Source organism: Pleurodeles waltl, chromosome 4_1, assembly GCF_031143425.1.
Source record: "Pleurodeles waltl isolate 20211129_DDA chromosome 4_1, aPleWal1.hap1.20221129, whole genome shotgun sequence".
Taxonomy (NCBI): domain Eukaryota; kingdom Metazoa; phylum Chordata; class Amphibia; order Caudata; family Salamandridae; genus Pleurodeles; species Pleurodeles waltl.
In genome coordinates, this window is record NC_090442.1 from 121522241 (window position 1) to 121594329 (window position 72089).

Here is a 72089-nt window from a genome sequence, read left to right on the forward strand (position 1 = left end):
TTGCACCCTATCTTTTCAATCTGTTCTTAGCAGACTTATCACAAGAACTAAAAGTAGTAAACTCACGTGCACCCAGACTAGGTCAGATAACTATCTCTAATCTGCTACATGCAGATGATGTTGTTCTGATAAGCCAAACGCAAGTCGGGCTTCAAAGACTACTGGGAGGGCTAACAAACTACTCAAAGCAAAATGGTCTGGCAGTAAACTTAGAAAAGACCAAGGTAATGGAATGTAGCCGAAGGATAAATAAAAAATATAGATGGTTCATCAACGGAGAACAGGTAGAGCTAGTTCATTCCTATCGATACCTGGGAGTACGGTTTGATGAACATGGCTGCTTTACCCAACATAGAGAGGAGTTAAAAAGGAAAGGTCTAACACTGCGCATAGCGCTCTCAACCCTAAAACGAACCTTGAATGGCCCTAGAATCTTACCATTATTAAGGGTGATATCAGCCAAATTGGCACTTAGCTTAACGTATGGCAGTGTTGCACTATGGGGGCGCGATGCACTATGTCCAAATACAAGTATAATAAGAACATATAGACAGCTATTTCACAGACCCCAAATGCATCGCCAGCACCAATACGCTTGGAGTTTGGGCTAATAAACCAGAAAATAGCGAGAAAAGCGGCCTACATGAAAACTTGATATAGAATAAAAACAAATAAGAGAAATTACCTGTGTCAGGTTTTGTGGCAAGAACTCCAAAGAAATAGTGAGCATCCGGCTGCGCTCTGGACAAGGCAATAAATGATTTAGGGCTGCAAGAAAGCTGGGAAAGTAACCTATCTGTAGCATGTTTCAAAAGAGTGGTAAACAACAAAACCAAGATGCTATCTCTATTGAATGACAAAGAAATATTATCAGAAAGATCGCATGCCTGGGGGGTACTAAATGATTATAAACGCCTACAACAGCAGCTCTATTTCGAAGAAGGCTGGTCCCCTGTTCTAAGAATGGAATTTCTGTATATATTTGCCTAGGGAAGTTACCTGGTGATAATAAAGACTATTCAGGGGGTAAGGAGAGCCCTAGTGAAATTCATAGGTTATGTAATAAGGGGAAGAGGAATATGATTCGCCTTTATGTCTGTGCCCTGCCTTAGAGCAAGAGAGAAAATGCCTGCTAAAATTGCTTTTTAATCAATGTGGTATAAGGACATGCAGGCAGGCAGTAATAGCATGCCTTAAACCAGGTGACCCAATCCTGAACTCACGTATGGTGAAAATTTTAAAGAAGACTGAGAAGAAATCTCTAGGAAAATGAATAGAACAATGAGACAGGAGGGGTTCCAAAAAGACCAAGGTTACGGACTATTTTTCCCTTTTAAGCTGTTTTTATTTAAGAAGTGTAATATTTACACATTTTATATGAAAATGAAATTTGATTTTACGCTGGCAACATATGGTACACCATTGTAATGGTTTTTATTAACTGTACCATAAAGATTATTCATTCATTCATAAATACATCTCATTCATGCCCTTTCCTGTTGATGCAAGGCAGCGCAGGAAGATGACTTACTGTTCTGCACTATGCCAACATTTTTGTAAATTTGGCTGCTGGTATTTGTTACTATTATTAGTATAGTTTCACCTGCAGGTGGAGAGCTCCACATCCATGACAGGGATAGCCACATGGGAACATATAGAGAAAATGTTTTTTTTCCTATATTTGAATGCATAAAATATAAATGTGATATGTGAATACAGGGTCTAGTAGACAACATTTCTGTGACCAGCGTGTCATGTGAGCAGCCTCTGAGGCTACTTGTAAGTGTTCTGATGCAGGGGATGTGAGAATATTCATGCCAGGTCAAGTTCAGTGCTGAGGCTGTGCTTCTCCAAAATATGCCTGTGTTTCATTTTGAAGGGTTGTCAGTGTTATTGAGGCATTCGTAATCTTTGGGAAAATCATCAATGTCCATGGTTGGAATGTATGGACAGAGGTAAATATATATCAATCTACGAATACCAGTTTTAGGGTGTGCTATATGTTACTGCTATTCACAAGTGAGATGTTCAGTTCTTTATGGGCAAGTATGCCTTGTGCAGTTGTCAGACGTCTTCCATGTTAATACTATTCTTCAATTTGAATGTTTTGAAGCTTAAAGATTTGACCCAATGTAGAAACTGCACATACTGTAGAGGCACATATTTATACTTTTTTAGCGCTGCATTTGGGTAGTTTTTTGTCACAAAATCGGCGCAAAATTACAAAATTTGGGGCATATTTATACTCTGTTTGCACCGAATTAGTGTCATTTTTTTTACTCTAATTCAGTGCAAAACTAACTCCATATTTATACTTTGGTGCTAGACCCCTCTAGCGCCAAATTTATGGAGTTAAAGTCATTTTTTTAAAGTGGAGACCTACTTGCCCTAATAAGATGCAAGGTAGGCGTTCCTGTGCAAAAAATGACTCTATAGCCTTAACGCCATACTTAGGGGCATATTTATACTCCGTGGGATATTTATACTCTGTTTGCACCGAATTAGTGTCATTTTTTTTACTCTAATTCGGTGCAAATCTAACTCCATATTTATACTTTGGTGCTAGACCCGTCTAGCACCAAGGCCCTGATTTATACTTTTTTTGTGCCGCATTAACGTCATTTTTTTATGCAAAAGTGGCGCAAACGTACAAAATAATGACCCTTATTTATACTTTTTGCTGCAAAACTGCACTAACTCAGTTTTGCACCAAAAAGTTTAGCACCGGCTTGCACCATTTCTGTGCACCAGCCGGGCACCATATTTATGGAATTGTGCAAGCCGGTGCAAAGGGTAGGCTAGAGTAAAAAAAAATGACTTTAGTCGGGTGGGGCTGGCAGTATAGAAGAAGAGAGTTTAGCACCAAAAAATAACTTTAGGCAGGTTAGAGTAAAAAAAAATGACTCTAACCAGAATAGTGTCATTTTATGGTGCTAAACCTACCATGCCACATGACTCCTGCCTTAGAAAAGGCAGGAGTCATTCCCACCACCCCAATGGCCAACACAGAGGACAGGGGTCCCCTGGGCATGGCAACTGCACCATGTGCCACGTATGGGGGCCCCCTTCAGGGCCCCCATGGCACTTTAAAAAAAAAAAAAATGCAATCTTACCTGTACTTGCCTGGGATGGGATCCCCCATCCTCCGCAGTCACTCTGGTGTTGGTGGGGAAATAGGCCCACCGGTCCCCCAACGCCTGCCCTGACCCAGGCTTTAAAAAATGGGGCAAAGCAAGCTTTGCCCCATTTTTTTACCCCTCCTCCTTCCCTTGCACCATTTTTGCATGAGAGTATAAATATGGCGTTAAGGCCTAAGAGTCATTTTTTGCACGGGAACGCCCACTTTGCATCTCATTAAGACAAGGTAAGTTTCCACTTCCCATAAATGACTTTAACTCCATAAATTTGGTGCTAGACGGGTCTAGCACCAAAGTATAAATATGGAGTTTGTTTTGCACTGAATTAGAGTAAACAAAAATGACGCTAATTCAGTGCAAACAGAGTATAAATATGCCCCTTAGCATCAAAACATGATGCTAATCTGGTTAGAGTCATTTATTTTGACTCAAACCTGCCTAACGTCATTTTTTTTTTTAAGCTAGACTACCCTTTGCACCGGCTTGCACCATTCCATAAATATGGTGCCCAGCTGGTGCTAAAAAATGGTGCAAGCCAGTGCAAATCTTTTTGGTGCAAAATTGCGTTAGTGCAGTTTTGCATCAAAAAGTATAAATAAGGCCCTTTGGCCCGTATTTATACTCCGTTTGCGCCGAATTAGCGTCGTTTTTTTCGACGCAAATTCGGCGCAAAACTAACGCCATATTTATACTTTGGCGTTAGACGCGTCTAGCGCCAAAGTATGGGCAAATAGCGTCATTTTTTTGCGTGAACGCCTTCCTTGCGTTAATGAGATGCAAGGAAGGCGTTCCCGTCTAAAAAAATGACGGCGACGCAAATGCGTCGTATTTATACTCCCGGGCAAAAATCACGCCCGGGAGTTGGCGGGTCAAAAAACCCCGCATTTGCGCCACTATTTAACGCCTGGGTCAGGGTAGGCGTTAAGGGGCCTGGGGGCTCAAAATGAGCCCACAGGTGCCCTCCCCTGCCCCCAGGGACCCCCCCTGCCACCCCTGCCCACCCCAGGAGGACACCCAAGGATGGAGGGACCCACCCCAGGGACATTCAGGTAAGTTCAGGTAAGTATAATTTTTTATATTTTTTAATTTTTTTTGGTGGCATAGGGGGGCCTTATTTGTGCCCCCCTACATGCCACTATGCCCAATGACCATGCCCAGGGGACATAAGTCCCCTGGGCATGGCCATTGGGCAAGGGGGCATGACTCCTGTCTTTACTAAGACAGGAGTCATTTAAATGGCGTCTGGGCGTCGAAAAAAATTGCGCAAATCGGGTTGAGGCGCTTTTTTTGCCTCAACCTGACTTGCCCCATTTTAAGACGCCCTAACGCCATTTTCCCCCTACGCCGGCGCTGCCTGGTCTACGTGTTTTTTTTCAACGCACACCAGGCAGCACCGGTCTGCTAGCGCCGGCTAACGCCATTCCATAAATACGGCGCCCGCATGGCGCTTCAGAATGGCGTTAGACGGCGCTAAATTTTTTGACGCTAAACTGCGTTAGCGCAGTTTAGCGTCAAAAAGTATAAATATGGGCCTTTGTATTTTGTAAGTTTGCGCCGATTTTGTGTAAAAAAACGACACAAATGCGGCGCAAAAAAGTATAACTATGGGGCATATATTCCTATCATCTTGTGTTTATTCAGTCAATCATGGTCATTCCTTCGTTCATTCCTCCCGTTGTCCTGTTGATTGAGTTTGTAGGAAATATTTTCTCTTTTGCTTAGAAGAGCAACTTTGCCTTCTGTCAGGAACTACTTTGTGCGTATATATTTGGTGATAGTAAATTTTCAGTTGAGGTCCCTTTCATGGGTTAATGTCTGTACTGGTGCCAATACATGAGCTCAAGAGTGTCATATGTTGTTCAACAATATATTATGAGTGATGTGTGTATGGAGTTTGTTACGCATTCATCACTGGAACTGTCCCATTTAGGATTGACATTTGTACTTGGAAAGGAATGTGTTACTTGTGTTTTTTTTCAACTGATGGAGAGCTGCTTTTGAACTTAAAAGCCTCATTGGTGAATTTTCTAATGTTTTCTGACTCAGTTTTGTGGTTTGGTGAGATGATCAGGGTCGATGCATTCCCAGAACTTCAAATTTCTTAATCTTTAATGGCGTTAGTGCGCAGCAGGCTTATTAATGCAAATGTTAGCATAACCAGTCAGGTTGATATAACTGGGCTTCCGATTGCCTGTAAAAGAAACGCTGTTTTATTCATCACGTTTAAGAGCCTGCTGGATTATTTTCCATTAGCAAGAAAATAGTCAAAATAGGATTTGTTTTGTTGTGCAATTTATCAAAGTGTATCTAACATGTGTTTCCAAAGAAGCCATGCCGGAGATGTTCTCACAATGTTGCAAATAATCGAGGCTGTTAGTCAAAACTCTTCGCCACAACTGTATGTTTATTCATTTAAATGATTTATTGTTCAGCAGAGCAATACCATTTCCCCTAGAATGTAAGTTAAATGAGAAACTAGTATATTATTATTTAGGCAGATCTTTAGACTAGTCTGTCTAGTGTAATACAATTGCTGAAATATTGTTTTATTATGTCATGTAAGTTTATTAGTTCAGTCACTCACGTTATGTTGAGAGAATACTTTTTCGCTCCTCTAAAATTCTATATTCTGGGGTGTGTGTCACACTTTCCCGAGGCTTTGATCAAGCATTTCCCTATGACGGACTGTTCTTTGATTTATAATATTCATGTGCAGGACCTTACTTGTCTTTAAACTGAGCAGTCCCTATGTCAGTTTTACTGTTACTTTCTGTACTTAAAATATTTTTTTTTTCATACTTTTCCATGCTTCATTACTGAGCAATCGGACTGTTACTTGAATCTGTGCAATATTTTGATTTGCTATTCTCCAGATTTAATTTCGAATCTCTCGTTTATGAGCTATGTTAATGCTTGTTTAAACTGACTAACTATATTTTTCTTTCCGAAGTTATTATATTTTGAACACACGTTCATGCTTTTAACTTTAAACATTGTCCTGCATGTGCTTTATTGATGTGCCTTGGGCTCGCGTACTTAGGGACTAACACGGCCTGCACATCTGTCCTTTCATAGTTTCTTGGTGGAAAGAGCCACAACCCCGTGAACAGCCCCCTTCATTAGAGGTTGTGCATTGTTATTCATACAAGCATAAAGCATCGAGCATATGCTAAAATGAAAGCAAATTTCATGGCTTATGACTATGGCCCATATTTATACTTTTTGACGCAAATCAGCGCTTTGGCAGATTTGCGTCAAGAAGTTTACCTCCGGCTAATGCCATTCCAATGCGCCAGCCGAGCACCTTATTTGTGGAATGATGTTAGCCGGCGCTGCGGCCTGGTTAGCAGCAAAATAAATGACTCTAATCGGGCAGCGGAGGCGAAGGGAAGAGTGTGCGCCAAAGAATGGTGCAAAGTCAGGTTAGAGTAAAAAATATTGGCTCTAACCTGACTTGCGCCAGTATTTGTCGCACAACCCCCATGGAAATGACTCCTGTCTTAGCAAAGACAGGAGTCATGCCCCCCTTCCCAATGGCCATGCCCAGGGGACTTCTGTCCCCTGGGCATGGCCATTGGGCACAGTGGCATGTAAGGGGGCCTAAGTTAGGCTCCCCTATACCACTTAAAAATATATATATATATATACTTACCTGCACTTACCTGCACTCACCATGGATGGGTCCCCCCATCCATGGGTGTCCTCCATGGGTGGGCGAGGGTGGCTGGGGGTGTTCCTGCGTGCAGGGAAGGACACCTGTGGACTGTTTCCATGGTCTCCCAGCATGGAAATGAGCCCACAGGTCCCTTAACGCCTGGCCTGACCCAGGCGTGAAAAAAACAGCGCAAATCTGGCTGAGGGCCATGTTTTTAGGCCCGCCTCTTCCTGTGCGTCATTTTGATGCCGGAGGATAAATAAGGCACACATGCCTTAGAGTCATATTTTGCAGGGGAACGCCTACCTTGCATGTCATTAGTGCAAGGTAGGTTTTCACGTACAAAAAATTACTCAAACTCCATAAATTTGGCGCTAGGCGCCAAAGTATAAATATGGAGCTAAGTTTGCACCGAATTTGCGTAAAAACAATGATGCAAATCCAGCACAAACAGAGTATAAATATGGGCCTATGTGCCTAATTCTAAATGCTTGCTAAAGGTATTTTCAGTTCTAAATTGTGAACTGCTCAAGCAAGTGTTAAATTGTGAATATTATGAGTTATAGTAATCAGTTAAGCAAAGAGGTCAACATGTCTTATGTTAGACTAACAGAATCATCCTACATTGTTGTTCTGAGAACCTTACATTGTCCGATCAGTGATCCAGTCTCCAGCATTATTCATCATAAAGCCAATGAAACAAATGTGTTATACGACCATATCTAATTGATACATGCTGCCATTAAAACAAGCAGGTAAATAAACAAACATGACCAGATAGATAGAGGTAGTTTTCCCAAGGGCCTAAATGCAGCACCATAACAAATGGCATCAATTCAACTGAATAAAGAAAAACATTTGAGTTTATTTAAAATGTTGGTTTTATCTTTTATCAACTATCAATAAACAAAACTATGAGGTGGCCCTAGTAATTCAACCCTACTAACCTACACAACTCTGTGACATAATTAGGAAAAATCTGAAAATGCCATTGCCAATGTAGTCACAGGATAATGTTATGTGTGAAGCACATTAAGCTCTGCGGGGCAAGCGATTCAAAAACCAACCACCTATTTATACCTAGTGTGCACACATAAAAGAAAATAGGACCATTCACCTACCTCTTTGTTAATAATACTTTGCATAATCTGCAAAAACACATCATGAGCTACAAATGAGCCATCCTTACCTAGGTCACAGATGCATCTGTCCCACAAACTGGCCTAAATACATATATGGTACAGCTGTGGCATTTAAATATGCACCTATTTCCTTGGGAGACATAATATCCTCTAAGGTACCACTGCTTCTGAATTACGCATGTGCCCAAAGGAGCTAATTAAATATTCTACATATGATTCCCTTTGGTTATGAACCTGCCTTGCATATCATAATTTATCTTTTTCTGTCATATCTAGAGACAGGTTTAGGTGCCTGGCAGGAATTCATCTAATCACATACACAACAAACCTCACACACCAAACACAACATACAACGTACAGATACAGAAAGGGGCTTCCGGACAGCTCTTTTCAGTGATTGACTCCAAACCAGACTGCTGCTATTTTTTTCAAGATTTAATAGACATGATATTGTTATGATCCCCTCTCTCTATTATTGGACAGTGATTTAAACATCGTCCTAGGACGAGGATACATATAATTAGATCACATGTACTCAATGCACAGGTACCATCACATACAGTCCTAGGGAACATGTGGTAGCTCAATGAACTAGTAGATATCTTCAGGAATAGACAGGAGGGACAGACATTTACACACCCAGGGATACTCCTTATATTCAGTTGTCAATGGCATGTCATGAGAAACCAATTGTGAGACATTAGATTGTTGGTTGACTGGGGTGTGAGCCCTGATCAAGCAATAGCCACAATCCCTTACAAGGTAAACTACCGAGAAAAGTCACTACATTAACCTACGCTTAATCCTGGGTAGCATGGCACAAAAAGCAGTCTTGCGTAACTTAGAAGCAGTGTATAAAGTCCACACAAACAGTAATAAGGGGTAAGCACAACACAAGAAAAATCCTCAACAATTTTTTTAAAAAAGAGTGAATTTTAATAAATTATTTGACAGCAAAACAACACACATCCAATCAGTAGAAAGTTATGAATTTTAAAAGTTTTAAGTGAAATCTAGTGCCTAGAAGATCAAAGCACCAACCGCAGACATCTAGTTGAATGAGATTTGGTCACAGTTGAAAGTTAAGGCAAACTGTGATGGAGCATGGTTCGGATACAAGTCAGCGCTCTTCAAACCATCGGACATATTGAAAATCCTAAAGAAAATTGTCTTACAAGGTAGAAGTTCAACATGGCAAGGCTGCAGGAGTGTCCAAGGAGGGAGCATTGTCATCTGATTGTTGTGGAGTGAAGTGGCTGTGAAAGTTTTTTTCCTTTGGACTTAGTCGCTGTAATGTCATTCAAAAATCTCCTTTCGGATGAAGCACAAGGCTATAGCCTAAGACAGTTCCATGGGGTCAGATACCCCTTTGGCAAAGGGCCACTGAAACAGATTTGCTGATATAAAGAAGGATGTAGAAGGAGAAACCACAAAGTCAATCAGAACAGCAATGCATCTGAGGCAGATAGGTGGGCAGGTGGTCCCGGTCTAATCCTAGTTTTGGCCATATTTTGTTTCAGTCCTCTCTTTTAGAAATTGCCCATCTAGGCACCTTTAGCACGAAAACCAAGGGTCCAGGGCTGTTCGGACACCTCTTGGGGGATTAGGACTCACTCAGCCTAGACCCAGGTGTGGCCTGAAGATGGTGAGACCCTGGTATGCTCCTGTGGCTCTAAACCTGAACAGGCCAGCAAACTAATCTTTGGAGTCACTTCTGGTAGTCCTGGGTGCAGGTGTAGATGCAGGGCACTGGCACCCACTGGCAGTTCTCCAGAAGCCACACCTCTACACCTTACCATGCGAGTAGTAAGAAAGAGTGGAAGGAGATCCTTGGGGTGGAGCTAGAGTGGCCAGGTTGAGGAAGAGGGAATCTTGTCTAATTATTGACCTCAATACCAAATCTCCTAACAGCCTGAACTCTGATGAAGAGTTACATGTTCATTTATGTTAAGTTATTTTGTGAAGTACTGTGAGAAAGTCATACTTTTAGTATGCTCACCCCAAAGTTTCTGACGCATATTGGTTCTAACTGATCCTGACTGTGCCCTGGGCTATGCTAAACAGGCCCAGGGCCAGTGCTCTGAATAAAACCTATAAATGAGATTCAGCAACACACAGAAGGTGGGATGAACAGGTAGAGAAGGGTCTGCACCTCCTGCTGAAGAATAGATTAAGGATAGAGATGAAAATATTTGTGTATGATACTTCTAAAGGTATAACACAGAAAATGCAATTGATGAGTATACTATGACCTGATTAAGGGAAGTATTCACTCAGGAGAGCTTAAACAATGTAAAAAGGTCACAAAAATGCAGTTTAAATGTTAATAATGTAGACATAACTTTCACACTCCGCACGTCCTATGTAGTGTACAGCTGCAAGGTGATTACATATTTGTTCCTTCATTAGAATCACATAATGTAATAGTTTATAAATAGCCATGTGGTGTACAAATGCAGCACCTCCACTCACGGATATAATGTTCTTCTCAACTAATAAGCTCATCAGCATCTTGGCAGTGATATTTGAGTAGTAACAGAGATCCACAAAAGAGAGGATACTGATGAAGAAGTACGTGGACGAGTGAAGGTGAACATCATTCTAAAACAGGAAGATGGCCCCAATATTGTACACCACAGGCATGAGGTAGGCGAGAAGGAAGAAGTAAGAGAGGCACCTGCAGTTTCGGGTCAGTGGTGAGTCTGCAAGAATAAACCTGATCACAGTGGTCTGGTTCCCAACTTCCTTGTTAATGGTGTTTAAAAACTGCTGGGATAAACTAAAGGATATATTAGTGAAGTGATAGTCTTCATCACTTCTGAACAATGCAAATCGATGGTGGTAATTCAATAGAGAACAAATGTCACAAACTCCTCTTGTGCCATGACCCTCTCTTGTGCCACATCCCCCTCATTTGCGCTCTGTGATACAGGCCTTACACACAGAGCACATGTTATCATTCCCCACTGGTGCCTCTTGTCCTCCTGCAACTAATGGTCCAGAGCTAGACTGACCGTAGCGGGCATTGGGTGTTTCCCTGGGAGGCTGGAAGGGTCGGGGCTGGGGTTCTTATTTGGTGCCAGTTTCGCAGCGGTGCTGCAATATCAGCCCCCATTAACAAAAGAAACAAGGCTTCACACTTGCACCCTACCCCATCCCAGGGTTGGTCTGACAAAACTGTCAGGGCTGCTTTGGGTTCCCAGTTCTGCCATGCCATGGTACCCCTTTCAGAGCACTTAAAACTGGACAAAGTGAGTTGAGGGTTAAAATAGTTGTAGATGTTGGCAATCTTGCTGTGGAAGCAATTGGATAGTGATTCCCAGAGTCGCACAGGTGTTGTGAGGGGTATACTGTGTTTTCTCTGGCAGTCAGATCGGAGAATTCCTAGATGATCTTAAAGAGTTCCTTGTTGTGGCTGGCTGCGGTGTTGATGCAGTAGTTGTTGGCTGTTATTTTAGCCTCTTTGATGCACCGGTGCTGTTTTGTGTCTCACTCTGTCGGAGGGGTCCTTGGAGATGTTCCATCGCTCCTCAAATAGAAGACAGTTACTTTTGGTGCTTCTGAGCTGGCTTGTCTTGACGTTCTGTTGGTTTTTACCGGTTTCAGAGGGGTGACTTCTTGGCCCATTTCCTGATCCAGGTGGAGACGTTGTGGGCGGCCTGATCAAGGTCTGTGTTGGGTGGTGTAGTGCTGAAAGCCTGCATCCATTGGCTCTCAGTTACTTTACCCCTGCTGCTGTGGGTGGCACTTTGGTGCTTGGTGATGGTGTGCTGGGACTGGGAGATTATGAAGTGGATGATTGTGTGGTCAGTCCAGGAGAGTTCCGTGGTGTGGGTGAATTTGATTCTGTCACTGGAAGAGAAGATAGTGTTTAGGGTGTGTCCAGTTCTGTGGGTGGGTTTGAAGACTACTTGGGGGGGGTCCAATGTTGCTGAGGTTCTCCAGTAGGAATGTGGAGTTAGTGTCCTTGGGGTTCTCAATGTGGAAGTTGAGGTCGCTGAGCAGCATCTATTGATCTATTGGGGAGAGGTGATGGCAAGGGGGGTGATGATGTTGATGATGGTGTCGTAGAAAGCCAGACGGGGACCTGGTGGTCTGTATGTGAGGGTACCTCTTAGCATTGTCTTGGCGTCAATGTGCAGTAGGAAGTTAAAGTGCTCCATGACAGGCATTAGGTTGTAATTCATAGTGAAGCATTGGATGGCTTCCTTGAATATTATGGTGATTCCTCTGCCATGCTTGTTGAGGCAGCCCTGGTGTATCATCTTCAATCCAGCATGTGTGTTAGTGGAAAAGTCAGGGTTGGAGGCGGGTTTGGGGTTCAAGGATGAAGGTGACCTCTGGGGTGAGGGTGGTGATGGTGTCCCAGATTTGCTGAGGGAACAGGCATTGAGCAGGGTATCAGTGTAGCAGTTCTGGGTTGATGGTGGTCTTCTGGGAGGTATTCGTGTTCTGTGTAGGTAGGTGGTGGTCCTGTGAAGCAGGAGAAGTGATAGTGGCAGCAGGTTAAAGGTCCTTCTTCAGAGCGCGGGGTAGACATGCATCAACAGGAGTCCTGGCATCTGGTGTTGAGGACCAGGAGCTTCTCTGCAGAGTAGCAGCAGATGGTGGGAAGACAAGGGGTCCTTGCACTGGGCGCAGTTCAGGCATGGATGGGTACAGACGGGCTTCCCTTAAGCAAGATGGCGGTGTGCCTGCTATGCTGATGCACAGCGACTGCCATTAAGTAGGTCCTAGAGTGAGGGAGGGCATGGAAGTGGTACAGAGAGTAGGAAAACATTGGTGCATAGTGGGGCAGCAAAAGAGCAGGAAGTACAAAGGGGAGGCAGTGGGGTCCTGAAACAGGGCAATAAGCAGAAAAAGCAGAGAAAAAGCAACAAAGCAAAGCATAAGCAGTAGGAACTATACTGCAAGCTCCACATAGCACTTAGCAGTGAGTACAGGGAGAGCCGGTGAAAAAGTACAAACACTCTCTTTTACAACCAGTGCAACTTGAAATGCAGAGAAATCTTTTTCAGGGGACATTCCCACCAGACATAGTCAACAGAACTCATTCTCTTCTCTCTTCAATGGCCTGTGGAGATTAGTGAAATCAATGGGCCTCGTGACATGATGACACCGCAGATGGGAGGGAGAGGGGCAGCTCAAGCACCGGAGGTTTCCTTTAAACTTTACACAGCATTGGCCAATGGCCAACAGACACACTGGAGAGCGTGTGCAGGCATTGGCCATTAGCTGACGTTCACACTAAGGGACAAATTTATAAGCCACTAGCACCACCTTGCGCCACATTAATGTCATTATTTTTGATGGTTTTGTGGTCCTAGAGGCCAAAATACCTGTGCCGTAATTACAGACTGTGTAACCCTTTGTGTCAAATTATGCCTGCGTCCAGGATAATGTATGCAAAGGGGGCGTTCCCCCATCAGGGGAGGCAAAAAAAGGTGCAAGGAAATCTATAGGATTTCCTTGCGCATTTTTTACGGCACTTTTAACGCCTGTTCAGAGCAGCCGTTAAAAGGGGGCTTCCACTATTTAGAATGGGCCCCTATGTACTCTGCAGGAGTAGCAGAAACATTTTGGCACTCCTCCTGTAGAGTACATCAATAGCGTCATGAAAAATGATGCTATCTCCCCCTACCCTGCGCCACGGTGTGCCGTATTTTAAATACGGTGCACACATGGTGGCGGTAGGGTGGCGCTAAGGGGCGCAGGGAATGTGCAGCTCTTTCCATAAATTTGCCACTAACAGTGTTAAAGTAATTAGCCAAGGTGTTGGAAAATGGGTTATTGGTAAGGGCAGGTAGGTACCTACACTTAGCAATAGGTCAGTAACCTCCACTAAGGTCCAGTTAGGTCTCAGTAAATTAACCCCAGCTCAACCCTTGGTAGCTTGTCAACGAGCGTCAAGGCTTAATTTAGGAGACAGAGTGTAAAGCATTCAAATATCACAAAACAGTAATTAAATAAAACACAGGAAACAGTTTAAAAATCCAAAACCAATTCATAAAAATAGATTATATTTTTATCTTTAAAATGACACCAAAACGAATAAAATCGGATAAGGGAAACCGGAGATATGAATTTTTAAAGAATTATAATTTTTTTGCGAAACAAAAAGCGCCAATCGGGTCATCTGGTTGCACCTCGACCGGGGCAAAGTAAAAGTTTAAGGCCGACCGCGATGGAGCCCTGCTCGGCTACAGGCCGCGGGAGGCCTCGGTTAAAAGTTTACCTTCACACTTAGGGGGTCATTCTGACCCTGGCAGTCTCTGACAGGCTGGCGGTGCTTCAAAGCCCATTCCAACCGTGGCGGTAAAGCCGCGGTCAGAAAACCGGGTCCGGCGGTTTCCCGCCGTATTTCCCCCGGCTGGGCGAATCCTGCATGGCGGCGCTGCAAGCAGCGCCGCCATGGGGATTCTGACCCCCTTCCCGCCAGCCTGTTTCTGGTGGTTTTCACCGCCAGGAACAGTCTGGGGGGAACGGGTGTCCTGGGGCCCCCTAACAGGGCCCCAGCATGCTTTTCACTGTCTGCATAGCAGACAGTGAAAAGCGCGCCGGGTGCAACTGCACCCGTCGCACACCTGCAACACCGCCGGCTCCATTCGGAGCCGGCTTCTGTGTTGCAGGCCCCTTTCCCGCTGGGCTGCCGGGCGCTGCCTTAGGTAGCGCCCGCCGGCCCAGCGGGAAAGTTAGAATGGCCCCAGCGGTCTTTTGACCGCGGGGCGGCCAAATGGCGGATCCCTCTAGGCGGGCGGCAACCGCCGCCCGCCGGGGTCAGAATGACCCCCATAGTCTCTTTTTCGAAGATTTTCTTCAGCGGGACGAACCTGCCAGTCCAATCCGACCTCCTGGAGCCCTTCTCCGGATACACGATGCGGGAATCCTCGGTGGAGATTTTTACCTTCGGACTTAGTCGTTTTTTCGAGGTGAAAATCCTTCAACCGGGGTAAACCTGGATCTTGATCAGATGTCCATAGAGCCCTCCTCGGATACGCTGGCTGGGAGGTCCTGGTCAACTTTTTACCTTCGGACTTAGTCTCTTTTTCTGAGATTTTCTTTACCAGGACGAACCAGCAAATCAGGCCGGGTCACGGTTGAGGCAAGCTGGCAAGAGTTGCTGCGGCGGGTCGGTCCCTCTATGGAGCTTTTTTTCAAAAGTTCTCCAAACTTCTGGTGCTTCTCCCAGATGTCCTTTTAAGGTTCTTTTGGGGTCCACAGCTCACCCCAAGGGTCCAGCAGTTCTGAGATGGTACTTGGGGTGCAGACTACAACTCCCAGAATGCACCTGGCGCAAACTCCTTTTTGGCCACTGGACAGTGGTCAGCAGGTCGCTTTCTTCAGGAGTTGGTGCAGGGGACTCTGGTTAGCAATTTTCACCTGTAGCAAACAGGGAGTCCCTCCTTGAACCAGCTGAAGCCAGGCAAAGTCCTTCTTGTGGTGAAGCCCAGGTGTGCAGCTGGTGCAGTCCTTCTGAATGCAGGTTCCAGGTGCAGGCCAGGGTGCCAGCAGGGCAGTCCTTCTTCTTCTGTAGTTCATCCTTGTTGGATGTGGTAGGGAACTGAGGTGTGGGTGCAGGTCTGCCAGTTTTATCCTTGCTCCTGGGTGAAAAGCAGGGGGGTCCTGGTTCTCCAATCAGGTGCAGGGTCCTTCCCCCTGTGATGACCACTTCCTGGGAAGTGTGGCAAACATCAATCCAAGGAGGAAACATGCTCTAAAAATCCATCATGGCTGAATCTGATTTTTGGAGGTTACATCTGGCTGAGCCCAACCACTGGTGTGGCTAAAAATCATAAACACACCCCTCTCCTGCCCTCTCCTAATCTAATCAAGGGGGCACCTAGTTGTCTGGGGTTGCAGGATGTGGGGGTGTTGCTGGTTGCTCCAAATGTCCTTCTCTGCCTTTGAAGACCAGCTTGGCAGCCCTCCCTCTTCCTGCCTCACCATCTGCTGATGGGATATTCCCTTCCACAGGCACATTCCTTTGTGTGAAGCCAGGCCACTTCACACCTCATCAAGGTATCCTGGCCAGACTGCTAGAGGCTGGCCAATCAGAGCACAGCAGCAAAAACAATGCAGGGCTGAAATTGGCAACTTTTCAGGTAAAGTTTAAAACTCTTTACCTGAACAAGTTATATTAAATCCCACAACTGGAAGTTGTGGGATTTATTACAACAATTAATTTGATACCAAATTCTTGGTATGCATCGTTCAAGGAGATTAAAAAAATTAAAATAAAGTCTCCCCATTCTAGCCTATGAAGGCCATTTACTACAATGAGGGAAAAACGAATTTGGCTGTTTTTACCTCACCAGGGCTTATAAAACTATTTTTATAAGGCCCCTGCTTATAGTTACATGGCACCCAGCCCTAGGGGCACATAGGGCACACCTTATGGGTGACCTATATGTAAAAATAAGGTAGTTTAAGACTTTGGAACTACTTTTAATTCCAATGTCGAATTTGCATATAACTTTAATTTAAAAGTAGCCAGCAAGGCAGGCCTGCCTTTAAAATTACACTGGGCACCTCAGCAGTGCACCTATGGGTGCACTACCTATGCTGAGGTCCCTAAACCTACATGCCCTACCATATACTAGGGACTTATAGGTAGGTTAACTTAGCCAATTATAATTAGCCTAATTTGCATATCCATTTAACACAGAGCACTGGCCCTGGGACTGGTAAGCAGTATCCAGGGCACAGCCAAGAGTCAGTAAATCACCAGCAAAAAGTGTAAAATGGGGGCAAAAAGTTAGGGGGCCTCTGCAATCAGCCCTGTTTTCTCACACAAGGGAAATTCAGGGATACATAAAAGCAAATAACTCACTTGGAGGGAATAGTGTAGATATAATTTGTCACTGCTCACAATTATATGAACTGTTTATAAAGAAGATTCAAGGAATAGATGGTTGCATGATGAGGGTTTAGATCCTCTGCTATTTAAATAATTGAACATTGATGGAAATTTTAGACCCAAATCTACTGTAAGTGAAGAGGAAAATACTTCATTTTACCATAGGATCCTAATTTTTTTTTTTTTATTAAACGATTTGGGTCATATTCACAAGGCTCATTGTGCAGGGCGGAGTAGCAAGTGCCTTGTTGCGCCACCCTGTGCCATCGGGAAAGGGCAGAAATATGCTGTATCTACAAGATACAGTGCATTTCTGTCCTCTCCCCCTGCGCTGGTGCACAAATGTTGTCATTCCCCAACGCAGGGAGCCATGCACTGTTGTGCGAGGGTGCCTGCATTGTGGGGATGATTGTTTTTGTGCAGGGAGGGGAACCTTCCTGCACAAAAACAATCAATGGAGGTGATTTCCTCCTTGTATGTGTGACAAGCAGTATAAAAAGTAATTCTATCTTGTGTTAACCTTAAGAGACTCTTTCTACCTCAGCTAAATATGGCAAAGTGTAGCAAAAATGATGTGGCTAAATGGCTACTACCATTTGGCTAAATCACCATTTTGGCATAGGAAATGGTACTAAAACCAGAGTGAAATGTATTTATCTCTCTTAAATAAGATACCAAGGTATGGCTTCATTCAGTGTCTGCATATTGAGCACATTTTCACTGAAATGGGGCTGTGTACATCTCATTAACTAACTTTACAAGACAGTACAGTAGATGCAGGAAGAACAGCTCATGAGATAACAATTTTAGGTCAGCTGTGTAGGCAGCAGAATTTATGGCCTGATTTAGCAGATACAGTGGTGCCTCAAATTACCTCCAGCATCTACCTGCGAAACTCAGAGATGACCTTCGGCCCAGCAATCATCTCTCTACATTGAAAGGAAATACTGTCAGGGCAGTTGCTTTCACTATAATAAAGGTTTGTTGCCCAACTGACATCATTTTTTAAGGCCATCTATCTCACTTTTACAAAACATTTGTTTTTCAGAAACAAACCCCAAAAAGCAAGAACTTCTTTCTGAAAAACAGAAAGCTAAATACCTGCACAGTTTCAGAGTATTCACTTAGAGAGATGGATTCATTGTTGTTTCCTACCTGTCCGTCTCCACCATGTTTCTCTTTTGGTGACAGACAGGAAAAAAGGCATTGCATTATCCACCCTAAATAGGATGGGTGGTGTAATGTCCTTTCTCAGAAGCCCCCAAATCCCTCCAGGTATCAGTGGAATTATTCAATTGATGGAGCCAATACTTAAAGTCCACCATCTCCAAATGAGTACAAGAGTACTCTGACACATTTGCAACGGAATACTCAATCCTCTTCATCTGTGCAGACATTATGAGACCCTATACTTTAAATATACATGAGACCATGTTCATTTGAAGTCTATTGATTTGCCATAGAATCATAAGGCACTCTGGCAGTCTACAACATAATCTACAGTCTTTCCACTACACCAAGAAGTCACATCACTGCAACTCAATTTTACAAGCTGGTATGCTAAGTCATGCTAAGTAGATAACAGTAGTAAAGATACTACTTTTGAGGCAAACCCTACAATAAAATGTCTACATCTAAATGTTCCGGTAGTTGCATAATTTCTTACTATATATTTTTGTAAAATTGGTGTTTAGTCATCAGGGAAATCATTATGCACTCCACCTTTCATTGTTTCTACTAAACAATATTTCACTGAATATTAGAATTCACTGCAAATTCTATTTGGCATTTATTGGTGAACAGATGTTTTGCGGAACCATAGTGTGTTTTTTAAATGTTTTACTCACATCACAGTTGTTTAGAAACATCACAAGTGACAATGTTCACATTACCAAAGGTCCAATTAAAAACATAGCTATTTTTTTGCCTTTTGGAGAGCAGATTCATACATAATATTTAATCAAAGGCTTTTGACCAATCCCTTGTGTAATTTAATTGTCATTCTGTTAACATGTACAGTATTTTACTAAAAATATATGAAATCATTCTTTGATTAATGAACTTCAGGGGAAGTACTCACAATCACATTAACATACAGCATAGCAGAAAAACACTGTCACCAATGTATGTTACTTTCTTATTGGTAAAGTATTTTTGAAAAGGATCTTAAGTAAGGCTCGCTTAACCTCCTGGTTTCTCAAGCTGTAGATCATTGGATTTAACATTGGAGATACAACAGCATACAGGGCAGACAAAACCTTGTCATTGCTACCTCCAAAGTTCAGAGCAGGAAGGACATAGGTGTAGATAATACTTCCAAAGAACAAACTCACAACCAGTAAGTGAGATGCACAGGTAGAAAAGGCTTTTCTCTTTTTCTCGGCAGAGCGAATCCTGATAATGGATGAGATAATGTATGTGTAAGTAACAATTATAAAAAAGAAGCACATCATGCCAAGGAAGATATCTGCCACCAGGGTCACAAGTTTCACATTGTGGGAATCCGACAGTGAAACCTTGGTTACTGCTGGTATTTCACAGAAAAAATGGTCCAGAAAAACTCTTTCAGAAAAAGACAACCTCAGGATCAAGCCGACGTGAAGCATGGAGTTTAAAATTCCAACAGTCCACACCGTAGCTGACAAGGAAACATATACCTTCTTACACATGACAAGTGTGTAATGCAGAGGAAGGCAGATGGCCACATACCTATCAAATGCCATCACTGTGAGAAGCAAGACTTCAGTGCCCAGTGCTGAGGAGAGCAAGAACATCTGTGTCATGCACTCATAGTATGAGATAGACTTTGTCTCAGATAGCAAAATTGCCATTAGCTTGGGGCTGATACATGAGGTAAAACAGATGTCCAAAACAGAAAGGTTGACCAGAAAAAAGTACATGGGAGTGTGAAGGTGAGTATCTGAAAATATAATGACGATAAACAGGAAGTTTCCAAACATAGCAAACAAGTAGCTCATCAAGAAAGCAGCAAAGAATGTGGACTGTAGATGTGCGTAGCTGGCAAAGCCCATAAGGAAGAACTCTGAGACTGAAGTTTGGTTTGTTTGTTCCATTTTAATTAGAATTGTCATCTACAGGAAGGAAAGAAAAAATGTTTGATTAAATTACAGACAAAAAGGAAAAGCGCAGTCTAATGGTTAGTGTCCTGGGAACAAAGCGTATTTTGACCTGCTTCTAAACCACAAATGATCAATTATTTACCTTAAGAAAAATACCATCTTTAAATCAATCTGAATTAAGATATGCCCTTAACACTTTAAATTTAATCTTAAAAGTTTTATGATCATTTACTTTTTTATAGCATCAGCTATTCTGAGTTCAGTGACAATCTACCAGAGTCGATGGTCATTATCAAGAGAATGGTAGGGGATAGTTCATTGCTGACCAAAGATACGTTATAACGATGAATTATAAGCTTTTTTTAAAAACAAATTGTCATTGGACATAAAAACTAATATAATCACCTCATCTACAAACTTTGTGGAGGAAACTGGGTTATTGGTTGAAAGGAGTGGAAGCTCTTCTCAAGTAAAACCACTAAAACTTACAATATAACCATGTGCTTAGCCCTCTAGTAGCTAGGCACAAAAGCAGTCAGGCTTCAGTTAGAGGCAGTGGGTAAAGTATTTATGCAGCACACAAACAGTAAGAAAGTGAAAACACAACAGAAGAAAACTCCCACACCAATCTAGAAAACAGAGTAAACTTTAATGAATACATTTTTATCGGAACAACGGAAATTCAATTAGTAGAACAGAGGGTATACAACTTCAAAGTTTCAGATAAGCATGACCCCTAAAAACACAAAACAACACTTGCAGTCTTCTGCTTATGCTAGACTGGGAGACAGTCACAAATTCAGGCCAACTGCAATGGAGTGTAGGTCTGATACAAGAACCAGCTTAGTCCCACTGAAAAAGTTACCTTCTCAAAGTATGGGACAAAGCGTCCAGTTTGCAGTTGAGAAAGCTATGAGGAGCAGCTTCACTGGAGCCTCACATATAAAGTTGTTACGGGTGGCAGCAATTGAGCATTAATGGGCCCATTTGAGGACATGAGGAGCCCAAAACTTCAGCATTTTACCTTTATTGGCAGAAGAATGCAAGACCAGAGGGTATACCTCTTGGGACCTGGGACTCACTCATGCAGAGGCCAGTAGGACTCAGGCAGATCCAGTTACAGGCCCAGTCAGGTTCAATTGCAGCAGGCAAAAAGACTATTACAGGGAGACATCTGGAGCTTGTTGTGTCCCTGTATCTCTAAACAAGAGGTGAGACAACGGACCTTTTGAGTCACTTGTGTTAGCCTGGGATGAAGGGAGCAGGTCCACTCTGCCTTCTAAAGAAGCAGGCAGGCCTCGTGCAGCAGGTCAATCCTCAGGTAGGAGTAAGGCAGTACTCTGTGGACAAGGCAAACATCAAGCAGCGGGGCAGTCCTCTGCAGATCTAGGTACTCCGTCGGTATTTGGAAAAAAACATTGAATATCGAGTTACAGAAATAGCGGGAAAAATATTGTGATGCAAAAATGTTATTGTCAAGAATATCGATTTTTTTCAGGTAATACTGTTGTCAATAATATCATTGTTGTTAATATTGTTTTCAATAATAGAGTTGTCAAAAGTATCAGTATATATTTGTTTATGTGTTATTATTGTTTATTTAAATGTTAATGCTATATTTATATATAGTTTGTAATTTTAAAATACTATTATATAACAATTAATTATTAATTTAATATTATACATTTAATTAATGAATACTTATGCAAATTGTGTTATATTTATATTGTTTAATGTTATTATGTAAAGTGTGATATAATTATTTTTTAAAGTTGTGTATTAGATGCTAGCTGCTGGGTTTGTAGGGACATAGAGTAGGAAGTTAATTAAGTAATAATACATTGTCTATTAGTTATTAATTTATTATTAAGTATGTAGTTGATTATTGATTTTGGTAAGTGTGTTATGCTTGTTTTTTTTTTTTTATTTAAGTGGTGTTGCTAGGCTGTTGGGGATATAGGCCCTTATTATGACCCCGGCGGTCTACTGACCACCATGGCCACGGTGGTGGTTTCACCGCCAACAGGCTGGCAGTGAAGACTGCCACATTATGACCTTAGCTGGTTGCTCTGCCAACCTGCCACATCCCCACTTGTACTGCCAGGGCAGTCAGACCCGCTGGCCCGGAGATGAGCATCTCTGACCCGGCAGTCCACAGAAGACCGCAGAGGTATTATGAGCCACCTTTACACCAGGGTCTTAGCAGCGGTAGCACCGCAACAAAAACCCTGATGGAAAGGCTACCAGTGACAGGTAATTCCTTCCCTGTCACCGGTAGACGACTCCCCCACCATCACCCCAGCAAGCACAATCTGACACCCACCCACCCCCTCCATCTATAGCGCCCCCTTCCCTAGTCCCCACCCTCTATCAGTTACAGCGCCCTCACTTCCCCACCAGGTACAGGGCCCCCACCAGGTACAGTGCCACCCCTTCCTGCACCCCCTACCAGTTACAGCGCCCCCTCCCTGCATAAAGATACACGCACAAACACCCACATGCACCGCGCATACACTCATTCACCAACACTGACATACATGCATTCACTCACATGCATCCATACACGCATTCACTTCAGCACTTATACACGCATTCACCACAACATACACACACGCATACACACTTACATTCATACACACATTCAACCACGCATACACATTCATGCACACACGCAGACAACACCCACTGACAAATGCACACACAACACCCTCCACCCCCTCCCCTGTCGGACGAACGACTTACCTGGTCCGTTGAGGATGTTGTCCGGCAGGGAAGGGGCGCTTCCACCACCAGCAGCTCCCCTCCATCAGGACACCACCAGGCCGTATTACTGCACATAATATGGCGGGCGGTGTCCTACTGGCAGGGCGGTGCCGGTGGTAGAACCACCCCAGCACTTCTACCCGCCAGCACGACTAGTGCTGCATTTCTGCCAAAAATGTGGCAAAAATCTAGAAGTACCTGTAATATGGTGGGCAGAAGATCACCAGCACTTGTGGTCCTCTGGCACCTGTGGCTTTGGCAGTCTTTGAAAAAGACCGCCAAAGTCATAATGAGGGCCACAGTATGGAAGTTAAATAAATAATAGATAAATAGCATTTTGTTAATTTATAATTAATTATTAAATTATTTAATAACTATGTAATTGTTTATTTTTTGTTTATATATATATATATATATATATATATATATATATATATATATATTAATTAATAATGTGCATATAAAGAGTTTTTTATTTGTTCTAAATTAATAGAGTTATTCAAATATGTTATGTATTTGAAGTGAAGTACTTTCCATGCTGTTGCACAGACTACAGTTGAAACAGTAAATTTAACTCCTCTGATGTTGATCACATTCCCTACTGTTGCGCTGTTTGGAGTTGGAATAATTTATTTAACACTGGTTAAGTCCTAATGAAGTCCTACACTTTCTCTAATGTTGCATACACTGGAGTGGGAATAGTATATCTATTGTTCCCAGTCTCAAATAGATTTCCTAATATTGGTTAAACATAATTTTCAAATATTTGTATATATTGGTATTTGTTTTTACATTTCGGAATTTTTTTTTAAATATCTCATTTGTTTTTTTTTTATTTTTAAATGTTATTTGTTTGTAATGTATTTAATGCTTTGAAATTACATTTTTTATATTTTTCTGGGGGAATAGTAAAATGAATCCTTGGAAGTCAAACACTTCCCCTACTGTTGAATGAACTGGAGTGAGAATAGAAAATGTAACCCCTTTAAAGTCCAACACTTTCCATACTGTTGCACAGACTGGAGAGAGAATAGTACATTTCATCCATATGAATTCCAACACTTTCCCTACTGTTTCACAAGTGGGAGTGGAAATAGCAAATGTAATCACTTCAAAGTGCAATGCTTTCCCTACTGTTGTATGGACTGGAGTGGCAATAGAAACATTCACCTCTTTGAAGTCCAACGCTTTCCCTACGGTTTCACGGAATGATGTGGGAATAGTGAATCGAATCCCTACAAAGTCCAATTCATTTGCTATTGATGCAAAGACTGGAGTGGGAATATTACATTTAATCCCTCCAAAGTTCAAAATTGTTGCCATCGCTGCACAGTCTGGAGTCCGACACTTCCCATTCTGTTGCACAGACTGAAGTAGGAATAGTAAATGTTATCTCTTCAAAGTCCAACACTTTCCCTACTGTTGTGCAGACAGCAATAGGAATACCAAATCCTACAAACATTTACTACTGTTGCACAGGAGGGGGAAGGCTATGGGCCTGATTACGAGTTTGGCAGTCCCAGACTGCTGTATTACAATGCAAACAGGCTGGACTGCCTCCTATCAATCAATCAATCAATCAAAAAAATGTGTAGAGCGCGCTACTCACCTGTGAGGGTCTCAAGTCGCTAGGGGAGGGGAAACGGGGGGGCAGGGAGGGTCACTGATCGAACAACCATGTCTTGAGGTTCTTTCTGAAGACCAGTAGGTCTTTGGTTTTGCGAAGGTCGGTGGGGAGGGAGTTCCAGGTTTTGGGGGTAGGGTAGGAGAAAGACCTGCCTTCTGTGGTGGTGCTTTGGATGCGGGGGACTGTGGCTAGGGCGAGGTCGGCTGATCGGTGGTTGCGTGTGGGAGTGTGGAAGTTAACTCTTTCATTGAGGTAGGTTGGGCCGGTGTTGTGGAGAGATTTGTGTGCGTGGATGAGGATCTTGAATGTGATTCTCTCGTCTATGGGGAGCCAGTGAAGGGATTTGAGGTGTGGTGAGATTCGTTCGTGGGGGGGAGGCCAAGGAAGAGGCGTGCAGCTGTGTTCTGGATTCTCTGGAGTTTGCGTTTGAGTTTGAGTGTGGTGCCGGCATAGAGGGCGTTACCGTAGTCCAGTCTGCTGCTGATGAGTGCTTGGGTGACTGTCTTTCTGGTTTCAGGGGAAATCCATTTGAAGGATTTTTTTAGAGTGCGGAGTGTGTGGAAGCAGGAGGAGGTTAGAGCATTGATTTGCTGTGTTATGGAGAGGGAGGGGTCGATGATGATGCCGAGGTTGCGTGCGTGGGTTGCGGGGGTGGGTGCGGGGCCTAGGGCGGTGGGCCACCAGGAGTCATCCCATGTGGTTTTGTTGGGGCCGAAGATGATGATCTCGGTTTTGTTGGAGTTAAGCTTGAGGTGGTTAGTTGTCATCCAGTTGGGGGTGTCGAGGAGATTGGCATGTAGGTTGGTTTTGGCGGTGGTGGGGTTGCGGGTGAGGGAGAGGATGAGTTGGGTGTCATCTGCATAGGAGAGGATAGTGATTCCGTGTGCTCGGAGGATGTTGGCTAGGTGGATCATGTAGATGTTGAAGAGTGTGGGGCTGAGGGAGGACCCTTGGGGGACTCCCCAGGTGATCGTGGTATTGTTGGAGTGGAAGGTCAGAAGGCGGACTCTTTGGGTCCGGTCGGTGAGGAAGGAGGTGAGCCAGTCTTGGGCTTTGTGGCGAATTCCTATGTTGTGGAGGCGTGTGCAGAGTGTGTGGTGGCAGACGGTGTCAAAGGCTGCGGAGAGGTCTAGGTGGATGAGTGCGACAGTCTCGCCTTTGTCAACTTTGGTCCTGATGTCATCAGTGCATGCGATGAGGGCGGTTTCTGTGCTGTGGTTCTTGCGAAACCCAGATTGTGAGGGGTCAAGAGTGCTGTTTGCTTCTAGGAAGTGGGATAGGCGGGTGTTGACTAATTTCTCTGCAACCTTGGCGGGGAAAGGGAGGAGGGAGATGGGGCGGTAGTTGGAGAGGATCTCTGGGTCGGCTTGTTTTTTTTTTAGGAGAGCGGTGATTTCTGCGTGCTTCCAGGGGTCTGGGTAGGTGGTGGAGTCGAAAGAGGAGTTGATTATGTAGTAGAGTATGGGGGCGATGGTAGGGCTAGCTTTGTTGTAGATGCAGTGTGGACAGGGGTCGGAGGGGGAACCGGAGTGGATGAAGTTCATGTTTTTTTTGGTTTCTTCGTGTGTGGTGGGGGTCCATGTGGAGAGTGTGGTGGGGGGGTCCTGAGTGGGGGTTGGGTTGGGTGAGTGAGGGGTTTGTGTGGTGGGTGTGTGTGGCATGAAACTGTTGTGGATGTCAAGGATTTTGTGGAGGAAGTGGTTGGAAAGGGCTTCACATAGGGGCTGTGTGTGTGTGTGTGTGTGGGGGGTCTATGTTGCTGGCTTTGGGTTTGGAAAGTTCATTGATGATGGTGAAGAGTTCTTTGCTGTTTTGAGAGTTGTTGCCAAGGCGTGTCTTGTAGTGATCTCTTTTGGCGGTGCGTATGAGTTGGTGATGGGTGCGAATGGTGGTTTTGAGGGTGGAGAGGTTGGTTGTGGAAGGCTCTAGTCTCCATATTTTCTCAACTTGGCGGCATTTGCGCTTGGAGTCTTGGAGTTCAGGGGTGAACCATGGGGCGTTCTTGATTTTGCGGGTGGCGATGTGATTTCCGAGGGGGGCTAGTGTGTCTGCGCAGGTAGTGATCCATTTGGAGAGGTTGTGTGCTCCTGTGTTGGGGTTGTTGGTGTGGGGGGTGTTGTGGGCCATTTGGGAGTTTAGTCGTTCTGTGGGGATCTTGTCCCACATGCGGTAGGGTGTGGTGTGTTGATGGTAGTGTGTGGGGGGTTTGGTGAAGGAGAAGTGGACGCAGCAGTGGTCAGTCCAGAGGAGTTCAGTGGTGTGGGTGTAGGCTATGTGTTGGCTTGAGGTGAAAATAGCGTTGAGCGTGTGTCCTGCTGAGTGGGTGGGTGTGGTGACCAGTTGTTTGAGTCCGAGGTTGGTGAGGTTGTCTATGAGGGAGGTAGTGTTGTGGTCTTGTGGGTTTTCTAAGTGAAAGTTGAAATCACCAAGTATGATGTAGTCTGTGGAGGTGAGGGCATGCGAGCTGATGCTGTTGGCGATGGCGTCGCAGAAGCAAAAAAGGCAGACCGGTGGCAAGATGGTGGCTTGCATCTAGGTGGCCCGACCTCAAGGGCTGTCAGCACTGCGGCCAACCACCGAGCCTATTACAAACACAGTCTCCATGGCGGTCTTCTTGTGGTGGTTAGCCAATGATGGTCGTCAGCCGCTGTAAAGGTCCAACAAAGTAACAAACTAGTGCACATTGGATGAATTCAAATGCAAATCAGCTGACACACATTGGTTCAGTGGGCACACCTGCAAATAACAGTATAAAACATACGTCTTCACAGACCACAATATTTTGCATTTTCACAGGGAGCCAAAGAACACCGACCACCTTTCATTGAATTTTCCATAGATCAGGCTCCCCTATTTCAAACATCCCACAGAACAGCCTGCATATACTTTTGTCCATTCATTCCCTAATGCACTTTCTCTGTTAGGTAAGCCCTTGTCAAAAACTTTAGTTGTCCACTATGTCATATTAAAAAAAGCCCTGTTTTTCGGAAGATGATTTGAGAGTCATGTTGGATGAAATCATAAGTAGAGCCACACTTTTTTGGAGCCCAAGGTGAGCACACTCCTCTCAGTAAAAAAATGAAAATGTGGGACAGGATAGTCAACAGAGTGAATGCTGTAGGCACTACATTGCGCAGAAAGGAGGACATTACGAAGGGGTGTAATGACCTTCGGGGGCAAGGTCCATTTCCTGGTCTCCAGGCAGCAGCTGGAGGCCAAGAAGACTCGGGGTGGACCTCCCAGTGTCCCATTAAGACTCTTTCCCTGGGAAGAGAAGGTCCTGGCCATCCTGCAGGCTTGATAGGAGTACCTGGGGGAGTGGAGTCTGGTAAGTTACAATCAAAAAAACGGTCACAAAAATGCAACTTCATGCATGCTCACAGCACAGCTTTTGCCACTTTCCTGGTCATGTACCTCACCAACATTCAATACCCAGAGGATCTGAGTCTTAATACTATCAATATGTATTATTAGCCTAACATTACAGCTACTAAGACCCATTACATGCCATCTGTCCAAATGGTGCCTGTAGATCTCACAATATAAAAAAAGAAAAAATCCAAGATTTATGGTATGTTCCACAATGTAAATGTATGCTCAAAGCTAAATGATGTCTGCATACAGATATGTAATACCCAACTTTTGGCAAATGTTGGGGAGTAGCGGGAGTAACCTGACTGTGACTTGCAGGGGACCCTGTTTCTGTAATTCCAACCACCAGCACATTGATCACTTGTCTAAATACCCTTGTTTGGTAACTTTCAATTGAAGTTTAATCACCTGGGAGGATACCATGTTTCTATTGTGTGTAGTAGATAGTGACCTGACTGCAACTCCCAGGAGGCCTTGTTTCTGTAACTCCAGACACCAGCCCACTGTTCACTTGTCCAAATGTCCTTGTTTGGTACTCTCAATTGAAGTGTACTCACCTGGGAGGGTGCCATTTTCTAGTGTGTGTAGTAGAGAGATTGGTTTGACTGCAACTCACAGGAGGCCCTGTTTCTGTAACTCCAACCAGCAGCCCCATGTTGACATGCCCCAAACATCTGTAAGTGAACTAGGAGGACATCATATGTCAAGTGTTGGGAAGTAGAGGTAGTGACCTTATGGCAACTTCCTGCAGGCCATGTTTCTGCAATTTCAACCACCAAACCAGTGGTCTAAATACCATTGTTTGTGCATCTTATTTAAAGTTTACTCACCTCGGAGTGATCAAAATACAGATCATGGTCAACTCAGAGTTGTGTCTGTCTACGTAGCTACATCTTCGCCTGTTAATTTAAGATGAAACTATTGAAGACAGGAATTACACCTTACCCAGTGTGTACAACAAATATTCCTAAGGCCTTTAGATGCGTCACCAGATTGGTATTGGCAGAAGACACATTGACACAGCACTGTGCACATGTTGACTTCAATCACATATACAACAAAGTCCACTGTTTTTGTGCATCCCACTCAGCTAGGCCTCCAAATGGTCAAAGCCATATGTTGCCTCTTCACTGTGTTGGTTACACTGGTGCTAAGATGTAATTTTCAGGCCATCTTCAAAAGTGCAACTGCCCTGCATATCTCATCAGTTGCTAGAGCCAATATGTTAAGCATGCTTCACACATGTCATGTCAAATAACCCACCAGCATGCTAACTTGGAACAATAGGATTACCTACAACTTAACTATGTCTAATGTCTCTGCTTAATGTAACACAAAACCTTTGGGCGGTATAGGAGGCTGGCCTGGTTTGTAGTGGGTACCAAAAGTACTTACACCTTACACCAGGTCCAGTTATCCCTTATTAGTGTATATAGTCAGTGTCTAAAAGCCAGGCTCTCTAGTGGTAGTGTGGATGAGCAGCCAAGGCCTAACAAGGAGCCATGCAAAGCTCATGCAATATCACTGTAGTCACACAATACTTACACACATGCAAGAAAATACTCAGTGGTACAAAAATAAAGGTACTTTTATTTGGTGACACACTTGTCAAATATACCATAGAGACTATACTCCCTTGGGAGGTAAGTAAAATACACAATATATACAATAAAAACTGTTAGAAATGGGCTGGGGGAACACAAACCATATACTAAAAAAATGGAATGCGAATGTCGGATCCCACCTAGGCAAGTGTAGTGTGTAGCGGGGGGATGGGAGTATTAGAAAGCCCCAAAGGTAAGTAATAGACCCCACCCCAGAGCCCAGGAAAGTTGGAGTAAATCACAGGAACTTTCCTAGAACACACAAGAAAATGAAAAAGAAGATATGGCAAGAACCAGAAGAGACTGCAAGACACCAATAGTGGATTCCTGGACCTGAAGACCTGTGGAAGAAGATTACCAAGTCCAAGAAGCACAGAAGAGTCCAGGAAGAACAGAAGCCCCTGGTAACCTGGATCAAGGTGCAAAAGTGGAACCACCAGCGGAGAAAAACAGTCAGTACTGCACCCAAGAAGATGAGTGTGGGTTCCTAGTTGGTGCAGGTGATGTCCTAAGCTGGATGGATGATTGCAGTCTGGTTTGCGTTGTTGGATTCTGCCAACAAGCCTTGCTAAACGCAAAGCTTGCAATTGAAAATGGTGCCGCCCGGGAACAGGAAGGACCAGGTCGACTCTACCCTGGAGGGGCAATCAGAGGGGGCTTCCAGCAGCCCAAAGAGCCTACACAAGAACAGGCAGCGTGACCAGGAGTTCCACAGGATGGGGCAAAGAAGGTGCAAATGGAGGCCCATGCAGCAGTGTAACAAAGGGTCCCATGCCACCAGAGAACCACACAGGAAGCTGTGCATCATAGAAGGGAGTGCTGGGGGCTGGAGCTGCGCTGTGCACAAAGAACTTTGTGGAAGATCACACACAAGTCTTGGTAACTGCAAATCATGCGGTGCATGGGGGTACTGTCTTGCATGAGGAGGCAAGGTATTACCTCACCAAAATTTGACAGCTGGGCATCAGGACTGTCGGGACCACTTCAGTACACCAGCTGTGATGCTGGATCCACACACTTCATCAGGAGAGGGGACCGAAGCCAAGAGTCATCGATGCTGAGGATTCCTGCTGTAGTCTTGCAATCTGAATCTGAAGAACCACCCAGAGGAGAGACTCTAATTAGCCCTGAATGTGCGATTGGTCACCTCACCAGGTAAGTACCTATCAGGGGAGGGCTCTGACACTAACTGGTGGCATTGGCCACTCAGATGCTCCCAGAGTTCCCTGTCCATCTTGAAAACAAGATGGCAGAACCCAGGGGCCCTCTGGAGGAGCTCTGAGCACCACCCTGGGATGGTGATGGACAGGGTAGTGGTCACTCCCCTTCCTTTTGTCCAGTTTCACACTAGAGCAGGGACTGGGGATACCTGAATCATTGTAGACTGGATTCTGCAAGGAGGGCACCATTTGTGCCCTTCAAAGCATTTCCTGAGTCCCTGGGAGGCTACCCCTCCAATGCCTGTACCACCTATTTCCAAAGGGAGAGGTTGTAACACTCCTCTCCCAAAGGAAATCCTTTGTTTCTGCCTTCCTGAGCTCGTGCAGTACAAGCAGCAGGAGGGCAGAAACCTGTCTAAGGGATGGCAGCAGCTGTGGCTGCCTGGAATATCTCAGAGGGCTGGAATGGCAATACTGGGGGTCCTCTAAGGAGCCCCCAGAGTGTATGGAATCATACAATCAATGCTTGCAAAAGTCTTGGGGTATGATTCCAACATGTTTGATACCAAACCTGGCCATATTCGGAGTTACCATTATGTAGCTAGACAAAGGTAGTGAACTATGTCTAGTACACATATAAAATGGCATCCCCTCACTCATGAAGTCTGGAAAATGGTCCTGGATGAGGTGGGGGCATCTCTGCTAGTGCAGTGGTGCCCTTACACACAGGTACTCTGCACCTAGCCTTCAGGGCTGGAAGGCCTGACATATAGGTGACTTATGAGTGACCTCGTGCAGTGTAAACGGCAGTGAAAGGGTGCATGCACCATTTCACACAGACTGAAATGGCAGTCCTGTAGAAGCCTTTCCATGGGCTCCTTATAGGTGGCAAAAGAAATGCTGCAGCTCATAGGGATCCCCTGGAATCCCAATGCAGTGGGTACCTAGGTACCATATACTAGGGACTTATAAGGGGTGACCAGTGTGCCAATTTTGGATGAAATACTGGGTTACTAGTATGCATTGACAAAAGGTAGGGAAGAGAGAGCAGAAGCCCTGGGGTCCTGGTTAGCAAGATCCCAGTGACACAGTCAAACACACCGACGTCAGGCAGAAATTGTAGGTAACATGCCAAAAAGATGGTACTTTCCAACAGCAATAGATGTACGTTCCCCATCAACTGGTTGAGCTGACACTGGGCACACGGAGGTCACAAAACAGACTACCACTACCCCCCTCCGGGTGAAGCCCTCAGTGATGACAACAGTCCTGGACTTGTGGACGTGGAGCAAACCTCCACCACTTCAGCTGCCTCTGGGAGCAATCATGCCAAGGCTAGCAGGTGAAACGGCCCCTGCCTTATCTTCAGAGAAGCTGGAGAAGCTTGTGGACGAGATCCTTCCCCTGTATAGTCATCTCTATTCCTCACACAAGGAGCAAGTAAGAGTCTCATAGGCACAACTGATTCTTATACACCATCCTTTCCCTCCTTGCAGGCTACAATGTGCCTCTGTGAGCCAGCTAGTCTTCTTGTGTGCCTGTTTTTGTAGTTTGTGTGGCATCAATGTGATATTTATGGTGCCGGTATTGTTGCAGAGTACTACAGGCCTTATGTACAAGAAACTGGTGCATTGGAATAGATGCAAAATTTTTCTTGAACTTCCCTGCGTCCGCCTAATGACGCCATGGTAGCACTGTATTTAGTATACAGAGCTCCAGGCACAAAGGTGGTCATTCTGACCTCGGCGGTAAAAGGCGCCTACCGCCGGTCAGAAATCCTCCATAATCCCGCCGCGGTCGCGGAAACCCGCCACGGTCATTCTGACCCGCAGAAGGCAAACCTCCGAAAATCCGACCGCCACAACAGACCGCCAGACCAGCGGTTGGCGGAAAGGTGGAGGTGACCAAACCTCCACCGCCACGCCAACAGAAATACGCCCATGGCATTACGACCCACGAATCCACGCGGCGGTCATTCAAACGCGGTATTCCATTGGCGGGACACACCGGCGCGGTCAGAATACACACAAACGAACAAAACTCACCCACATTGGACGATTTGAATCCCACACACCTGATACACATACACACACCACTCCCACACACACAATACAATATAAAACACCCACCCACATCACCCACAAACCCCTACGCTTAAAAATTCGTAAAGAAGACAAGAGCGAGACACCAGCATCCAAAACATAACAGCCACAGCCACTCAACACCATCACCCACACACTATCCACACACAAAACAACACACACCACCACACTCAACTCACTTAAATACACATACTCCACCCCACACATCATACACACCACCCCATGGCACCCCAAAGACAACCCCGCTTCACAGACGAAGAACTCAGGGTCATGGTGGAGGAAATCGTTCGGGTAGAGCCCCAGCTGTTCGGCACACAGATACAATACACCAGCATTGCCCGGAGGACGGAGCTATGGCAGAGGATTGTCGACAGGGTCAACGCAGTGGGACAGCACCCCAGAAATCGGGAAGACATCAGGAAGCGATGGAACGACCTACGGGGGAAGGTGCGTTCCATGGTATCCAGGCACAACATCGCCGTGCAGAAGACTGGCGGAGGACCCCCACCTCAACCCCCACAATTCACATCATGGGAGGAGGAAGTCTTGAACATCCTGCATCCTGACGGCCTCGCAGGAGTCGGCGGAGGAATGGATACTGGTAAGTTGAAGCTTCAATACTGCTTCCCCCCCACCTGCATGCCAAATCAGACCCCAACCCTCACCCCCATCCTCGAACCCCACCCTCACCCCCACCCCCATCCTCACCCCCACCCTCACCCCCACCACCATCCTCACCCCCACCACCATCCTCACCCCCACCACCATCCTCACCCCCACCCCCAGCACACCTATTCCCCGCCAATGTCTCACCATCACAACCCACACATCCCAAAACCTAGGCCTGCATGCGTCCACTAAGCATGGACACCCATCACCAAAGCATGCCCAATGCATATACACCTCCCCCTCACAAGCCACCCTCACCAAAGCCCCCACACACGAATGCCAGCACTTGGGGACACGAGAACCCACAGATACACCCATATGCCACACATTGAAACTATAACCATACCTCTATACCCCTGCAGGACCCGACCGTCAACACACCGCGGCGGAGGGGCCAGAATTCTCCACACCCCCCACCCAAGAGGCCGTCAGCGATGACAGCAGCTCTGTCGACCTGGACACCGATGACCAGCCCGGACCATCGGGGACCTCTGGACAGTCGGTTCCCCTCACACAGGCCCAGGCCACTACAGACCCTAACCCCTCTGGGAACACCAGCACAGCTCCCACCCAGCGGGCCCATGCCTCTGTCTCCAGGGCGCGTCAATCTGCGGTGTGTCTACCACTACAGGGCACCCAGGATAACCCACCACCCCAACAACAACAGGGACCTGGGGGCAGTGGTAGTGGGCACACCGGCCAGGGGGCAGAGGCCCAGGGAAACAGGGCAACTCGGCGGGCAGCTGTGCGACAGGGGGGGGAGGAGAGGCCCAGGGAACCCACTCTCCACGAGGTCCTCACCACCATCATGGGAGCATACAACCGCTCCCAGGAGACGATGGCGACGGTACTGGCCCGGTTCCAGGAGATCCAGGTGCTGCAGGAGGAACACTATCGGGGGTACAGGGAGGACATCAGAGCCATCAACACCACCCTGGTTACCATGGTAGGGCTGCTGCAGGACCTCGTAAACAGCAGGGCGGACACTGAACAACACCCAAGGGCCCCTGCCACTAGCCTGGACCAAGAACAGCCATCCACCTCCGCCGGCGCTAGTGGACAGGAGGCCCCCGCACAGCAGCAGCCCACCAGACCCCCACCTCCTGCAGGAGAAGAACCACCCCGCAAGAGGGCCCTGAGATCTCGCAAGAAGACAGAGTAGGATGTCAAGACCCCCGCCAGCAATGGATACCACCTGATGTCATCCCACTGTCCCACATTGTCACCCTGTCCATCCTTGAACTGCCCATGCTCCATCTCTCCACAGGCCTCTGGACAATGCACCTGTGTGACTGTTACTCTGGACTCTGCCATGGACATTCCTTCACCATAGCCCCCACCCACTTGAAACCACCCATCCCATTTTGAGCACTTCAATAAACACCTATTTTGCACCAAAATATCAGGAGTCTGGCTGTGATTTCAATAGATTGTAATTGACATGACAGTGCAAATATGTCCTTGTACATGGTGAAGTCAACAAACAGCTGCCACAAAGCTGTAGTCCATGGGGAAACGAAGCACAGGACTCGTAGTGGGGACCCCAGATCTGAAATAGGGAGGGAAAAGCCAAAACTCAGTCATCATACACTGGGGCAAATAGACAGGCAGCAGAGATGCAGCAGAGTAGTTAACATTTACTAAATTATCTTTGAAATGTTACCTGTGTCCTATTGGAAGTACTGTTCAATGATTCTGTCCCTGTTGTCTGTTTCAGCCCCGTCGTCTTCCTCCTCGTCACTCTCCTCAGGTTCCACCGCTGGCACAACACCACCGTCTCGACCATCCTCCTGCAGGAAAGGCACCTGGCGGCGCAAAGCCAGGTTGTGAAGCATGCAGCAGGCCACGATGATGTGACACACCTTCTTAGGTGAGTACATTAGGGATCCACCTGTCATATGCAGGCACCTAAACCTGGCCTTCAGGAGGCCAAAGGTGCGTTCGATCACCCTCCTAGTACGCCCATGGGCCTCATTGTACCGTTCCTCTGCCCTGGTCCGGGGATTCCTTACTGGGGTCAGTAGCCACGACAGGTTGGGGTACCCAGAGTCCCCCACTAGCCAGACACGGTGTCTCTGTAGCTGTTCCATCACGTAAGGGATGCTGCTATTCCTGAGGATGTAGGCGTCATGCACTGACCCTGGGAATTTGGCATTTACATGCGAGATGTACTGGTCAGCCAAACACACCACCTGGATGTTCATTGAATGGTAATTTTTTCTGTTCCTGTACACCTGCTCCCTGTCTCTTGGGGGAACCAAAGCCACATGGGTCCCATCAATGGCACCAATTACGTTGGGAATATGTCCAAGGGCGTAGAAATCACCCTTCACTGTAGCCAATTCGCCCACCTCAGGGAAAATGATGTAGTTCCTCACGGATTTCATCAGGGCAGACAACACTCTGGATAACACCTTCGAAAACATGGGCTGAGACATCCCAGAAGCAATTCCCACGGTTGTCTGAAATGACCCACTTGCCAAGAAATGTAGTACTGACATGACCTGCACCAGAGGGGGAATCCCTGTGGGTTGGCGGATGGGGGACATCAGGTCGGGCTCCAGCCGGGCACACAGTTCATGGATAGTGGCACGGTTAAGACGGTAGGTCAGGATAATGTGGCGTTCTTCCATTGTCGACAGGTCCACCAGCGGTCGGTACACGGGAGGATTCATCCGTCTCCTCGCCCAACCCAGCGGACGGTGCCTAGGAAGGACAACATGGAGCACACAGTCAAGCAACCCACAGGTACGTACTCACAGCTAGCACAGTATACGATTCTCTATGCAGTGAATGGCGTGTCTGAGTGGCTATGCAAGGCCTAGGCCTGTGTGACGCAGTTGAAATTGAGCCATGTGGGCCCTGGAAATGGCGGCTGCCTGACCTGTGAAGTGTGGCAATGGGATGTGAGGTCAATGCGCTGGCGTGGCACACCGCGGCGGGCGGCGGGCCAAGACCGCGGCGCGAAGCCGCATTGGTTAACATTGAAGCCTATGGGTTTCAGGAGCCAATGGCGAAGGGCGCCGGCGGTGGTGGGACGCACCGCCACGGTACGCACCGCCGCGGACGTGACCGCCATTTTCTATCTACTTATCCACTTGCGACTTGAACTTTCACAGGAGAGGACCTATACTGCAAGTGTTGCTGTGACCTCGGTCTGGAAGGGACAATGGCTGCTGCGACTGGGGAAAGGGCCCCTGCCTTCACTGGAGAGGAGTTGGAGAAACTTGTGGATGGGGTCCTCCCCCAGTATGCGCTACTCTACGGTCCTCCAGACCAACAAGTGAGTTTAATTCAATATGGATTTGGTGCCACTGGCTGGCTTGGGGGCCTGGCGGGGATGGGGGGCATGTTGGGGCTGGCGGGGGGCCTGGCGGGGGGCCTGGCGGGGATGGGGGGCATGTTGGGCATGGCGGGGGGCATGGCGGGGATGGGGGGCATGTTGGGCATGGCGGGGGCATGGCGGGGGGCCTGGCGGGGATGGGGGGCATGTTGGGCCTGGCGGGGGGCCTGGCGGGGATGGGGGGCATGTTGGGCATGGCGGGGGGCATGGCGGGGGGCCTGGCGGGGATGGGGGGCATGTTGGGCCTGGCGGGGGGCCTGGCGGGGATGGGGGGCATGTTGGGCATGGCGGGGGGCCTGGCGGGGATGGGGGGCATGTTGGGCATGGCGGGGGGCATGGCGGGGGGCCTGGCGGGGATGGGGGGCATGTTGGGCCTGGCGGGGGGCCTGGCGGGGATGGGGGGCATGTTGGGCATGGCGGGGGCATGGCGGGGGGCCTGGCGGGGATGGGGGGCATGTTGGGCCTGGCGGGGGGCCTGGCGGGGATGGGGGGCATGTTGGGCATGGCGGGGGGCCTGGCGGGGATGGGGGGCATGTTGGGCATGGCGGGGGGCATGGCGGGGGGCCTGGCGGGGATGGGGGGCATGTTGGGCATGGCGGGGGGCCTGGCGGGGGGCCTGGCGGGGATGGGGGGCGTTGGGCCACTGGAAAGGAAAATGCTGAGTAACTTGAACGTGGTATTTCTCCCTCCCTGTACGTGTCACATAGGTCCGCGCCCATGAGAAGATCGGGATTTGGCGTGCCATCGCCAAGGAAGTCCGGGCCCTGGGGGTCCACCATCGACGGGGCACCCACTGCCGCAAGAGGTGGGAGGACATCCGCCGCGGGACCAAGAAGACCGCCGAGTCTCTGCTGGGGATGGCCTCCCAACGTAGGCGGGGTGCCTGCCGTCAACTGAGCCCCCTGATGTTCCGGATCCTGGCGGTGGCCTACCCTGATTTGGATGGGCGCGTGAGGGCAGCACAGCAGACACAAGGGGGTGAGTACAAGCATTATCTACTCTGTTGTCGCGCAGTGGAGGTGTCTGGGTGGGGGAGGAGGGCTGGGTGTCCCCCTAGGCCAGGGCGATATCTGTAGGCTGGGCACCCCCGTAAGCCCCTGTGTCCCCAGCCACCACCCTCAGTAGTTTGTCAGTACAGCCATCCCTGGGCCGTGTCATCCATGGGTGCAGTTGTCAACTCTAGGCGTGTAGGGCATGTTCCACGGAATGCGTAGCGTACCCCAAGTGCGCAACTTAGTGCAGGGGGCATCTGTGTCTGTCATGTCCGCTAACTGTACCGGAGATCCATGTACTCAATATCCCTTTATTTCTCTCTCCCCCCCCCTTTTTGTTTGTCTTTCTGTGCTTGTGTGCATCAGCATCATCAGGCGGAGGAGAAGTGGCATCGGGGCAGGAGGGAGCTGCATCTCACATGGCCCAGGAGGGCCATGCCACAGAGTCAGACTGGACCAGTGAGACGGAGGGCGAGGGGAGCTCCACGACGGGGACGACTGGAGCCTGCAGCGACACGGACACGTCCTCGGAAGGGGGCTCCCTTGCGGGGGTGGCACCATCCGTGCCCCCCGCCATTACAGGTACAGCCGCCCTCCCAGCAGCCCCTCCGCGTTCGCCCCGTGCCCGCTCTGCCAGGAAGCCGGGCATCTCCTTCGCCCCAGGCACCTCAGGCCCTGCCCCTGTTACCCCCGCTGCCCTCAGTGAGGAGGTCATTGACCTCCTCCGAACGCTCATTGTTGGGCAGACTACCCTTTTGAATGCCATCCAGGGGGTGGAGAGGGAGGTTCATCGCAGCAATGCGTACCTGGAGGGCATTCATTCGGGTCAGGCTGCCCATCAGCGATCATTCCAGGCTCTGGCCTCAGCACTGACGGCAGCCATTGTCCCTGTCTCCTGCCTGCCTCTACTAACTCCCTCCTCCCAGTCTCCTGTTCCTCTGCCTGTCCCACCCACACCATCAGACCAGCCTGCACACACCTCAACACCCAAGAGAAGCTCATCCAAACATAAGCACCACAGATCACGCAGACATTCACACACGCAACATTCCGATGCAGACATGCCAACAGTCACTACCACCTCTGTGACCCCCACCTCCTCGTCTCCCTCCTCCCTCCCTGTGACGTCTACACTCACACCTCCATTCACCTCACCATCAGCCAGTGTTTCCATCACCAGCACACCCTCCACTCCAGTCCGCACACGTGCAGTCACCACCCCCACTGCCATTTACACGTCCCCTGTGTCCTCTCCCACTGTGTCTGTCACCCCCTCTTCCACACCACACAAACGCAGCCACCCACCCACCCAACAGCCATCCACCTCACGACAGCCTATCCCTCCTGCACCTGCACCCAAAGACAGCAAACGTGACTCACCTACAACCACATCCTCTCCCTCCACTCCCATTCCCACTGTACCTACCACTCTCCATTGTCCCAAGAAGCTCTTCCTCGCCACTACTAACTTCTTTCCTGACCCTGAGCCCCCCCCTCCTTCTCGTCGGGGTAAGAAGAGCACCTCAGCCACCACCAGCCCTGCAGCCCCCTTGACAAGGGTGCAGGGGTATTGGAGCCCACCAGCCCGCATGTCTGGATCTTCGCCCAGCAGCAAGGGGACAGCCAGCCCACCCCCTGGGAAGAGGAGCAGAAGGCGGAAGGGTCGCCGCAGGAGCCCGCCTTCTACATCCCCCCCGGACACCACCCAGAGACAGTCACCAGCCACAGCTCCAAAGGGAGGAAAGGGCCACAGGCCCACGACTAAGGAGGGCAAGGGCAGCAAGTCGGAGAGGTCAGGCAGCAGGCCTGCTGCCCAGGAGGAGCCCACAACCCCCATAGCCGCTGCCCCGGGAGGAACCGGCACAGCTGCCCCGGGAGAGCCCACCACCCCCATAGCCGCTGCCCAGGGAGAACCCAGCCCAGCTGGCCAGGAGGGCCCCACCACCCACAGCCCAGGTGGGCAGTGAAGGAGCACCATCCCCGCTGCCCAGGAGGGCACCACCAGGCAATTAGCAGTTGGCCATAGACCGTCCGCCGTCTCAAGAACCGCTGAACTGGGCCCTTCAGGGCAAGGACCGCTGAACTGGGCCCCGCCGTCTCAAGAACCGCTGAACTGGGCCCCGCCGTCTCACGCACCGCTGAACTGGGCCCCGCCGTCTCAAGAACCGCTGAACTGGGCCCTTCAAGGCAAGGAGCGCTGAACTGGGCCCCGCCGTCTCAAGAACCGCTGAACTGGGCCCTTCAGGGCAAGAACCGCTGAACTGGGCCCCGCCGTCTCAAGAACCGCTGAACTGGGCCCCGCCGTCTCACGCACCGCTGAACTGGGCCCCGCCGTCTCAAGAACCGCTGAACTGGGCCCTTCAAGGCAAGAACCGCTGAACTGGGCCCCGCCGTCTCAAGAACCGCTGAACTGGGCCCTTCAAGGCAAGAACCGCTGAACTGGGCCCTTCAAGGCAAGAACCGCTGAACTGGGCCCCGCCGTCTCAAGAACCGCTGAACTGGGCCCTTCAAGGCAAGAACCGCTGAACTGGGCCCCGCCGTCTCAAGAACCGCTGAACTGGGCCCTTCAAGGCAAGAACCGCTGAACTGGGCCCTTCAAGGCAAGAACCGCTGAACTGGGCCCCGCCGTCTCAAGAACCGCTGAACTGGGCCCTTCAGGGCAAGAACCGCTGAACTGGGCCCCGCCGTCTCAAGAACCGCTGAACTGGGCCCTTCAAGGCAAGAACCGCTGAACTGGGCCCCGCCGTCTCAAGAACCGCTGAACTGGGCCCCGCCGTCTCAAGAACCGCTGAACTGGGCCCCGCCGTCTCAAGAACCGCTGAACTGGGCCCCGCCGTCTCATGAACCGCTGAACTGGGCCCTTCAGGGCAAGAACCGCTGGCCCTTTGGCAGACGTGGCAGGGCAGGATCTATCTCGGGCAGGGCTGCAGGATGTCCTCTGGCCAACTTGCCTCCTCCAGTGGCAGTGGGGTCTGTTATGGACTGTATGGACTGTGGCTTTGCTCTCCCCAGGATGGCCCAGTGGGCAGGCCACCCACTGTATGGACTGTTTGGACTGTGGCTTTGCTCTCCCCAGGATGGCCCAGTGGGCAGGCCACCCACTGTATGGACTGTATGGACTGTGGCTTTGCTCTCCCCAGGATGGCCCAGTGGGCAGGCCACCCACTGTATGGACTGTTTGGACTGTGGCTTTGCTCTCCCCAGGATGGCCCAGTGGGCAGGCCACCCACTGTATGGACTGTATGGACTGTGGCTTTGCTCTCCCCAGGATGGCCCAGTGGGCAGGCCACCCACTGTATGGACTGTTTGGACTGTGGCTTTGCTCTCCCCAGGATGGCCCAGTGGGCAGGCCACCCACTGTATGGACTGTATGGACTGTGGCTTTGCTCTCCCCAGGATGGCCCAGTGGGCAGGCCACCCACTGTATGGACTGTATGGACTGTGGCTTTGCTCTCCCCAGGATGGCCCAGTGGGCAGGCCACCCACTGTATGGACTGTTTGGACTGTGGCTTTGCTCTCCCCAGGATGGCCCAGTGGGCAGGCCACCCACTGTATGGACTGTTTGGACTGCGGCTTTGCTCTCCCCAGGATGGCCCAGTGGGCAGGCCACCCACTGTATGGACTGTTTGGACTGTGGCTTTGCTCTCCCCAGGATGGCCCAGTGGTCATGGAGTCCCCTCGTGGATCTGGCGTCGTGTACTCAAGTGGCTGAGGTGCCCCCCCTTCCCTTCCCCCTGAGGTGCCTGTCCTATTTTCTTTCTGATGCCCCTGCAGTGTTCTCTCCGTGGAGTTCTTGTCGTGGGACTGGGCCTTGCCCCTTTGCACAGGACCCCTGTGATCCACGGACAGTGGTTGGACTACATTTAGTAGCTGTATATATTTTGTACATAGTTTATTTATTTATTGGGATTAATGGCGTACATATTTCAATATATCTGCCCGTTTATGATCTCTTCTTTTGGTCTTTGCATTATTTCGGAGGGGGGTGGTTTGTGGGTTGTGACAGTGATCTGTGGGAATGCATTGATGTGTGTCTTGTAGTGGGTGTGGGTGGGTGGGTGTGTGCCGGTAATCTTTTCCCTCCCCTGTGTCGTAGGTGCAGTACTCACCGATGTCTTCCGCGCCGCCGGGCGTGCTCCTGGTATATGAGGAGGAATAGGAGTGCGGGGATGACCTGTAACTCTGGCTCCATACTGCCGGAATCTCGCGTGGAGTGCGTAGAGGTGAGCGTTTTCCCGTTCGTAGTCTGTTTCCGCCGTGTTCTTATCGGCGGTGCTCCCGCCCCGGAAAAGGTGGCAGATTGGTGGGTCGTAATAGGGTGGGCGGTACTTTGTCTGCCGCCGGGCTGTTGGCGGGAACCGCCGCGCTGTTTGTTTGTACCGCTGTGGCGGTCGGAGTGTTAAGTTGGCGGGCTGTGTTGGCGGTTCCCGCCAGGGTCAGAATTGCATATTTTAGACCGCCGGCCTGTTGGCGGCTTGGCCGCCGCTTTATCACCGACCGCCAGGGTCAGAATGAGGGCCAAAGTGTCTCAAACATTCTGACAAATCTGTGGTGCTAAACTGACATATTGCTGCACTACCGTAAAGAAAATTATGCTACTCTAGCAATGCCATGAGGCCCCCTTTAAAAAAAAAACTCATATCAGTTTAATGCCTGCTTTGAGCAGTTATTAACCCCTACGCTGCCAGGCCTTTTTTTTGCTATTTGGGATCAGTTTGTGCTTAGGCCCTCATAACGTTTTGTCCACATAAGCTACCCACGCCAAATTTGCGTCCTTTTCTTTCCAACATCCTACTGATTCTAGAGGTACCCAGACTTTGTGGGTTCCTCTGAAGGAGACCAAGAAATTATCCAAAATACAGTGATTTTTTTTTTTTAAATGGGAAAAAAGGGCTGCAGAAGAAGGCTTGTGTTTTTTTCCCTGAAAATGGCATCAACAAAGGGTTTGCGGTGCTAAAATCATCAGCTTCCTATATCTCAGGAACAGGCAGACTTGAATCAGAAAACCCTATTTTTTGACACAATTTTGGCATTTTAATGGGACATACCCCATTTTTACTATTTTTTGTGCTTTCAGCCTCCTTCCAGTTAGTGACAGAAATGGATGTGAAAACAATGCTGAATCCCAGAAAGCTAAACATTTCCTAAAAGTAGACAAAACTCGGAATTTAGCAAGGGGTAATTTGTGTAGATCCTACAAGGTTTATCGACAGAAAATAACAGCTGAAATAAACAAATATTGAAATTGAGGTGAAAAAAATTGCAATTTTTCTCAACGTTTTACCCTGTAACTTTTTCCTGCAATGTCTGATTTTTGAAAGCAATATACTGTTACGTTTGCTGGACTCTTTTGCTTCAGGGGATATATAGGGCTTGTAGGTTTATTTAGAAACCTAGGTATCCAGAGCCAAAAAATGAGCTGCTCCTTGCAATGGGTTTTCATTCTATACTGGGTATACAGCAATTAATTTGCTGAAATATAAAGAGTGGAAAATAGGTATCAAGAAAACCTCTGTATTTCCAAAATGGGTGCAAGATAAGGTGTTGAGAGGCAGTGGTTATTTGCACATCTTTGAATTCCGGGGTGCCCATACTAACATGAATTACAGAGCATTTCTCAAATAGACTTTTGTTTTACACAATGTCTTACATTTGGAAGGAAAAAATATAGAGAAAGACAAGGGGTAATAACACTTGTTTTGCTATTCTGTGTTTCCCCAAGTCTCCCGATAAAACTGGTGCATCACTTACATGGGTAGGCCTAATGCTCGCGACAGGAAACACAACATGGACACATCACATTTTTACATTAAAATCTGACGTGTTTTTTGCAAAGTGCCTAGCTGTAGATTTTGGCCTATAGCTCAGCCGGCACCTAGGCAAACCTACCAAACCTGTGCATTTTACAAAACTAGACACCTAGGGGAATCCAAGATGGGGTGGCTTGTGGGGCTCTCACCAGGTTCTGTTACCCATAATCCTTTGCAAACCTCAACATTTGGCCAAAAAAACACTTTTTCCTCACATTTTGGTGACAGAAAGTTCTGGAATCTAAGAGGAGCCACAAATTTCCTTCCACCCAGCATTCCCCCAAGTCTCCGGATAAAAATTGTACCTCACTTTTGTGGGTAGGACTAGCGCCCGCAACAGGAAATGCCCCAAAGCACAACATGGATACATCACATTTTCCCACAGAAAACAGACCTAGCTGTGGATTTTGGCCTCTAGTTCAGCGGGCACCAAAGGAAACCTACCAAACCTGTGCATTTTTTAAAACCAGCCTTGTAGGGGAATCCAAGATAGGATGACTTGTGGGGCTCTCACCAGGTTCTGTTACCCAGAATCCTTTGCAAACCTTAAAATTTAGCCCAAAAACACTTTTTCCTCACATTTTGGTGACAGAAAGTTCTGAAATCTGAGAGGATCCACAAATGTCCTTCCACCCAACGTTCCCCCAAGTCTCCCAATAAAAATGGTATCTCACTTGTGTGGGTAGGCCTAGTGCCCGCAACAGGAAATGCCCCCCCAAAAAAAACATGGACACATCACATTTTCCCAAAGAAAACAGAAATGTTTTTGGGAGATTGCCTAGCTGTGGATTTTGGCCTCTAGCTCAGCCGGCATCTAGGGAAACCTACCAAATCTGTGCATTTTTCAAAACTAGACACCTAGGGAAATCCAAGATGGGGTGACTTGTGGGGCTCTCACCAGGTTCTGCTACACAGAATCCTTTGCAAACCCCAACATTTGGCAAAAAAAAGTCTCCCGATAAAAATGGCACCTCACATGTGTGGGTAGGCCTAGGGCCTGCGAAAGGAAATACCCCAAAACACTGGACACATCAAATTTATTGAATACAAAACTTCCTGTTTTTGCGGGGGCACCTGCGTTATTTGTCCTGGGCTCAGCAGCCATCTAGAGAAACCTACCAAACCCAGACATTTGTGAAAACTAGACATCCGAGGGAGTCCACGGAGGTGTGACTTGCTTGGATCCCCCAATGTTTTCTTACCCAGAATCCTCAGCAAATCTCAAATCTAGCTAAAAAAAATCACATTTTTCCACTTTTCTGTGTGGGATCACCGCACCGGAACAAATTTTCTACTACCCCCTCAGTCTCCCGGTAAAAATGATACCTGTGACAGCGAAGAGCCAAAAACATGTCAAAAGTGAGGGGGAACCAAAGTAGGTCCAAAAGGGCAGTTGAAAAAAAAACATTTTTAGGCTAACAAGTGTAGAAGAATTTTTATCGGTGTAGATGAGACAATGCTGGGTGATAGGAATTTTGTAGATTCCTGCAGATTCCGGAAGGCTCCATCACTAAAATGTGGGAAAAATGTGTGATTTCCAGCAAAGTTGGAGGTTTGCTGGGCATTGTGGGTAAGAAAATGGTGCGGGGTACATGTGAAGCACACCACCCTGGAATCACCCAGATGTTTAGTTTTCAGATGTGTCTAGGTCCTGTGGATTTTTCTACATGGCAGCGTCCCAAAGTCCAAAAAGTGAAGCCCTTACAATTCCAAGTGGGGCAATTTTGGGAGTTAGCCAAGCTCTCATGGCCCAAATGTAAAACCAAAACCCAAAATAATCAAATGTCTGCTTGCATGCCATGGGATAAGATGTTTTAGTGTGCGGGGGGAGAGCTGAAAGACTGTTACCCCCTTCATTTGGGGTGGGGGCATAACCAGGCCCATACTGGTTGGTAGCCACCACCCCATTATTTTATATATTTTTTCTAATTCCCTGGCACCTCGTATGCTTTCTTCCTCCCTGGGTAGTGGATCCTGGGTAATTGCCCCATCTGCCCAACAGTGGGCAGAACAACTTTGCCCCCATTTATTTGGGGTGGGGTATGGCCATACCTCCACCCTCTTATTTTGGAAAAAAAATCTTCCCTGGTCTCTGGTGGGCTTTCTGACCCCTTTGGGGGCAGATGGGCCTTCCAAAAATAGGCGCAGATATGGCAAACAGTAATGTACCCCCCATGGGGAGTGACCCTTTCCCAAGGGCTGCCCCCCAAACAAAACACACACATACACACACAGCAATCCCTGGTGCTTAAGTGGTTTCTATGGCCTAAAATAAATTTGCCCCCCAGGGGAACAACGTTTGCCTAAGGGGTCGCTCCCCTTGTGTGAAATTGACGCACAAAAATACAAATCCCTGGTGTCTAGTGGTTTCTGCCCCCTTAGGGGCAGATTGGCCTAACAAAAATAGGCCGATCTTCCCGCAAAGGGGGCAGAAATGGCCTAAAGACAATTTGCCCTCAGGGGAGCGACCCTTGCCTAAGGGGTCGCTCCCCGCATATAAAAAATGTTTTAAAAAAACAAAAAAAACAATCCCTGTTGTCTATGGTTTTCTACCCCCCCATGGGGGCAGATCAACCTAATTACAATAGGCCGATCTGCCCCTAAGGGGGGGGCAGAAATGGCCTACAGCAAATTTGCCCCCCCCAGGGGAGCAACCCTTGCCTAAGGGGTCGCTCCCCTCACCTGAAACTGACAAAAAAAAAATCCATAGTGTCTAGTGGTTTATGCCCCCCTTGGGGGCAGATTAACCTAATAAAAATAGGCTGATCTGCCCCCAAGGGGGGGGGGAATGGCCTAAAAGTAAGTTTGCCCCCAAGGGAGCGACCCTTGACTAAGGCGTTGCTCCCCACATACATAAAACAAACAAACATAAAAAAATACAAAATTATCCCTGGTGTCTAGTGGTTTCTGCTGTCCGATCGCATCACGATCGGGCAGCAGAAATGCAGAGAGAGACATGAAAGGAGAAGAAAGGCCCCCTCCATCGGGGGGTGGAAGGGAAAGCGATTCCCCTTCCATCCTTGCCCAGGGGAGGGGGTGCAATGCCCCTGGGAGGAGCGCTAGTGCTTCCCAGTGGACCCCTAGCTGGACGTAATGGTTACGTCCTGGGCACCCGAGAGGTGCTGCCCAGGACGTAACCGTTATGTCCAGGGCACCCAAGGGGTTAAAAAGAAATGCTGTGAAGGCACAGAACAATGCAGTGAAATCTTGTAGATTTCACTTAACCAGTTCTGCGTGGCTTCTAACAGGTGAACGCCTACACCTATAAATTATATCTGGCGCAGGTATAACGTGGTGCAAGGCTTTACAAACTGGTGCAATGGTCCCATTGTTTAGGATATTCAGATTGTGATGTCTGATGTGTTTTGAGGCCTAGATACTTCTTGTGTTGGATGGTGGCCTGGCTTAAAGTGGGTCCCTGGTGGAACCCAGGTCCAGTTGTCCCTTATTAGCAGATTAGTAGTGTTCTAGCAGCTTAGGCTGATAGAGGTAGTTGTGGCAGAGCAGCTTAGGCTGAACTAGGAGACATGCAAAGCTCCTACCATGCCACTTTACCCCACCCCAAGACCCTGAAAAGTAGGAGTAAAGTTACCCTACTTTCCCAGAAACACACTAAAGCCGTGATAGGAGATTCTGCAAAGACCACAACTGACTGCAAAACAATGAAGACAGATTCCTGGACCTGAGGACCTATAAAGGAAGGGGACCAAGTCCAAGAGTCACAAAAGTGTCCGGGGGAGCAGGAGCCCACTAAACCCCAAATGAAGGTGCAAAATGGCTGCCTCTGGATGGAAGAAGCTAAAGATTCTGCAACAACGGAAGATGCCAGGAACTTCTCCTTTGCACAGAAGATGTCCCACGGTGTGCTGGAGGATGAAGAGTTGTTTCCACGCAGAAAGACTGCAAACAAGCTTTGCTAGCTGCAAAGGTCACAGTTGAAGAAAATGGGTGCTGCCTGGCCCAAGAAAGGCCAGGAGGTCGCCCCTTGGAGGAGGAATCAGAAGGGGCACTCAGCAGCACAGAGAGCTACCATGCAGAAGCAGGCAGCACCGACAGAAGCACTTGAACAGGGGTTCAAGAAATCTGAGCACGGCAGTCATCTCAACACTACAAAGGAGGGTCCCACGAAGCCGGAGGTCAACTCAGTGGGTTGAGCAATGCAGGACGGAGTGCTGGGAACCTGGGCTGTGCTGTGCATGAAGGATTCCTTGCAAAAGTGCACAGAAGTCCTAGCAGCTGCAGATCACGCAGTACACAGGATTGCTGTCTGGTATGGGGAGGCAAGGACTTACCTCCACCAAATTTGGACAGAAGGACCACTGGACTGTCGGGGTCACTTGGATCCAACTCCTGTGTTCCAGGGACCATGCTCTCCAAGATGAGAGGGAACCCAGAGGACCAGTGATGCAGAAGTTTGGTGCCTGCGTTAGCAGGGGGAAGACTCCGTTGACCCACAGGAGATTTCTTCTTGGCTTCCAGTGCAGGGTGATGGCAGACAGCCCCCAGAGCATGCACCACCAGGAAACAATCAAGAAAGCCGGCAGGATTAGGTGCTACAATGTTGCTGGTAGTTGTCTTGCTACTTTGTTGCGGTTTTGCAGGCGTCCTGGAGCAGTCAGTGTTCAATCCTTGGCAGAAGTCAAAGAGGGAGATGCAGAGGAACTCTGGTGAGCTCTTGCATTCGTTATCTGAAGAGAAACCCACAGGAAAAACCCTAAATAGCCCTCAGAGGAGGAATGGCCACCTAACCAGGTAAGCACCTATCAGGAGGGGTCTCTGACGTCACCTGCTGACACTGGCTACTCAGAGGCCTCCACTTTGCCCTCACACCTCTGCATTCAAGATGGCAGAGGTCTGGGACACACTGGAGGAGCTCTGAGCACCACCCCTGGGATGGTGATGGACAGGGAAGTGGTCAGCCCCCTTTCCTTTGTCCAGTTTCGCGCCAGAGCAAGCGCTGGGGGATCCCTGTACTGGTGTAGACTGGCTTATGCAAGGAGGGCACCATCTGTGCCCTTCCAAGCATTTCCAGATGCTGGGGGAGGCTACTCCTGCCCAGCCCTTAACACCTATTTCTAAAGGGAGAGGGTGTAACACCCTCTCTCAGAGGAAATCCTTTGTTCTGCCTTCCTGGGACTGGGCTGCCCAGACCCCAGGAGGGCAGAAGCCTGTCTGTGGGTTGGTAGCAGTGGTAGCTGCAGTGAAATCCCCAGAGCTAGTTTGGCAGTACCCGCGGTCCATGCTAGAGCCCCGGGGATTCATGGGATTGGCAACCCAATACCACATTTGCCATGGGGTGAGAATTCCATGATCTTAGACATGTTACATGGCCATATTCGGAGTTACCATTGTGAAGCTACATATAGGTATTGACCTATATGTAGTGCACGCGTGTAATGGTGTCCCCGAACTCACAAAGTCCGGGGAAATTGCCCTGAACAATTTGGGGTCACCTTGGTTAGTACCAGGGTGCCCTCACACTTACTAACTTTGCACCTAACCTTCACTAAGTGAGGGTTAGACATATAGGTGACTTATAAGTTACTTAAGTGCAGTGTAAAATGGCTGTGAAATAACGTGGACGTTATTTTACTCAGGCTTCAGTGGGAGTCCTGTGTAAGAATTGTCTGAGGTCCCTATGGGTGGCAAAAGAAATGCTGCACCCCATAGGGATCTTCTGGAACCCTAATACCCTGGGTACCTAGGTAAATATACTAGGGAAATATAATGGTGTTCCAGTGTGCAAATCAGAATTGGTAAAAATGGTCACTAGCCTGCAGTGACAAATTTAAAAGCAGGAAGAGCATAAGCACTGAGGTTCTGGGTAGCAGAGCCTCAGTGACACAGTTAGGCACCACACAGGGAACACATTTAGGCCACAAACTATGAGTACTGGGGTCCTGGCTAGCAGGATCCCAGTGAGACAGGCAAAAACAAACTGGCACACAAGTACAAATGAGGGTAACATGCCAGTCAAGATGGTACTTTCCTACAATATATTGCGGCACACAGTCTTTACTGCTATAATTGAGATTTGTTTGGATATGATGGTAGAAATTATCACACAACATGTATTTGCATGACAGCATGATCTGTGTGTGCATCTTGTTTGGGTCATTTGTGGATCTTGTGACCAATGTGTATTGTACCACAGATGTTTCACCCAACATCTAGCTTCCCCAAAATTATGTTTGGGAGGCATATCATGACTCACTGTGCTCTTCAGGTTGTCACATAAGCCACATTAATGATGGCCATATAATGTACTGTCAAATCAAATCAAATCAAATCATAAACATTTATAAAGCGTGCCACTCACCCGTGCGGGTCTCAAGGTGGTAGGGGAAGGGGTTACTGCTGCTCAAAAAGCCAGGTCTTGAGTAGTCTCCGGAAAGCGGAGTGGTCCTGGGTGGTCCTGAGGATGGTGGGGAGGGAGTTCCATGTCTTGGCCGCCAGGTAGGAGAAGGACCTCCCACCTGCCGTGGAGCGGCGGATGCGAGGGACGGCGGCGAGGGCGAGGCTGGTGGAGAGAAGAAGACGGGTGGGTGTGTAGAAGCTGAGGCGGCGGTTGAGGTATTCGGGTCCCTTGTTGTGGAGGGCTTTGTGTGCGTGGGTGAGGAGTCGGAAGGTGATCCTTTTGCTGACGGGAAGCCAGTGCAGGAGTCTCAAGTGGGCGGAGATGTGGCTGTTGCGGGGTATGTTGAGGATGAGGCGGGCGGAGGCGTTTTGAATTCGTTGCAGAGGTTTTTGGAGTTTAGCAGTGGTTCCGGCGTATAGGGTGTTGCCGTAGTCCAGGCGGCTCGTGACGAGGGCGTGGGTCACGGTCTTTCTGGTGTCAGCGGGGATCCAATGGAAGATCTTTCGGAGCATGCGGAGGGTGAGGAAGCAGGAGGATGATACGGCATTGACTTGTTTGGTCATGGTGAGAAGTGGGTCCAGGATGAAACCGAGGTTGCGTGCGTGGTCTGAGGGGGTCGGTGCGGTGCCAAGGGCCGTGGGCCACCAGGAGTCGTCCCAGGAGGTCGGGGTGTTTCCGAGGATGAGGACTTCCGTTTTGTCTGAGTTCAGTTTCAGACGGCTGAGTCTCATCCAGTCTGCGACGTCTTTTATTCCATCTTGCAGGTTGGTCTTGGCGCTGGTGGGGTCCTTGGTGAGGGAAAGTATCAGCTGAGTGTCGTCGGCGTAGGAGGTGATGATGATGCTGTGTTTGTGTACGATGTCGGCGAGGGGGCTCATGTAGGACTGTCAGGAAGTGATGGAAATTTGAGTGTCATGTAGGTAATGTATGCCCAACCTGCAGAAACTAGGGCCTGTCAAATGTATCTCTCAGTATGGGCCATACTCCAGGCTGTGGGAGAGTCACTGTGGCTATGCAACTGTGGCACTGTGCCCACTCCCTGTAGACCTGCAGATCCTGTCATGTGGCCAATATGAGGTTGTAGTGACAAAACCTACCCGGAATGCCTCAGCCCATTGACTAGATAAGATATAGGTAGTGAGGTAAATCCCTGGACTAGTCAATATGTGCATTTTGCATCATAGTGTATGTATGTCTTTAAATCATGTGAGATCTCTTACTCTCACAGCTCTGTTCTCACCTTCACATCAGTCATATTTGCCAATGCAGGCGTACTGCACAGGTGACAAACCCACAGTGCAGATAGTGTGCAGATTCCAGGGAGGTCATGATATGTGACTCAATAGCTTGGTTACATTGCAGAAATTGAACCAAACTTACCTTTTTATGGCAGATGCCATCTCTGTAGGTTTGCCACATATGTTCTGTGGTGCAGGTACATACCATAGAAACCCACCTTGAGGGGGTATGAGTCAGCATTTGGTAGGCCACAGGTCCAGACATGCACAGGGTAGTGACTTTCTGTGCCCACCATGCCAGCCCTTTCATTGTCTCTCAAAACCTAGGGTGAAGTCTGTATGATAGTAGTTGCCTATAGGGACTGTATGCATTGAGTTAATGTTGAAGAGCATATATGTGTTGGTCCAGTCAGACTCAAGGAGTTTACCTTTTAGAAGTCACAATGTTGTGTAGTGTTTCATTGTGGCTCACATCACAATACATACTGCTTGTGCCTGGGCTAAATGATGTAAGTAGGCTTGCTTAGTCATTGTAGGCCATGAGCAGGCTAGTGGGTTAAGTTGTAGATGACTCCAATAGTTTGTAGTCATTTCCCTGTACTTATCAGCATGTGTGCTTTACAGTTGTGGTGTGCTGACAATTTGCCTTGTCAATTTGCAAATTTTGTGCCTGGTGTTTTTGACATGTGTGTGACGCAACCATTTGTGCAAAAACTTGTGTTTGTAACATTGTAATTTGTTTCCTGCATCCATACTGTTCAATGTCCATCAGAAGAAGGGTATTTGGAGAGCCATCCCCCGGAAGGTCTGGACCGTGGGGGTCCGTAGCTAGCAGAGCTGTCAGAAGAGGTAGAAGACCTGATATGCTATGTCTGGAAGATCACTGAGATCCAGCTGGGGCTGTCCTCCTAACGGGAGCAGGGCTCATGTCAAAGCTTGACTCCCTTAATGGCTTTATGGGCATTTGGGGGGGAGCACAGGAGCCACTAAGGGGTGGATCCAGGGCATATTCCTGTCTGTCACATGACCAAGTTAATGTGCTAGGTTCAGCCATTTCCCCTTTAGACTGGGGATGGTCTATGTGTGAAAGACAAGATGAGTAACTGTTTCTGTAGATATGGAAGTTGGTTCATGCTGATGTGCCTTGTCTAGTAGGTCTGGGACCTAGGACCTAGTACAGAACTAAGTACAGTCCAAAAACAATTTGATTTCCAGGGCCAACACATGGCTATGTACAGTGATCATTTAAGTACTGTTGGTTGCTGTTGTGGATGTAGTTTGTAGACAACAGTCCACTACTCTTCAGTGTGACAGCCAAAACAAAAGGAAACAATGGATCACTGTTCTCAGCCATGTGTCTGCTCAAATGAGTAAATCGGCATCTGCCCTCCAGAGGCCACGTGTCTTCTTTGTGTCACGAATTATGATGCCTCACTACTGTTTGTCAGGCAAATTTGGCCATCATACATGTGACAGAGAATACTTTGTACTTTGGGTGTACTACAGAACAATACTTTGCCTTAGTAAGTGGGGAATGTCCATTGACATGATTTGTGTGACATAACAGTTGCCAGCATTCCTTGTGCCTGCATGTTTACATGTGTTCCTTTCATGTATGACAAATTATTTTCACTGCTGTTTCATGCATGCTCTACCTGTCTTTGTGGGATGATTCCTGTAGTCCCTCACATATGTGTGCATGCCAACATGTGTTTGGAATTGAACATATGTCATGGGCCTACATTTCATGGGGTGCCACAGACAGGAGTGTGTCATAATTGCATTTTGGCTCACACATACCCTCACCTATCATTGCATGTCTTTTGGCATGTACAACTGCAGTAGCAATGAAGGACATGACTGGTAGGACTATAGTTGTTAGCCATATTGTGCATTTCCATGTCACTGATGTTACACTGTGTAGTAAAGTGCTCTGTACTTGTGAAATGGGGAAGGTTTCTCACCTGACTGTTGGCATGGATCATGTAGTGACTTGCAGTTATGTGGGAATCATATGTGGTTGTGTATAAATGGTAGGCAGAGCTCGTAGAGCTCTACTCCACGGAATTCCATGGAGTTACCTAAAGACTCCATGAATTTCCACAGAGTTCTGCATACAGTGAAATGCCTTCTGGCCCTAACTTATACATCCAGTCAATGCAGATGTGTGCACGTGGCATACAAGCAAATTGAAAAAAGTGAAAGCTGTCCTTATCTCTCCTAAGACTCAATTAGAGTAGAAAGAAAATGTCAACAAAACTACAGGTAATGCAAACACAAAAATAATACCAGGCTAAAATAGACACATTGCTTGTTTAAGCCCTTGTTATGATGAAAACTACAATCGCACTGCAGTGATTATCTCAGAGTAGCTGCATTTTTATTATTATCATATATTTTTTTGCAATACTCATAATATCAGTAACGCTGTGTTTGTTGAGTGGGTGACAACATCCACTGATCTCACCTTAGAAGTCCAAATAATAAAGAACTGTTCACGTGCCTTCTTAATCCTTAGACTGAGGGGCAGATCAATACCACAATTGCTTGGAGTGCAGAGTGCCAAAACTCTGTGAACTCCTCCAGGGGAGCGGAGTTCACCGCCCACCCCTAGTTGTGTACAGCCATGGAAATCTGGGCTGACAGGACCAAAATGGAGACAGTGATATATCTTCCCATGTGGCAACATGTTGAGGGCCTTCTACAAGCATTTGATAATCCCTGGGCCTCTCCAACATTCACAGGACTATTGGCTTTTGCTGATGCAATCAGAGTAAGTCATTGTCAGAGGTTCTATTAAAGAAAAGTGATTTCCTGGGGGCTAGCTTATTCATTGGGTTGTGGATGTTGGAGGCATATCTCCCTGACATTTTGTACAATTTGTCTACAGTGCACATTTCCATGCTAGGTGTGTAGTATATCTGAGCAATATTAGCACAACCCCCATGACTCCATTAGGAAACTTTGCACATGGAGAAGTGCACATTGTTGATTTGTTTGCAGTGTGACATGGGTATTTCCATGTCACCTTCTTCTGGCTCTGTCAGCAACATAACAGGATTTTGGACCAATAATTCTTATTGTGGTATTGTGAATGTGACAAAAAGGTGTATTTAGACCTTGTGTGGGATCTGTGGAAATGAACTTGACATTGCCCGAGTATTGTATGACAAGATAACTGAGGTATGCTTCATGAGGCAAACCATTGAAAGTGAGAGGTATCCTACTTGTTCAATGGTGATTGTGTTGCACAGCTTCACACATGCAATTGGAGTTGTCTGAGATTCGGATTTTCCAGTGGGTAACTGTTAATGTGGCATGCATGCAAATGTTGTGGTAAATGTAGGAGTCACTTTGATGGAGTTTGTTGCAGAGGTCTACTTTACGTCATGTTGATGTTTGCTAACCACAACTGTTCTTCAATTGTGATCAGGAACATGTAATGACTCTATTTCTCTTTGTATTTGCTGCAGCGTCCCAGGCAAATGAAGGAGACAGAGCAGAACCAAGTGGGGAAGCATCCTACCACAGTACCTCCAGTCGTGACACCACCAACACAGAGGGACTCATTGGCCCAGAGGGTGAGGGGAGTGGCACAGAGGACACAGGATCTAACTCATCTTCATCTGATTGTACCTCCAGTGGACACTCTCTAGTGGTGGTGGACTCGTCGGGACCTGCTCCTCTGCCATCCTTGTCCACCACCCCCAGTTATATTGCCACTCTCCCTGTTGCTCCCACAAAGTTTATTGTGCCTGCTCACTCAAGAGGGTGGACATCGCCTTTGACCCAGGCACCTCACCCCCAGCTCTTCTTACCCCTGCTTCCCTGAGTGAAGAGGCTATTGACCTCCTGAGGAGTATCTCTGTGGGGAAGACTGCCATTGTGAATGCCATCCAGGGCTTGGCCAGCCAACTTGAGCAGACAACTGCATATCTGAAAGGCATTCATAATGACATGTCTGGCCTACTGAGATCTTTTCAGGCTCTGGCCTCCTCACTGATGGCAGCCATCTACCCCCACAATCCTCCCCTCACTACCTCCCTCTTTCCAATCCCAATTGCCAATTCTTCTACCTGTCCCAAGCACAGGGACACATCCACACATACCCACCTCAACATGCACAAGCAGCACACACAGACACAAGCACCACAAGCAGTGGCGACTTTAGCGCTGGTGGCACCCTGTGTGACTTTTTTTTGGCTCTCCCCCACGACCATGGCCACCTCCTTGGATTCACTCATTACCAACCTACAAATGTGCTCCTTATCTCTCTATAGCCCCTCTCACATACATTCATTTGTTTTAATGAGTTGTGAAGGCTGCCTTTACTAATCAACTCAGCTGTCCACATAGAATACAGACCTGTTCTTTGCAGCAGGCATATTAACCCTCTATGCTAGTTTATGGGCAGTCAAAGCTGCTGCTAGACAAAACCTCTGTCTCTCTCCCTAGCAGGAACATTAATCACAAGAGGTATCTTGACATTTTAATAGTTTCCTGAAGACTGGACGCAAAATGTACTTTTCAGCATGTGCTTTTAAATCGCAAGTTTCGTACGTTCTTGCTTATCACAGTGTCCCCCTGAGGTCAGCGCCCTTAAATCCAGGTCAGCACCCGGTGCGGCCGCCCTGCTGGCACCACCCTAAAGCCAGCCCTGACCACAAGACACACTGGCACGTAAGCATTCAACAGTCACCCACAGACACCACAACAGCCACCATTCCAATGGACACCCCACCGCCCCCACTGACCCACACACCACAACTACCATACCCAGAGAAACCACCACCTGAACTTGATTAGCTGCCTTAAATAGAGCTGCAAATCCTCAGGCAGGTGATTGCCATTTTGGAGTTGAAGAGAGAATAAAGAGCAACCAGGATCCCAGAGGCACAAGAGGATGCAGACCCAGGTAAAATATTCTACCATCTGGTAGGTACAGGCTACATATGGGGTCTTCTGAGCCCCAGGAACCACAGGATCCCACAAATTATGAGGTTCTTGGGCATGCAGACAGCAAAGAAGCAGCAGACTCAACAGTCACTTCTGCTGGTCATACATTGTTTTAACCAAATTGGCATGGGCATTTCAATATCAATACATTTTACAACATTGGTATGGGTTGAGAGAGGTCACACATTCATGTATGAACGTGGCATAGGTTATATCATGTATGAACATGGCATAGGCTATCCCAAAAATGTGAAGATCTACAACTTGACAGAGTAATTCATTCTATAGTCCAGAGCATAGGTTAATAGTGCTCCTCAGAGAGTGGCAGCTATGTGGACTGTGTGTTGACCTCCTCTTTTCTAATAACCTACCTCTAGAGAACAGCAGTAGAAAAAATATGTTAGAAAATATGTGCTGACATTCCCATACTGTTCTTGTCTGTCCCTGGGCAATAAAGTGCATTTCAAAGTCTTTCATGTTGATGTTGTCAAAATACAACATTTATCTGCATTCACAAAAAGGGTTCTAGCATCAATGGGACACAGTTTCTCAATAATGACTCACCATTTTATTTTGAATGTAGAGGACAAAAATAAGTCCATAGCAAGCATTGATCTGGATTCCAGTAGTCCATGGTAACTCCCCTTTTGACAATACCAACTTATCAGGTGACACTGTTATATATCACATCAGTCCTTGATGAGCTTATAGTTAAATGCATGTTCTCACAAGACACCGGATACAGTGTATATTTGTGAACGTCTAATGACAATGTTGAATCTAAAGTATTGACTCCCACAAGTTGTAGAAGCATCCCTCTGTTAAGGCTAGCACCTTAAGTGCACTCAATGTAGCTAAAAGCATGGGCTACTTGAATTATAATACCCATTTATGATTTCAGGCTAATAAAACTATTTAAGACATATCAATAAGAACAGGGGTCACAGACAGCTACTTGTTCTGTCAGAATTAGATTCTACTGAAAAAACAACAATTGACAGTTCTGTGATAGTGCCTGTTATCTGAACCTGATGTGTAATCCTTAGTGGAGGTAGATTAGATTACTTATTAAAAAACAGACACCCTATAATACAGACTAAAACAGTGGACCTAAATGAATGCTTTGACAACAAGGATAAACATGATAAAATGATAATATAATAACATGATACATCATAAAATGATGTTACATGTTTGGCATCCAAAATCTCTTTTTAGGTTTAGAGTTTGCAGTAAACACTGCTATACTGTTACCTGTAAGCGCTAACAACAGAATCTTACATTTTTAGGGTAACAGTATGGGCCAAAATATTTATATTGCATATGCTAATTAAGTATCAAGAAGAAATAGGAGTTCAAAGGTGGGGTTGAGGAGGAATTCCATGCTCAGCTATCACACAGTATTATTGATTACCATTTAACTATAAGCATATATTACCCAACCACTGAGTGCTTATAGTTAGGACCAAGCTTCCATAGGAAATAGATTTTTGGGTTTGCTAATATATCTGGTGCTGTTTTGCAACTCTTCTCAAAACTTGTTTGGTCTTCCCCCAAACATTTTGCCTTCATTCCTCCTCCTGCCTGAATTTTGTTTGTGCTGGCTTTACAATTGCTAACCACTGCTAAAGTGCTTGCGCTCACTCCCTAAAACATGATTAAATTGACCTACACCTAATTGGCATATTTAATTTACTTGAAAGTCCCTAGCACACGCTACCTCATGGCACCCAATGCCTGTCAAATCAATGGCACTAGTGGTCAACAACACTCCTTGTGCTACCAACTAAAGTAGCACATTAAGGTCGATCTTAGCCCTGCCATTTCAGTCTTTAGTGGAGTTTTAAACTGCCAAAGTTAGCTGGCAAAAGAAACCTTTTGGGAGGACCAGACCTTCCTTTTTGTTACATGTATGCCACACCTAAGGTAGGCCCTAAATAGTCTACAGGGCAGAGTGCATTGCATCTATAATGGAGGACATGTGTTTATAAGATGTACATGTCCTGGTGTTAAAAAAATCCTAAGTTTGTTTTTCACTACTGTAAGACTTACCTCTCCCATAGCATAGCATTAGGTGACTTTATTACATTCAATAATGCTAACTTTTGATTGGGAACATGTGGAAATGTCATGATGAGGCTCAAATAAATTGTAATTCAAAATATGTTTTAATGGTAAAATTGGATTTTAATTCAGTTATTTGAAATGCTTCATTGGCATTTTTCCTTCCTAATCATTTATTTGCCTCCACCAGTTTCCTGGGTCACATGACTGTCAATAGCTTAGCTCTTGGGAGTGCTCTATTTCTTCCAGTCAGTAATACCGGGGGAGGAGGGTTGTAAGCATATGGGACCAGCCTACTTGAATTGTTGGGGATGGAGTTGACCCCTGCCCCACTTACATTTTGAAAGGGCATTCCCCAGCACACACACACACACACACACACACACAAAGGAACCTGACACTGGTCTTTTTTTCACCCAAACTACTTTGAGCCTTGACAGGGGAAAAGAAGAACTTTCCAGAACCAGATGTGGTGATAGCAAAGATGATTCCCATATTTCATAGGCTGACAACAGGTATAAATATGGGACCCTCACAACACTTCTTCAGTACACTCATTGACCAGTGGAAGGCTTGAAGGAGAAATGAACCACCTCTTTAAATCTAGGAACAATAAGTGACCCCACTGTGTAGTTGGCTGGCCTCCTGTGTGAGCTACAGGGACCTAACAAGCTCCTGGGGAATTGAATCCTCAACCTGGACCCTTCTGGAGTGAGTCCTCAACCCCCAGCGGTACCTTTCAGGTCCGTTGGTTGTGGTGTTAAAAGTATTTCTCCAAAAATGTGTGAGTTCAATTTTTTTTTACCAAATAGTAGCCTGAGAACTCACAGATCACCAGGACATACCTGCCAGATGATCCACCCAAGGTGCGTTGCCAGTTGGCCTGATTTTGAAGTAGCTCCCATTATGTTCTTCTCCACAGCAGCCCAGCTTGTGAGTAGGACCTCCCATGTAAGATATCAGGCCTCATGGAACCCTCATTGGCTACAGTCTGCCGCATAGTCCTGCTGGAGATTTCCAACTTCCAAAAAAGTTTGTAGGTCGAAATCTTCACTGCAACTCTCTCCAGTGACTTCTTTATGATGACTCCTCCTCCTTGGACACATCATGCTAGCTTGCCACACTGAACTTCACCTTCTTTGGAACTTTTCTTTTAAATTTGAAGGTAAGCTGATTCTGGGCATATTCCACCTTGTGTAACAAAACCACCATCCATCACGGTCAACCTTCTCTTTCGAATTTGCCCCAATCTTGCACGACTAGATACATGCAGTTGGCGCTTTTTGGTGTTATTTTTCACTTCAATCTTAAAAAATCACATGACTCTAGTTCTACTGATTGGATTTAATTCCATTTTGGTGTTTTTTTTGCATTACAATTTGTTAGACTTGGCATATTTGGCGTGGTCTCCCCTGTTTTTTTTGCCCCTGCTTTCCATGGTTTGACTGTGTACTGGACTATGTTTTTGCTGCTTTTGGTACTCTGGACACTTTACCAATGCTGAACAGTGCTAGAGTCCAGGTGCTTCCTGTGTAACTTATCTATGTAATTGGCTTTTCCATGATTGGCACATTTGATTTATGAGTAAGTCCCTAGTAAAGTGAACTTGAGGTGTCCAGGGCCTGTAAATGAAATGCTACTAGTGAGCCTGCAGCACTGGTTGTGCCGCCCACACGAGTAGCCCTGTAAACATGGCTCAGACTTGCCACTGCAGTGTCTGTGTGTGCAGTTTTGAACTGTCAATTTGACCTTGCAAGTGCACCCACTTGCTAGGTCTAATCCTTCCCTTTTAATACATGTAAGACATCCCTAAGTTAGGCCCTAGCTAGCCCTATAGGCAGGGTCCAGTGTATGGTAAAGGTGGGATATGTACTGATGTGTTTTACATGTTCTAACAGTGAAGTACTGCCAAATTCGGTTTTCACTGTTGCAAGGCCTATCCCTCTCATAGGTTAACACAGGGGTTGTCTTTAACTATCTTTTAAGTACACTTTACCTTCGGGAGCAGATAAAGATTAGGGGCCTGATTGCAACTTTGGAGGAGGTGTTAATCCGTCCCAAAAGTGACAGATATACCACCAGCCGTATTACGAGTTCCATAGGATATAATGGACTCGTACTACTGCTGGTGGTATATCCGTCACTTTACCATCACTTTTGGGACGGATTAACACCTCCTCCAAAGTTGTAATCAGGCCTCTAGGTGTTTGGGGTAACGTTGGTTTTTAAATTGTCTGTTTGAAAATGGCACTTTTAGAAAGTGGGCATGTTGCTTAAACCATTCTGTGACTCTTCCTGCTTTTGTATTCCCTGTCTGGGTTAGACTGACAGTTGGTCTGTTTTTGAATCCTCTCTAGACAGTGACACAAAGGGAGCTGGGGTGTAGCCTGCATATCCTGATGGGCGATCTGAGTTAGGGTGGAGGGAGGAGTAGTCACTTACACCTGATTGGGCTATGCCTGCCCTCTAGCAATGCAGTCTCCAACCCCCTGGTGTGAGTCTGGAGCCAGGCTTGGGCAAGACCGGATACTGGAAACAACATAGACTTTCATTTGAAGTTTGCCTACTTCAAAGGCAGGAATGGGTATGCGTGGGGGACCCAAAACCCCAGATTTTTAGATTTCTTCAAGATCACTTCTGGATCCAAGAGGAACCTCTGCCAAGGAGAAGATTTGAATAGCTGAAGAAAAGTGCTGCCCTGCCTGTGACTGTGCTTTGTTGGGCTATCCTGCAGTTGGTGCTTCTGCCTGTGAAAGGGGATAAAGACTGGACTTTGTTGTGCATTCCTGCTTGACAAGAATCTCCAAGGCCTTGAACTGAGCTTGCTTCCTGTTTTGAAGTCTCACAGCCATCACAATCTTCCTCTGCCAGCACCTGGGCTCTCTGCTGAGACTCCTGCCCTGCCAAGTGGTGCCCCATACATTTCCCGGGCCCTTGAAAGGTGAAGCTGGCAGAAAAAGGACTGAAGTCCATGCACAGGACGCTGTGTGGGGAAATCTTACAGGCGCCATCTGCAATACAGATGAAAAAAGACATACCACCCAGAGGCCACATTTCTAACACAGTCAATACAATTTTTCTAGTTTTGGAATTTTTCTTGTGTTGTAGTCTCACTTTATAACTATTTGCGTGTTGCATAAGTTAAGTCTGACTGTTTTTGTGCTACGCTTTCAGAGAGTGAAGCATGAGTTAGTTTAATGACTTTTTGGTTGAACCTGAGAAGTATTGTGGTTGTTGCTTGAGTAAGGATACACCTCTCTCAACTAATAGCCCAATTTCATACATTGGTGTTCATTGATGGGCTCCAGTATTATGTTTCTGCATTGTGAGAGAACCCAGATACTGATTGTGTGTAAATGTAAATTTAAAGGCTCTAACATAACCTGACATAAATATTTTTTTTTTTAAATTTCCTTAGTTTCTTGATTGATCATTTTCTATTTTTAACTTTGCTCCACATCATTCTTTGCTACCATGTACATTGAGCTGATCAATGTTCATAACTTCAGAAAGGCAGAGCTGCACTGGCGTTGCAAGAAGAGGGGACTGAATGTGGGAAAGAAGGCCACCAAAGTGGACCTTCAGGTAGCCCTCCGAGCCTTTGAGGCAGTCAGAAGGATAAATGGAGGAGGCAACTGCTAAGGAGGCCTTGAAGCAGAAGAAACCGACCCTCATGGGGAACAATATTCTTCTAGCTCATGAGACCAGTACACAAGAATCTAAAAGATAGCCATCTCTCAGAGCGCAGCAGTAGTGATGGCAGCATTAATTCAGTGTTTCATGGAGACCTGGGTGTCCGCATTTCCTAAGGTCTGGTGCCTGGCTATAATGTGGGGTTTGAGATTTTATATTGATAAATGGTTTTCAGACAAGGAGAGGGCATTTATGATGCACAGGGTCTCAGAGAAGGATTGGGAACAAGTCTCTTTAAACACATTCTTACAGTGGGGATTGTTGCACTTTTTATGTTTTTATGTTGGAGTTGGGGGACCAAAGTAAGTATTCCCCAGTGAAAGCCATTCTTATCTCTAAGTTTGGGCTTACGCCAAAGAAATACCGCATATGATTCAGGGATTGCAGAAAAGTTGCCAACCAATCTTGGGTGGATTTTTTGGATTGGTCCATTAAGGTGCTGAGAGGGTGGGTGAGGAGCAGTAAGGTAAATGATTCCAATGGGTTGAATTGCCTCATTTCAAGGGATCACATGCTAAGTACTTGCTATAGAGTTATGCCAACACCTATTTGACACCAAGCTTACTTCACCAAGGGAGCTCAAGGCCAGACCCAGACTATCCAGAAAGATATTTGGGGATTGCCAAAAGGATGAACAGGGTTCCCAACAGAAGAAAGAGGAGACTAAAATAAAACTAAAGGAGTTCTCTAGTTACCCTAGTATCCCTATGTGACAGCCACTTGGTACTCAATCTCCCCATGCCTTCCAATACTTTGAAGTATAGGCTCTGAAGGACAAAATAGTCAGCATGACTACTGTCAGGTGCCATCTGGTACCCTCAGAACAGGCAAACCCAAATATATACTTCATGCAAATTGTAGAAGCAGACAACTGTGACAGCCCCTTCCCTGTGGATCAGGTTCCAATTGAGTGGGAGCTGAAAAAAGCTTTGAGGCCTGTCATGTCTGTAGATTGTCTGCTTGAAAATCACTTAGAGAACACCCGCTGGAAGGAGGTGGGGCACCAATCTCACGTAGTGAAGTTAGGGTTATCTGTGTGGGTGCTCCTGACCACAAGGTCCATGGCAAACCTAGATGGTAGTAAGGAGGCCTGGAGCCTGGAAAAATGGCCCAGGTAGCTGCAGAGAAGTGAAAGGACAAGGGCTACAAAAACTAGCCCCTGAAACTCCCAGGGTCCGTGAGAAGGCTGAGCTCTAGGGTGACACATCAGAACGTACAAGGGAGTACATTGTTGCACTATGGGACTGCCTGAGCTGACTGGTTGACAAGCTGAGGGTAGGCTTTCCAGGGAAGAGTTCCACAGAACTCAGAATGAGTGTTCAACTCTTGATGGCTTGAGGCTCCAAGCTGTGGCCCAGGCAGCTGGTGACACCTCTAGAAATCACCTGGCATATTGAGAGAATGACCTCTTATAGAGTGAGGTAAAGGTTCCTGGTCCTGGGGCAACCCAGATATTGGTGGTCCACTGGTGATACATGGCCTTCCTATTAGGTTTGGCTCATGCTATAACCCTGGAAGGACAGCTGAAGATGGGCAAGACCTTTGTCAGAATTGTCACCCATGTTTATTGACACCACCCGATGGGTGTTCCCTCAGATGCACTCTGCATGTCATGTCCTACTTGACAAGCTAGAAAAAACTCAGAGAACAAGCTAAAGGTCATATCAGCCTACATGAAGTCATTGTGAGATGAGTGAGGACTAACTCAAAAGTTTTATAAACCCTATCTCCCAGACCAATCGGTTTGCAGTAAGGTTTAATGAGACTCTTAAAGGCATACTTATGAGTCTATCAGAGCTCATGAGATAGAAGTGAGTCATCCTCTTACCATGCCTTCTAGTTGCTGAAAATGAGTTGCCACAAAAAGGAGTTGGTGTCAGTCCCATTGAGCTCCTGTATGGCAACCCTGCTAGTGGACCTGTCAGTCTCAACAAGAAAGGGTGGGAGAGAGATCCCAAGAAGACCCCACCAGGATGAAGTCAGCTACATGTTTGTTCTCAGAGCTCAGATGCACTGCTTCTGGAAGAAGGCTGCTGGCAACCTGGAAACCAGCCAGTAGGTGAGTTGCCAAGTTCATAAGTACTTTTGATTTATCATTCGGGTACTGAAAGATTACCATGACTATGGGATCAAAGGAGATATTTGCAATCTCTACCCTATAGGAACACTTCAGAGTGATGCCCTTTGGGTTAAGGAATGCCCCTGCCAACTCCTTTGTTAACAGGATCCTGGCTGGAACAAAGGCTTTCAGTGCTGCCTACCTGGATGGCATTGCAGTTGGTATTTCTAGCTGGGAGAATCACCTGTTCCACCTCTTGTAGCAGGAAAGCCTTACTATCAAGGCCAGCAAATGTCAGATAGGGCAGGCATCTGTGGTCTATCTGGTCTCCTAATGGTCAGGGGTAAGGTGCACTCCTTCAACCCACGATTGAGAATATTATGGCCTGGGAACAACCCCCAAGACTCTTCCTGAGTCTCACTGGATACTATAGGAGGTTTGTCAATGAATATGGCCCAAAGTTCGTCCCTTGACTAAGCTGACTTTCCAGAAGCAGCCCAAAAAAGTGATCTGGTCAGAGGCCTCACCAAAAGCCTTTGACACTCTCAAGGAGGACATGTGTACAGCACCTGTGCTCATGGCCACTGATTTCTCCAAAGAATTTATAGTGGAGACTGATGCTTCATAACATGTCATAGGGGGTGTGCTCTCACAGCTGAGTGAAAGGGAGGGGCTAGACCAACATGTAGCTTTCATAAGAAGGTTACTCCTCATTGAATAAAGGTGGGGAGTGCTTTTGAGAAATAAGCTTTTGCTGTGTCCTGGGCAGCTCAGGACTCAGGTTTCAGACAAACTACAGGCTCCTCAGGTGGCTCATGCAGAGTTTGGATGAGAATCGCGAATTGTAGTGGTTGTTTAGTGCCCTACAGGGAATGGACTTCAAGGTAGAACAGTGTCCTGGGGCTGACCACTCCAATGGTGATGGCGTCTCCAAGTTCTGCATCAGTGATGAGAACTCCCACAAGAGTTTCCCTCACTTTCAACTGTTAGCGACATATATTAGACCTGATATCCTGGTGCGGCTTCTCTCAAACCTTTCACCTTAACCCCTCCAATTCCTGTAGCCCTATAGTCACACAGTCATCAAGGCAGGTGTGCCAGGCCCAATAACTATGATTCCTCTTTTGTGGAAGGTTGACTGGTGAAAGGAAAATCGTCGGATTTGTATTTGGCATACTTCCTTAGTGAGTGTGTGACTATAGGAGTAGCCAAGACCCACCAGACCATGAAGTGAATGACACTCCTGAGTAGGGTTGACTGATATCATCCCGAAAAGTATGAAATTCCTATCTTGGCTGGTGCAATTTATTCATTTTATTCATTTGAAGTAGTAGAGATAGGGATCCTCTGTAGCCTTGAGGAATGCCACTGTACAACAACATGGCAATTGTAAGGGCATAAACATGTCAGCAGATCTTAAGGATGGTAGGTTTGTTGCACACCTGAACATCCACACATTTACCTTTGTTTCTTTTTAAGCATACCTAAGGTACAACCTCATAAAGTATGCTCCTGTGGTATACCTTAAGGTATTCTTAACTTCAAAAAGAATCCCTTCCCTATCCAGGTGAATAGTATATATTAAGCACTCCCTCAGGGTTAATTCTGCCCTGGTAGTATTACCTTACCAGGGTAGTACGAGGAGACTTATGAATAGGCATGCCACATTACATAGGTAAGGCCTCCTCACCCAAATATATAGGGCCATATATATACTTTTTGACGCACAACTGCGCCAACGCAGTTGTGCGTCAAAAATTTTAACGCCATTCCAAAGCGCCATGCGGGCGCCTTATTTATTGAATTACGTTAGCCGGCGCAGCTGACTGGTGTGCGTAAAAAAAAATGACCGACACCAGGCAGCGCCAGCGTAGGGGAAAATGGAGCTTGGGCGTCAAAAAATGGGGCAAGTCAGGTCTGAGGCAAAATTTTGGCCTCAACCCGATTTGCGCCATTTTTTTTTTTACGCCCAACCCCCATTGAAATGACTCCTGTCTTAGCAAAGACAGGAGTCATGCCCCCTTGCCCAATGGCCATGCCCAGGGGACTTATGTCCCCTGGGCATGGTCATTGGGCATAGTGGCATGTAGGGGGGCACAAATCAGGCCCCCCTATGCCACAAAAAAATAACGAAAAAAATACCTACCTTAACTTACCTTAAGTTCCCTGGGATGGGTCCCTCCATCCTTGGGCGTCCTCCTGGGGTGGGCAAGGCTGACAGGGGGTGTCCCTGGGGGCATGGGAGGGCACCTCTGGACTCCTTCCGAGCCCACAGGTCCCTTAACGCCTGCCCTGACCAGGCGTTAAAAAATGACGCAAAAGCGGCTGGACGTCATTTTTTAAGGCCCGCCCACTCCTGTGCGTCATTTTTGCACGGGAGTTTAAATAAGGCGCACATGCCTTAGAGTCATTTTTTAGAAGGGAACGCCTACCCTGCATATAAAATGACGCAAACTCCAAGATCTTTGGCGCTAGACGGGTCTAACGCCAAATTATAAATATGGAGTTAGCTTTGCGTCGGATTTGCGTAAAAAAAAACAACGCAAATCCGGCGCAAACAGTATAAATATGCCCCATAATGTCTCAGAGGACGTCTTGTGTCTATGGACATTGTAATAGGATAGAGAAATATCCTTCCTGCATCAAATAGTCACTGTACCTTTGTGTCACTAGCAAATCTGTCATGTCAGTTGTTTCACTGGTTACTGTGTAGGAGACTAAGGATGGTGCTTCTACAGTAATATTTAGGGACGTGTATAGATGATGTGCAGATATGCACACTAGGCAGGGTATTTGTGGGGCAGTACTTTTTAGTGCGGTACAGAGTTGCAATACCTTCTCTGTTATACATCAAACATAAAGTGCAGATCTTTGGTGAGTAGCAATGGGATTCTGGCATTTGAGCTCTGAGTTGATTTCTGCCAACGACATCATACAGAGATATATGTGGTCAAGGTGTTTGTCAATTCCTGCATCCATAGCAGATATAAATTTGTAGATGTCCCAGGTCTAGCTTGTCACAATGCAACGTAGTCTCCAATTGCATTTTCCAGTAGTCTGTGCTGCAGGAGGACACTGTCCTTTTAATGGTGATACTTATGTACCTCTTTCACGTTTCCTATAGCATCAGAGGCAACTTGTTTAATGATGTTTTTACACGTCAGCTTCAAGGGATGTTTCGATTCGTGCTTCCTCAATGCCCAGATTAGTTGCATCTACTGGCAGTTCGTCTGTCTGTTAACTGGTATTTGAACGTTCGCCTCAATGTGACATGGAATGGTTTGGTCATAGTGAGAAAAATCGTTTGCCACATCCACGAACGTCGGTGCACACAGCATTGGGTCTTTCAGAATAGGTCCTGCAAATAAATAATATGGAGCTGTTACTCTGCAGATCATTCAAGGCACACAGCAACATTAAACAGAGTTCAAAACACTGCCATGCGGACCACTTTTGTGTGCAAATCATGTACTGTCATACATTGAAAGGGGCTGAATTAGACCTGCTTCGCCAGTCTTTGTGCCCCACAGTAAATTTGTCAGTGATTAGTTCTACACACTACGAAAACATGGATTGAATTTGTAGCACATCTTCCCTGGCATCTGTCCTTGCGTCACACCACACAGAGGAAATGGTATGCGCATGCTCAGAGTTGTAACATTGCAACTGCTATAACAGAAGAACTAGTTTTCTTCTGGCATGTCCTGTTCTAACGTAACAATTTACATTTTATCACCTTCTTCTTCTTGGGGAAATGAAACTCTTTTATGATTTAGTTGAACTTCGTTCACTAATTACTTACATTCCATAAGCACAAGGTGTTCTACAGTGGGGCACTCGATGAGTGCGTTGGCAAGTCTTCTACCTACCAAGCACCGTTGAAAGTATAGAGTGCACTTTTCTTGACCAATAGAATACAAATACTGGCACCTCTGCTCAGTAAACAGTGGATGTCAGAAGGAATGCTGCAGAACTGTATTTGACTCAGATTTGTGCATTTTTAGCTTTTTATCAATGTGTGTTCAACTTGCTACAATAAAGAACAATTCACTTGGGTTTTTCTTAAAAGATATTTGATCAGTTTTTATTTATTAGTTCAAATTCAAAGTCAAATACTCATTTAGACGCCAATCTGTGTTTTGTGTCTGGGCGACCTCATTAAGAAAGACAATTATCTGAAATGTTTTCAATTATGTTCAAACACAGTGTAGGACACTTTCTTTAAACACAAAATAGTGAATAATGACAAAAAAGTCTGCTTAACTTTCAAGAGTATGTAAAAGAGTATTCCTGTAGTGCTAGTTCTCCTACATCTCGTAAATGTTTTGTGAATGTGTGCCAAAGTAGCAAACATAAGAGGATTTATTTTCTCTGTGTAGAAATGTTGATTTATAAGTGCCTTGGAATGCGCCTTACAGAGACTAAAAATTAGGGGTCATTTATGAGCATCTTCACACGTTATCTAGCTGCACCCAACTGCTGATGAGCAATGGCTGATCCGTAAAATAATAAACTGCCTTGTAAATGTTTTATCTAAGTTGTAATTTTTACATGTTCAAAATATAATGGACTTTACTAATCTGGATTCAAGTGTTTATGAATGTTGAGTTCATCCTCAACAATGAGTCTTCTCTATGTATATGTTGATGATCAATGGTCATTGTATATGTCTCGCAGTATCTCATTTTGAGGATTCCACAAATATCAAACTATGTTGTAAGTATTTTGTCTATATCATGATTTTAAGAAGTGTGCAAACGTTAAAAACATAATGCATTTTATTCAGCTGAATATGGAGCTCGTCCTAAACAAGGAACTGTGCCAGACTGGGGACATAAAGTAGTGTTGGCAAATTTTGTCACACTAGTTCCGATAGGGTACATAGCGAGCAATCCTGACCACTGCAATGGGGCTTTTGAGGGGTTTTCCCACACTAAGAAAATTTGGAAAAAAAATGACAAAAACACAATGCATACTACATTCCATTTTTAATTATATATTCAATTATATTAGTTTTTAAAGTAGTGCAACAGAATACAGCAATCTTCCTTGGTTTTTTTTCAATGACTCCCTCACTATCACCCTCTAACATTGTGCCACAGAACCTCCCTCACAATCATTTGTTTCATAGCGCCTCTCTTACTAGCATATGGTGCTGGAGCACTTTACATTACACAATCATAATGTGTAAATCAGTGCATAGAAGATTCTATACAAGACAAAGGGGACTAAAGGTGTAGGATTCACATGTCATCCACACTAATAGGCATTTTTTAAGAGTGCTTGTTTTGGGGAAGTATGAACTCAGGATTCAGAATGTAGCAAAGTGGTTAAGGTTGACTTTACTAATAATTTATTTCTACCTAAACAAAACCCTTTTAGCACAAGTAGGACAATCAAAGGCTGGGTAAAAACATAACTTTCTAGCCTGTACCATGCAGTTTACATGCAGATCGTTGATGGCCATTCATAGTTCTCTATGCTAGATTATGATTGTAACTTATAAACCACTAAGGTAACAAAAGGTTCTCTATGACAAAAGCAGTATCCCACTGAGCTATGCACATACAATACTGTTCTGTAATATGCATAGTAAATGTTCTCTGCAGCAGGATTATTAAACATCTGCACTACCTTAGATGAGTCAAAACCACCAATAGACACAACTCTGACCTATCTACAGCAGGTACATTAATCACCCAAATTATTTTGCCACTTATATCTTGCCTAAGCTGTTAGATATACACTGCACTGCTATAAAACCAGGCCCCCAGTAACAACAGTGATCTCCACACTCCCAGCCTCCCGGGAAAATGCCCAATACCCAGTACAGCCAGCCCAGCCTTTCTATGTTGGTGTTGTTGATCAATGATCAAAGTATATGTCCATAAGAATAATATTATTGTTTGGATTGGCCAAATGTGTTTTTAATTTTTTTTTGGGTTATGGTGGTATTTTATGTCTGCGTTGGTAAATGGTTAATAAATGGAAGTAATATTTTTACTAACTTATGTATGAACATTTAAAAGAATCAGCTAAACCTCACCCAGAGCCAGCACTGGAATGGAGGAACTACATGTAGCTAACCTTTCTTGAATCCTTATCAGCAGGTACAGAAGTGCTGTAAAGTTACTATGATACAAATAAATTACATATGTTCACATTTGTCTCACAGACATCCCTTACATAAGGTGGTTTTGTGCAACTCTGCCATGTCCTGGATTTCTGGCTACTAAAAATCTATGGGCGGCTGGCAAAAGCCATCCATCAGTTCATTACTAGCTATTTAGAAAAATGAACAAGGTGAACACAATGCAAAAAGACCAGTATAGCTATCATATGGAATTATTTCAAAATGACTGGAACCATTCCGAATGGTAAAGCAGTTACATTCAGTAAGTAAACTCATGACCATGACTTCTTGTCTTGGAAACAATAATCATGTTTCACTCTAGCTTTAACTGGGTCAAGTGGCTACAGATTCAGCTAATACAATGCACTTACTAGCACATCTCAACTGCACCAGTCCTCCCTGGCTATGTAGGCGAAGTAGGGAATCAATGGCATGACACAAATCTTTAAGAGCAATCCAGAGAACACTGGGGAACTGCTCACAGGAGGGATAGAGAACAGCTTCCAGAATCACAGATGCATGATCACATTCATTAGGCTCCCAATGCTATTTGTTTGCTGCTCATTGCTCCTCTTGGGAAATGTTGCTTTTCACCAGGAACCCCAATCAATAAACTAGCAAACGACAGACAAATCATGACGAGCAGATGGAGGTGTTTTGGTAAAGAATCTAGGACTGAAAAATCACAAAATAGTCACAGCAAAGTAGATTGGCAGGCCCATATTTTTGGATCTCATTTGTTGGGCCAAACATTTTTTATAGTCTTGTAAGAAGCTTTACCAACATTTATGCTGGAAAGCTGTAGCATTCAAGTGTAACATTTTCTGCAACTATAAGCAGAATGTCAGCTAACATACTGCGAAAAAAGACATGCAATTCAATACATACTTGTCTGTGGAAAGCCTAAATATTTTCTTAGTTATAATGTTCGATTTCAGGGTAAAAACTCAGTTGAGAATTGAGGATGTGTTATATTCAATGCTGCAATTTAAACACTTATCAAGTATATTTATAGGACCCATTAGTTAGTCACTGGGGCCCAGATTTATCAAGAATCAGCAGCGATGTGTTGCACAGCTTTCTGTGAGGATGTGCTATGTTACACAATTTCCTGCATCATGGATGCGCTGTAATTACTATGTGGAGCACCCATTGCGTAGGGCCAAGATATGCAGCATGCAGCATGGTGCTGTTATGCATTTCCAACTTTTGGTAATAGCACTGCAGTTTAGGATAGTAGAACAGCAAAACATGGGAGACTGAGTTTACCCACATGGTTAGTAACTGCTGGTCTATCTCCTGGTTTGCTCACAATACCTCACCTAAACTTCCACAGCCACCAGGATAAAAAGTGATTATGCAACCTGAAGATGACACTCTGACTCCCCAGGGAAGCTGTGGAAACAGATCTTACCCCTTTGGTACAGTTTCTCATGCATGCCAAGGAAAGGCAAAAAGATGCAAAATAAGGGCCAGATTTATGGAGCACTTGCACCATTCCAACGCTACATAAACATCAGTTTTTGGACGTTAATGTGGCATTGGAAGGGGAAAAATGCTGTTCCACATTTACAAAGTGGCACAATGCTTGCATTGCGCCAGTTTGTAACCCCTTGCACCACATGATGACTGCACCAGGCATAATATGAAAGGGGGGCTTTTCAGGGCTAGGGGGGCCATAAAAATGGTGCAAAGGTGTGAGAAAACAGGGCTGATTGCAGAGGCCCCCTAACTTTTTGCCCGCATTTTCCCCTTTTTGCTGGTGTTTTCCTGACTCTGATGGTGCCCTGGGTACTGCTAACCAGTCCCAGGGCCTGTGCTCTGTGTAAAATGGATATGCAAATTAGGCTAATTATAATTGGCTAAGTTAACCTACCTATAAGTCCCTAGTATATGGTAGGGCATGTAGGTTTAGGGACCACAGCATCGGTGGGCCACACCTAGGTGCACTGCTGAGGTGCCCAGTGTCATTTTAAAAGCAAGCCTGCCTTGCTGGCTGCTTTTAAAATAAAGTTATATGCAAATTCGACTTTGGAATTAAAAGTAATTCCAAAGTCTTAAACTACCTTATGTTTACATATAAGTCACCCCTAGGGTGTGCCCTATGTGCCCCTAGGGCTGGGTGCCATGTAACTATAAGCAGGGACTTTATAAAAATAGATTTATAAACCCTGGTGAGGTAAAAACAGCCAAATTCGTTTTTCCCTCATTTAAGTAAATGGCCTTCATAGGCTAGAATGGGGAGACTTTATTTTAAATTTTAAAGTCTCCTTAA

The 72089-nt window shown here is 46.5% G+C and overlaps 1 protein-coding gene across 1 annotated transcript; it reads right to left on the reverse strand.

The window, feature by feature from the left end:
- Window positions 1-18678: 18678 nt before the first annotated feature.
- On the reverse strand, window positions 18679-59218 carry LOC138288474 (olfactory receptor 1G1-like). Its single transcript, XM_069230030.1, has 2 exons — window positions 58775-59218; window positions 18679-19883 (listed from the first exon to the last, which is right to left on the reverse strand). Exons 1-2 carry the CDS (start codon window positions 58832-58834, stop codon window positions 18921-18923), a joined length of 1023 nt encoding a protein of 340 aa, XP_069086131.1. The 5' UTR covers window positions 58835-59218; the 3' UTR covers window positions 18679-18920.
- Between the last annotated feature and the right edge of the window lie 12871 nt (window positions 59219-72089).

Coding starts and splice junctions, on each gene's coding strand:
- LOC138288474 (XM_069230030.1), bottom strand. CDS start 58,834: ATGGGAGCTACTTCAAAATCAGGCCAACTGGCAACGCACCTTGGGTGG. Junction 19,884..58,774: donor TTGGGTGGATCATCTGGCAG/GTATGTCCTGGT, acceptor TCCTTCCTGTAG/ATGACAATTCTAATTAAAAT.